Raw genomic sequence first — 70,509 nt, forward strand, 5'->3', positions numbered from 1 at the left:
TGAGAGAGACAGGTATGGCGTTTTGAAATCAAGGAGAGGGTTAACTTTTCCTGCAATAGATTTTGCACCGTGGTCAGAAAGAACAGTGGAGAAATCGGAATATTATCAAACTCTCTCAGTACATCAAAGTTTTGTAATCATATATCATAATGACCTTTTTGTGTTGTCAAAGTAGGCCAACAAATTATGTGGGTTATAAATAAAGTGTTAAGTGGGTTCATGCCAGATTGTTGTACGTCAGGTTTTGGTATGTGAGGCAAAGATGATCCTACTTTACTGTTTCAAGGCTTGCATCTGCCCCTAAATTGTGATATCACCAGTTAACATGGGCGCATATTTCTCTCATATGTTAGGCTGTGTTAACTTAGACTAAAAGTCCAATAAAACACCAATGTATAGATAGAAATCACAAAATCATTTCAGTTGTGCACAGTGTTGTGGTATAAACGATGTAGAAGATAGTCTGTCCGCACACACCAGCGCAAAAGTATAAACATAAGGCCACTTACGTTATTGCACTACAAAGAGTGTATAAATTTGTTATTTATTTTTGGTATAGTGCTTAACAAGCATAATTTAATTTTGCCCAGTTGTGGCCTGTTGAGGTGTTGTGTTATTTGTATTGATATAACCACTATATAAACATAATATCTACATACTTGGCATTTGATTGGAGGCTAGTCTCACTTTTTCCCACAGCAACATTAAAATAGTTTAGATTTGTGTATATTGTTTTTGTTAATGCATTGTATTAAGTGTCCATTTCATTATAATATTCAGATTTATTATTAATAATTGAACATGCACATGTATTTTAAGTTCCGTTAAAGAGGGGTGGCGGTGGGGTCACATTTGAGCATTTAAAACTGTACTTGTAACGCAACAGTCACTTTCTAGTTACTTTTATAATTTATAATGGAGTAACTTATTATTTACTTTTTGGAAGAAGTAACTAGTAACTGTTAATAATTACTTTTAAAAAGTAACATGCCCAACACTGGTAACGATACGTGTCACGGAGGATGGATGGGAGGAAGAGGCCATTGCATTGGAGGAGGATGCTGTCAAATGTGCCAAGCTTACCGACAAACACAAGTGGCAGCTGGTAAAGAGAGATATAGGACTAATGATTAATATTAGCAACGTAATTATTCGGTTAATAGTACCATTGCAGTATTGTCAACCTATTCGCAAGCAAAATATTACATTTAATTAAAAATATTCACCTTTTTATATCACACAATATATGGCAATTCATACACTTTGAAAATATTATGCAAATATTGATGACAAAACTTAAGCTTGATCTGTGTATGCAGAAATAAGTCCCCAGCTAAAAATGATGAGCAGGAAATTTGCAATGAGGAGGCCATGACTACAGGGACAGGTAGAGAGGATACCAGAGTAAACAATATGAATTAAAGTTATTTAATGTAAGAAAGATCAGTATATATGACAGTATATGATAAACCAGTATGCAATGTTTGTTCAAAAGTGGGTGTAGTAAAGGAGTAAATCACCACAATTTCATACCCATGCAGAAAAAGTAAAATTGAACATGGTAATAATAAAAACTACAGAATAGTAAGAGCTGAACTGTTGCTTCATCTATCAAATGTCCACCACCATGGAAAAGTGGGCTGGTCTTGGGGCTGAAACTCCCAGGCTGAAAAGTGGCTCCACTGAGGGCAGCCCTTCTGAGTATCAGGTTGTAGCTGCAGTTTCAAACATCAGAGAGGATGAAGGCTGCTCCACTATCCACACATTTACTGACTCATATGTTTTATTCATCTTCAGGTCAGAAGAGGGAACGCTCCAAGGATGGACACTCAATGAATGATGTCCCTGAGGATGGAAACTCCTCTCCTGTATGCCGATACGATGGACTGCCTGCAGGCGTTCTAGCTAGAATGCTTCTTGTAGCTGTTGTTTCACTGGTTGTTGTCCTGTCATATAAAAGACGTGAGGACAGAGACAGAGAAAAGAGATCAGGACTGGCATCGATTGGTCACCTGTTACATGAAAGAAGTAAGGACAAGAGATAGGGACAACCTGCTCATGATGATGATAATGATGGTGATGATGACACAATTAATATCCTACACAAACAGCTGTTTGATCCATCTGCTGTGAAAAAAAGACAAAATAAAACAATATAAAACTCAAGTGTTCTGTAATTATATTGGCATGTTAAAGTTTTATTAATTACATGCTCCTTGCGCAGAACTATTTGTCATTTACAATTAAATTAATTCCGAAACCTTTACCTTTTTAGAAAATTGATGGGTATATGGCTGGCTTTGCACTGTTGGGAGATGTGGCAAATGGAGACAGACAGCAAGAAGACAAGTGGCCTCAGAGCCGGTTCCGACTGCCTGGAGCTGTCCATTTGGGTCTCGATGCTGTTTTGGGCTCAGCGTTACAGAGAGGAGCACTCGGAGAAACCACGCCGTGACTGTCCCACTTCAAAGGGCGGTCAGCTCCGGCTTCTCGTGGCATAAACCCTTTCCCGGTGTAGCGCTAGCCGTTTTTTGCATCAATTTCAATATTGGACCATTCCTTTTTAATTTGGGCCATGTTGCGACCTCTGAGGCTGTGGCATTAACTGTGTCTGCAACATGTTTTCACTCTACAGCTGTTTTGGCATTAGTAATGCCCACATTGTGCCCTCTAAACATGATGTTGGTATTAATTTGGGGCGTTTTACTGACTATTTAAGAGAAACTATGGTCGTGACATGAAGCCGCCAAAGTTGCGCCACATTTAGAGTTGATTGTGATTTATGAAGGGAATCTAGCGTAGGACATGCGTGCGCATGGTTTTATAAATGAGAATATTTCTGTGCGTACTCACTTCCTATGTTTTGGTCCATACGCCACTTCTGATGCAAAGAGGGCCAGAAATACAACGGTCTGTTATAACTGCTGTCAGATGACGTACTATGCTGTGTATGGACATTCTAAAAACCAAATAGTGATACTCTGCAGAGTGGCCTCCTTGAATAATTCATTAAGTCAAGTAAGTCATAAAAAGAGGAATCCACAACAGATATTTGTAACAGTCAAAGTTGGCTGAACCACACTAGCCTGGGAGCTTAGTCAGCTTCAGTCTAGAGAGCTAACATGCTAAGTTTCTGTTTGAACACAGCTGACCGACACAGATGACAGTGTCAGCTGGTCCAGGTATGTTGATCAGCTGGTTTATATTTGGGATGGTTGAGGTAGCTAGAGCTCAACGGCCTAGGATCACCTGTTTGATTTTATGTTGAAGTATTAATGTCAGCTGACACATCACGTAAGAATTAAGAATACTGTTGATAAGATTAATATGAATCTCTGCAAAGAGCTAAACAACAGGGATTTAATCACACACACACACACACACACACACACACACTCTCTCTCTCTCTCTCTCACACACACACACACACACACACACACACACACACACACACACACACACCACGCCTGTGCTCCAGGTAACCGTTGGAGGGGAAACACAAAGACACACATTTGGGGTTAAGCCAAATCCATAATTAAATCTGAAATTATACACAGATGGCAAAATGAATGGGAGGCAGAGTTTAATGCTTGACACTACCATAAAATACTGAAGAATGTGACTCAGAAGTGGTCTATGTCACGTGTGTTTAGACATGTTAATGGTCATTATTTTATCACCGGAACACACAGTACACATTAAAGTTTTGTACTTTCTGACTGACCTAAATTAATTTTTACCCAATTTTACATGAATATAATATTGAAATACTCAGTATACGTACAGTTTAGTGTCCCAAATTCCCCATACAATATCCTTAAATAATTATGAAACTGCTAAACCACCTGTGCTGTTTAACAGGGGTTAGGGAGTTAGCGGAATGGTTACGGGGGTTAGGCCTAAATTGGGACACTAAACTGCACGGAAATCCAAATACTCTTAAGATATCTGTATTTCAGTGATCAAGTAATTAAAAATTTAAGATCAAAAAGACATAAAAGACGGGGGAACTGTTTCTGATCTACGGCGATTTCAGCTTCTTTTCAGATCAGTTCAGAAGTGATGCTCTCTGGTGACAGCGGTGATGACATCATCATAGTCTTCATCCAATCCCTCCTCAGCCTGGGTGGGCGAGGTCATCACCATGGCGACAGGTAGGCCGTTTCCTACAGTCGGAGCAGGTTAGAAAGAAAATGTAGATAATTCATCAGCTGAAGAGTTCTGTTAAATACAACCAAACATCACTGACGATTCACTACATCTCAGCAGATTCATGTATATTGTGTTATTACCATATCACTTTCGCATATCCTTCATCTTACTTACACCTCCCTTTGCACCGGCTTTGTAATGCATAGTTAATCTGTACTTTATGTAGCCTTTTGTTTTGTTGTACTATATTGAATGTGAAGCTGTATGTTGTCCTGCATTCTTAAGGCCGTTTTACAGTTGTGTGGAGGCTCCACGCAGAACTCTCGCCGTAGCCTACATAAGTGGCCTGATGTTTATACTTGTGCGCTGGTGTGTGCGTCGAGCCGCATGTGTGTGTGTGTGTGTGTGTGTGTGTGTGTGTGGGGGGGTGGTAGAGGGAGAAGTGAGAGAGTGATGACGATTAGCTTCGGAGCGAGTAGTGACTCTAGTGTCATAGTGAGAGAAACAAAGTGTCTCCCCGGTGTTTTCACATTGTTTATGGAGAAGGAGAACCAGGAAATGAGTTGGCGGAAATGCAATGCTACCAAGGCACGGCCGAGCGACGTGCATCGCCGCGACGTGTAGTTACATTTTTCGAGAGGTGCACGTGAGGCTACGGCGTAGGGTCCGGCGTAGATGCAGACTCTGGACGCTGGAGCCTGCGCCGTCAATTCGACGCACAACTATAAAAAGGCCTTTATGCTTTTCTTGGCCAGGTCGCCATTGCAGTAAAGGTTAAATAAAAATAAAAATAAAACACCAGAGTGGTAAGATTGATTGTAAGGTCAGTGAATGATTCAGAGTGTTACCTTTGGCCCTGCGTCGATATAGAGACACCATGATCAAAGTGGAGATGCAGAACGGACAGAACACCACCATGTGGATGACCAGTCTGAGGGGCGGAGCTAAGGTGTCAGGGGGTGGTGGCAAGCACAGAGATTGGCTTGTGGTGATAGGAGAGCTTGTGGTATTTGGTTTCCCTGTAGAGAGAATCAGCTGTCAGGTGAATATCTGGATGAATGAACTCCTGAAATCAAAAGTAACCTCCTCACCTGTGACAGAGACCCAGCTGGGTGGAGACTCTCCAACACTGCTGATGAGACACTTGTAGAGGCCTTCATCACACCTGGAAACATGGTGGATGGTCATGTGACCTGCAGGCTCAGTCCTGATGAAGGATCCATCTTTATAGAAACCAGCTGCGAGGTTGGAGGACGTCTTTGTTCTACAGGTCAGAGTGAGGTCTTCTCCCTCCATCACAGGGAGGACAGGACTCTGCAGGATCACTGGTCCACCTCAACACAGAGACAAACTACAGCATGTCATCCATTCACACACAGCTTCATCAATACTGACTCCACAGTCTGATCTTACCAGTGACAGTGATGGTGATGCTGTTACTGGTTGCTCCCTCTCTGGACTCACACCAGTAAACTCCACTGTACCATGGGGCCATGTAGCTGATGTTACAGGAAGAACCAACAGGTCTTCCCCAGTCATCTCCACACTGAGTCCTGGTTTCTCTGGTTGTGTTCCTCCTCAGAGTCCATCCAGCAGAGCTGTCGTCCTCCTCACAGCTCAGAGAGACAGACTGTCCTTCAAACATCTGAGAGCTGCTGGGACTCACAGTCAGAGAGGCTGGAGGGAGGAGGGTTTAGAAAACACTAAATGACCTGAGAAGAACACAGACAAAGACACAGACACACGCACACACACACACACACACACACACACACACACACACACACACACACACACACACAAACACACACACACACACACACACACACACACACACACACACACACACACACACACACACACACACACACACACACACACAAAACACACACAGAAACACACACAGAAAACAGACACACACACACACACACACACACACACACACACACACACACACACACACACACACACACACACACACACACACACACACACACACACACACAGAAACACACACAGACAAACAGACACACACACAAAGACAGACACACACACACAAACACACACTGACACAGACACACAATCACTTGTTGGTCGACGGGAAGACAACACATAGCTGGACTAAACTTTGACAGTCATGATTATCCCCTAAATAATAACTATTAGCACAATTTTTATTTGCTCATCGAGTCCCTCTGGCATCCAGTAATGATGCTCTTTAAACCTTAAAGCGCCAAAGTCGCAAAATTGCTATAGGACGCAGTACTGAATCAAACAGCTGTCTTCTCTGAATAGAGTGTTATATGTAATTCATACTCCCCTCCACTAGTTGGCAGACATCCTGTACTTAAACCTTAGCTCAGAAATACTTCATGCTTCAATGCAAAATGTTCGAGGAAATCCCATCCAAACTTGACTTTTTTTGTCAAAAGCGACCAGCAACTTTTTCTGGTGTTATTGGAGACATTTGGAGACTCGTGAAAGCACGTATCACTCTACAATTACTGTGCTCAACGAGCAGCAGGTGCTGCCGTGAGCCCCTCCTCTGTCCAAAGCCCGTTGGCGGTCAGTCTCTCAGTGGCCTCGCCCAGCACCCCAGCCTGTCATCAGAGCAGAGATGAGACACAAAGCACTCCGCGTCCAGGCTGCACTGAATCACGTATGCGCCGCCGTTCTTGCCCTGGCTTAGAGAGCTCCTCTGGTAGCTAAAAGTCTAATCTACCAGTTAGCTCCGCTGGTAGCTAAGAGTTTAATCTACCAGTTAGCTCCTCTGGTAGCTAAGAGAGAGCGGGTGTAAATGTAAATGTTTTTTCACTCTTAGACAAAATAATTAGGGATACAACGCAGTAGTGTTATCACTCTGCAATTACTGTGCCCAACAAGCAGCGGGTGCTGCCATGAGCCCTTCCCCCGTCCAAAAAAAATAAAATAAAAAACTAACTAAAAAAACGCCTACTGTTTACATGAGTTTTGTGGTGTAGTAATTGTTCTAGTTTACGACCGTTGGCTTACAATTTACTTTTTCCCTGTTCATTTCATAAGTGGACAACATAACAAATGGATGGAGGGGGGTAAATCGCATGAAATAAATTCAACTCTCTTTCAAAATATCAGGTATTTCATGGAAATTACATAATCCAATATGGCCGCCGCCATATGACATCATAATATGCAAATTAGATCTAATCTACCAGTTAGCTCCTCTGGTAGCTAAGAGTTTAATATACCAGTTAGCTCCTCTGGTAGCTAAAATATTAATCTAACAGTTAGCTCCACTGGTAGCTAAGAGATTAATCTACCAGTTAGCTCCTCTTGTAGCTAAGAGTTTAATCTACCAGTTAGCTCCTCTGGTAGCTAAGAGTTTAATCTACCAGTTAGCTCTTCTGGTAGCTAAGAGATTAATCTACTAGTTAGCTCCTCTGGTAGCTAAGAGATTAATCTACCAGTTAGCTCCTCTGGTAGCTAAGAGATTAATCTACCAGTTAGGTCCTCTGGTAGCTAAGAGTTTAATCTACCAGTTAGCTCTTCTGGTAGCTAAGAGATTAATCTACCAGTTAGCTCTTCTGGTAGCTAAGAGTTTAATCTACCAGTTAGCTCCTCTGGTAGTTAAGAGATTAATCTACCATTTAGCTCCTCTGGTAGATAAGAGATTAATCTACCAGTTAGCTCCGTTTGTAGCTAAGCGTATTGGGCTCCAGATACGTCATCCCGTGTATTGTTGTGATTGGTCGTAGTGTTATCCAATTGCGTGCAATGAGTTTTTCAAATGTACGCTTGGTGATGGGCGACTTTCATTACTCGATGCCAGACCCTTAATCCTTTCAGATTTGGGTCTGGATTTCCAGGCTCTTATCTCTATCTTAAATAGGGTTCATTTTCTACTTTGACGAGAGGAAAACAAGTTGCATGGTCGACAGGAAGACAACACGAGGCTTAAGTGTGCAGAAGGAACTTTAGAAAAGAGAAGCTGTGTGGTTTAGTACTCCACAAATTTGTTGTAAGAATCTAACTATAGAAAGGGGAACATATCATCTCTGCCGGGCATAAACCTTGTATGGTCAAACTCGTTGCTTTTCAGGAAATGAACAAAATGCTCATTTGAAAACATTTTATTGAACTAATGAAGTCAGACAAAATCAACCCGTCCCTGCTTGAATATCTGTAACCCTGTGTACTTTAATATAAAGAGTTCTCAGAGTTTATACTGACCTTGGTTTGTTGTGCTGCTCAGCAGTGAGGTCAGAACTGAAGAGAAATGGACCTCAGGTTAGTTTGAGTTTGTGATACAACAAGACATTATAAGTTTAAATAATAAATGGAAATAACACAAAAACTGTATGTATAAGCATGTACACAACATTTCAAAATGACTCGTAACATTTCTTCTCATAAACTTGTTATATTTACATTCAGAAGCATTTTTAGCCAAACAAAAACTTTCAATTTTGTATTTCTTTCAGCTGATGTTTTTAGAAACACACAGTTTTTACAGTTTACTTACAGAGTAGCTGCAGTAGAGATGTGTCCTCCATCCTAACAGTTGGTGAAATGATGTCTACACTTTGTTCACTTCATAGTCATAGCATCACATGAACCCTCCTCCTTCCTTTGTGACTGGCAGTTTTTTGATTTCCTCTGAACAGACTATGTTTAGTTTCCATGAAGCACATACGTTTTTGCGTTTTTCCCTTTTAAAAAAAAATGTGTTGTCACTTTTTTCAACATTCTTTTTCTTTCTTTCTTTGTTTTTTTTTTTATTTCATGGTCAATAAACCTAATTTAAATTACATTATCCCACATTTTTTTGTTAATCCTCCTGTTGTCCTCAGGTCAAATTTGACCCGTTTAAAAAAACTTTCTATTTCAGAAAAAAAGTGACAAATGTTGGAAAAAGATACAAAAAAACTAATCAAAAACATCGCCAAAGGTGACAAAAACTTGTTAAAAAAAAGTGTCAACTCGCAGCGTTGTGGTTTAAATAACATGAAGTGGAGAGAAGAAAAACTAAATGAAGATGTTGAGATGAAAAATGACTGACACCTGAATGTAAATAATACAATGCCAACATTGTTTTGATGCATGAGGTGAAATATATCTTTTCACAAAGATTCATAATTTTTATTTGAATCGCAGATTCATAAAATAATTACTTCATGATTTTCAAATAAACCAGCTGTATGTTCCCTTAGATGGCCGTGGATTAGTTGAGAGGAAGTGAACGGGGGATTTCCAGACTTTTCACCACAGAGTGTTGCCAAGTACTAATATAACCCGCGCTGTTAGATCCACCCACTTTTAAACAACATTTGATGAAATAGCAAAGCCTCAAACTAAAACTCACGGACACAAGACGGCAACGGATCAAGACTCTCTCAGCTCTCATGGCTCCATTTCTGCTCCTGTTGCTCATTCTGTCTGAAGCAGCTCCTGGTAAATATCAGCTTTTATTGTAAAAAGATTAATGTAGACTATTTCTGACCTTTGTTGTTATGATGATTGTGTTTAAAACACAGACAGTGTCAGGTTTTTATAAAGTTTATGAATAATGTAGGAGATGTTTTACATGTAAGTATATGAAGTATCCGAGGGATAATGTAGAGGGATCTGGTCATGACCAGGGATGACCGGATTGCTCTCCATTATCTTGTTTATTACACGGTTACTTACTAAAAAATCAATAATTTGATCAAATATATTGATTTAATAAAGATTGTTTGGCTTCTGTATTTTACGGCAAGGGAATGTTAACGGGTTGTTGCTCCCAAGCCAGGTCGCCCAGCCCAGTAAATGTGAGTTAGACAAGGAGCTACATCGTCATCGTTAGCCATTAGCTCTGTTAGCTCTGTCTAACTGCGCAGTTAAAAAAAGGGTTAAGACAGAGAGGGAGGAGACAGAGAGAGAGGCGAAGGAGAGAGAGGAGACAGAGTCTCTGTGTGTTACCTTTTATTCAAATATAAAACCTTCTGCTGTGTTACACCAGTGAAGGCCTTTTTGAAATAGCATGACTTTTTATTATTGATTATTATTATTGTTTTTCAGACCTTACTATAGTAACAGTTGATCCTGGAGAATGTCATTCAGGCTGGCAATGTCTCCATCCTCTATTGCAGCGATGGACACTTGGATCCAACCCACCAGCTTCCATCCTTTAAGGACAGGGTGGACCTGGTGGACAGAGATCTGAAGGACGGAGACGTGTCTTTAATTCTGAAGAATGCGAGCAGCCTCGACAAAGGAACATACGGGTGTCGAGATGCATCAGGTGATTCAAGACGTAAAAAGAGAGCAATTATTGACTCTGAGCCAATCAGAACCATCGAACTGCAGGTCACAGTCCCAGGTGAGTGAGTCTCTCTCAGTGTCTTTTTCTGAGTATCAGGTTGTAGCTGCAGTTTCAAACATCAGAGAGGATGAAGGCTGCTCCACTATCCAGACATTTACTGACTCATGTGTTTTATTCATCTTCAGGTCAGACGATACAAGGATGAAAACTCAATGAATGATGTCCCTGAGGATGGAAACTCCTCTCCTGCAGGCCGATACTGTGGACTGGCAGCAGGTGTTCCAGTAGGAGTGATTCTTGTAGCTGCTGCAGCGGTTGGTGTCCTGACATATAAAAGACGTAAGAACAAGAGATCAGGACCGCCTGCTGCTGATGATGATAGAGCATTGGCCATTCAGTTCATCTGACAATTCACAGACCAGAGGCCTGTACTACGAAGCAAGATTTGGCATTAACGAGGTAACTTCAGGTTCAACTCTGGGATTTCTGTATAGTGATGGTGGATCACTCGTTACTGAGTTAAATCACCATGGTAACTTATGCTGAACACCTAACCTAGTCAGGAGCAGGTTATGTTGGAGATCTGAGATCAACCGGTGTTAAAGCACCGCCTACTGACCAATCAATACTTGGTTAATAACGATGGCATCCCTGTTCTTAGAAGATGGAGCTCGGTGCAGAGAGAGAGAGAGAGAGAGAGAGAGAGAGAGAGAGAGAGAGTAGGCAAACTGCAGGGGGACCAGGAGGGGGTCTGTGACTTCTTTGAGGTGTGAAAGCACAAGGCGCTGAAAGGACTTCATAACCTCAGAGGTCAGGGCGATGGGTATGAAGTCGTGAAGTCCTGTGGTCCTTAGCTTCTTGGGAACAGGGATGATGGTTGAGGACTTGAAGCAGGCTGGCACGGGGCATGTCTTCAGAGAGGTGTTGAAAATGTCTGTGAACACTGGAGACAGCTGGTTAGCGCAGTGCTTCAAGCTGGATGGGGAGACAGCATCCGGTCCAGCAGCTTTCTGGGGGTTCTGTCTCCTGAACATAGCCTAGAAATCTAGATGCACCCTGGCGGCAGCAAATGTAAGCCAGGGTCAGTCTAGCAACTCTCCGTTGGCTTGCGAGCTGGAAAAACCAAATTCTGGTCAGGCCAATCACATTATGTATAGAGTTGGTGGCCGTGGCTTGACATAATAACGGCAGAGTTGCGACGGTTCTGCGTGAATTCCCTGCTACTTGAAAACAAAGAAGTTGGCTGCTGCTGCTGGCGACCAGCGCCCTTGCGAATCGGCTTTGGCCGCGACTCTGGAAGACTTGGAGTTAAGCACTGAAGTCATTCTTAAAGAAGTGAACTACACAGTCTGTGAGTGCACACCATTTTGCACTGTTCTGTACTTTGTCGAGTAAACGCCCCAGTGATTGTGTACTGTCGGGAAGACGGAGACAGCCTATCTGTTGTAATTCTTTTTCCCAACTGCACCAGATGATTGTGTTTTAGGTCCATTTAGGTATGTTGTGTTGCCGTGTTTAGTTGCTACTGTTTTACAATAAATGCGACATACCGACTCGCTCAGGTTATGTGGTTCACCACGGTCATTCGGTTTGAATCCGAAGTGCTCCCACACAGCAACTGTCGCGTTTGGCTTTTTTGTATTCCTCCAACTCTCAACTATAGTGTTTACTCTGGCTATACTCCTCACATGGCTCTTATTTTATACTCCTGCACTCTCTGGTAGGCTACATCAGGACCATGCAGGCTGACAAGTGACTGACACGAGGATTCACTCCTCGTTACGCTATGGAACCGAGAGGGGTCACCAATGCAACGGAGTGGTCATCCAGTCTCTTTGGTAACGAGAGAGAGAGCGACGAGGAAAACTAACAAGCATGCAAATGGAAATTATTATCGAGCATTTTTATTCATCATGCGTTTAATTAATTTATTAATAATAATTTATATATATATAGACAGGCCTAGTTGACATATTAATACAGTTTATTTTATCACTGGAACAAAGTAAACATTAACGTTTTGTACTTGTTGATGGACATGAGTCTAATTTTTACCTAAGTTAATGTTTACCCAATTTTACATGAATGTAATATTCAAATACTGTTCAGATTTCTGTAATTCAGTGATGAATTAATTAAAATGTTAAGATGAAAAACATAATTTAAAGAGCGAGCCAAAAGAGTGAACTGTGAGCTGAACTGAGCATGTGTAAAGAAAGAGAAGGTGCTGTGCTGCCACCTGCTGGCTGTCTGACTCAACTGATATGATGCTTTCATCCAAACACATTTTTACAATGAGCGCCTCATTCCCACTCTCAGCAGTGATAGGGAGCTGACGTTAAAGACACTGACTGAACTGAGAACTGAAATACAAACCCTGTAAAAGACAGAAAGTAATGCAGATCAATTTCATGAAAAACTACGGGAAAAACAGCTTTATTGTTATAATATAAAATATTGAGGATTACAGAGATAGCTGTGGCTGGCAGTAAAGGAGCAATTCAAACTTAAAGCAATTATTTCATATTGAATATGTTTCAATCATAATTATATCAAGACAGCCGGGGGAACTGCTTCTGATCTACGGAGATTTCAGTTTCTTCTCAGATCAGTTCAGAAGTGATGCTCTCTGGTGACAGCGGTGATGTCATTCTCATTGTCATCATCCAATCCCTCCTCAGCCTGGGTGGGCGAGGTCATCACCATGGCAACAGGTAGGCCTACAGTCAGAACAGGTTGAAAGAAAATGTAGATAATTGATCAGCTGAAGAGTTCTGTTAAATACAACCAAACAACACTGACTATTCACTACATCTCAGCAGTGTTATAGACTGTCTATTCATGTATATTGTGTTATTACCATATCACTTTCGCATATCCTTCATCTTACTTACACCTCACTTTGCACCGGCTTTGTAATGCCTACTTAATCTGTACTTCATGTACCATATTGTAGTGTGTTCCATCAGCACCAGTAGAGTTGAGTGTTACCTATGAATGATTCAGAGAGTTACCTGTGGCCCTGCGTCGATATAGAGACACCATGATGAAAGTGGAGATGCAGTACGGACAGAACACCACCAGGTGGCAGACCAGTCTGATCACAAGGGGGAGGAGGTCTGAGGTCGGGGGCGGAGCTGAGGTGTCAGGGGGCAATGGCGAGCACAGAGATTGGCTTGTGGTCATAGGAGAGCTTGTGGTCATAGGTTTCCCTGTAGAGAGAATCAGCTGTCAGGTGAATATCTGGATGAATGAACTCCTGAAATCAAAGGTAACCTCCTCACCTGTGACAGAGACCCAGCTGGGTGGAGACTCTCCAACACTGCTGATGTGACACTTGTAGAGGCCTTCATCAGACCTGGAAACATGGTGGATGGTCATGTGACCTGCAGGCTCAGTCCTGATGAAGGAGCCATCTTTATAGAAACCAGCTGGGAGGTTGGAGGACGTCTTTGTTTTACAGGTCAGAGTGAGGTCTTCTCCCTCCATCACAGGGAGGACAGGACTCTGCAGGATCACTGGTCCACCTCAACACAGAGACAAACTACAGCATGTCATCCATTCACACACAGCTTCATCAATACTGACTCCACAGTCTGATCTTACCAGTGACAGTGATGCTGATGCTGTTACTGGTTGCTCCCTCTGTGGACTCACACCAGTAAAGTCCACTGTCCCCTGGGTCTATGTAATCGATGATACAGGAAGAACCAGCAGATTTTCCTCCCCAGTCATCACACTTCCTGGTCCCGGTGTCTCCGGTCGTGTTCCTCCTCAGAGTCCATCCAGCAGAGCTGTCGTCCTCCTCACAGCTCAGAGAGACAGACTGTCCTTCAAACATCTGAGATCTGCTGGGACTCACAGTCAGAGAGGCTGGAGGGAGGAGGGTTTAGAAAACACTGAATGACCCTGAGAAGAAAGTCTGAAACCCAAACTTGTTTCCTAAATTATGTGATGAATGTAAAGTATAATGTATGAGAGTAAAACAAATGAAAAATGTTCCAGTTCTTGTCCTGCGTGTCATGGAAACGTAAGCCCACCCACGACCTTTTCCTTTACTTAACTGCGTCAAAAGTGACGCCAATAGTCCCGATCCAGCGTGTTTAGATATGATGCTAACGGAGACTTTTAGCGCCAATAACAACGCCAAAGGCACCTTACCAAGTCTCTGTATTTTACGCGATGGGAGTGAGAATGTGTTGGTCCGACAGGTTAATAAATCCTCATATAACACTGATCCTGTCGACAGTGGAATCATGGCAGTTTTACTTTGTAGGAGGAGATATTCCTACTTTTGCTAACGTTGTTATTTTACCACTGAATGGGAATAGAAGCTGTACATCTCTATAGACTGACACACGTACGTTTTTGCTGTGATGGATGTAAGTGTGAAGAGGCAACTTTTGAAAAGGGAAGCTGTGTGGTTTAGTACATCACAAACTTCAAGTAAAGTAGTTCTAAGCGTGTGACTATAGAAAGGGGAACATACCATCTCTGCCGGGCCTAAAACTTGTATATTCAAACTCGTTGCTTTTCAGGAAATGAACAAAATGCTCATTTGAAAACATTTTATTGAGCTAATGAAGTCAGACAAAATCAACCCATCCCTGTTTGAATATTTTTAACCCTGTGTACTTTAAAGGGCTGATAGAATACAAAACCGATTTTACCTTGTCATAGTTGAATAACGACAGTTTGGTGGGTAAATAGGACATACATAGAAGCTCAAAATCCCATTGACACCCCTTTACTATGAAAATCTCATATTTTGAAACTGCCTCTGAAAACGGCGAATCTCAACAAAGCTAGTTTCTTACGTAAGCATCCCAAGACCTGTACCTCGCCCATGGGTGTATTAAGAGAACGGTCATGCCCCAACATTTACATAGGCTACACAACTGACCTGAGATCAGTTAGTCTTCTGAATCTAGGTCGGGCAGATCTCAGAAATTGTATACATTGTTCATCTGCTATTTTACCATTAAATTCACTTCTGAGACTTATTTATGTGAGAAATCAACTATGTAGAGGTCAAATATGGGCCGTTTTACGAAAATTGATGGCTAATTGCAAATTTTGTCCGACTGTGTGTCGGAGTTCAGCGGCCGGTGCTGCTTGGGTTGCTGCCTCGCTGCCCGGCCTGCCTTCCTTCACAGACCCCGGCCTGCTGTGAGGTAAATGGAGCTCCGTCACGGCTGGCAGCTCACAGCACTCCATACCCGTGCAAAGTCACCGTTTTGTGGGTTAATGGACTATTAAACGCCGCTGCCTAGACAGAGCTCCAGGGCCTGCAGCTCCCCTCTTCCTGCTAAATGCCCCGTGTCTGTGAGTGAGAGCGCGGTCAGCGAGCTTGTTACGCCAGCAATCTGTTACCACAGGTTCCAGTTAATCCAGTTAATAAAGTGTTAGCAAAGCTTTGTAGGACCTTGGGGAACCTGTTATATTCATGCCGTGATGAAATTCAAACTGTAAATATACTATGGTTATGCCGAAAGTGTAGCTAGCTAGCTAGCTGAAATCGTTTCCCATTGTATTGAATGGGACACATAGCTGGCTAGCTGCACCTCAACAGGAGCTCTCGCGTTCATAAAAATGTCTTAAATTGCAATCTGAAATCGGACAAGTGTTAGCTAAGCTTTGTAAGACCTTGGGGAACCTGTAATATACATGCCGTTACGAAATTCAAACTGTAAATATATTATAGTTATGCCGGCAGCCAGCCGCGTAGCTTCATAGCCGGTAGTGCAGTATCCACAAAGGGTGACTTTGCCCTGGGTATGGAGCCCAGCAGGCTGCCGCTTTCTCGTCAGACTGTGTGGAGCTCCTAAAGTCCGACATGTCTTACCAAATTTGCAATTAGCCATCTATTTTCGTACAACAGCCCATATTTGAGCTTTATATAGTTGATTTCTCGTATAAAAAAGTCTCAGAAGTGAATTTGGTAACGAAACATTGCAGTGTCTGGAATATGAGATTCTGTCGCTTCTCTAATGTATGTGTATTAGGGATTCGCTCAACCAATCAGCGCGCAGCTCATCTAAATATTCATGAGCATACCATATTTGGAAGAAAAGCTCTTGTTACAAATATGTCCAAAACACAGGGATGCATAAGGGCCCACAAAATATCAACCAGGACATTTTCAGCACAACCAATGATACATACCCCATTAGGAGACCTTAAGGAACAGTGTGAAATACCCTATATAATCATTCTACCACCCCTTTAATATAAAGTGTTCTCAGAATTTATACTGACCTTGGTTTGTTGTGCTGCTCAGCAGTGAGGTCAGAACTGAAGAGAAATGGACCTCAGGTTAGTTTGAGCTTTTACTGCAGACAGACAGAACAACTGTGAGCTCAGAGAAGATGGAGTCCACACTAAATACTCTCAGCGTCTTCCAGCTTTAACACCAGTTTATTCTGCTTTTCTAACACGCTGCAGCTCTGTCCAATAAGCTCTGACATTAACCCTTTATCTAGAGTTTCTCTGCAGGTGTTGTGACATCCTGCTCTTAGAGGTTGTGTCAGCGTTAAGTGACAACCTTTCTGAACGTTTTAAACAATGAAGCTAACAATGTTATGAAAGAACAGAGTGTACTTACAGATCAGCCATTGCAGAGATGTTTGTCCCATTGTACCTGTTGGTGATGTGATATCAAGCACTTTGAATGTTTGACTCAGAGCAGCTAAAACCACCATTTCCTCTGTGGAGGGGGGGGGGGGGTGGGGGGGCAGAAGCCGTGTGGTTTCCCCTCCTGCAGTTGATAGGACAGTTGGTCTCTTGTGTTAGTTCATAATCACAGAGATGAACGTTTTTGTTAATTGTGATGAAATATTGTTGATGAAGATTATTTCCATACATTCATTCCAGAAATGTGAATAATTTACTGGCTGATGTCTGTAAAGGTTCTCAGTCATCCAGGTTATAGTTATCCAGGGAAGGGTTAAACTCAGGGACAACTGGACTTTTTGAAATATGCTCTGAAAATGGTCAGTTTGGACTGATCTGTAGGGAAACCTAGCTCTCTTACTGTTGTGGGGTTGTTTGAATTGCCAACGTTGGTTGTTCAGACTTTGTCTGGGTGTCTCCAACAGCCAGGATCACTAATGAAAAAATTGGTTTTGATAATCTTCACAACTACCCCACAGAGATTAAATAGCTGGGTTTTTCCTACCATTCAGTCAGACCTGAAGAAGTCTCTCGGATGAGAGATGAAATGTCTTTGAGTACCTTTAACCAAGTCCAGTTGCCCATGAGTTTAACTCTTAGCAGAACACACGTTGTTTCAAGCCTCAGTATGATTGCGGTGACCTAGTTTTCTGTAGAAAGAAACACCACTCTGTGAGCCACAACTAAACCACAACAAGCAGCAGTACTTTCTATCTGAGTGGAAACACACAGACAGCATCACCATATAAATCTGACTCCGGAACAGCAGAGACTTTAGGAAAACTATGGAAACAAACTTTATTGAAAATAATCTGGATTACAGAGATGGCTGTGGCTGGCAGTAAAGGAGCAATTCAAACTCAAAGAAACAATTTCATATTGAATATGTTTGAATTATATCAAGACAGGCACGAGAATTGAAAATGGCCGAAGGAACTGGAGAACGCAAGAACTGTTTCTGATCTACGGACCTTTGAGTTTCTTTTCAGATCAGTTCAGAAGTGATGCTCTGTGGTGGCAGCGGTGATGACGTCATCATAGTCATCATCCAATCCCTCCTCAGCCTGGGTGGGTGGGGTCGTCACCACGGAGACAGGCAAGTAATTTCCTACAGTCAGAGCAGGTTAGAAAGAAATGAAAATGTAGAGTTCTGTTAGAGACAACTCAACTCCAGAGAGGTAATGTGAAATCGATTGATTTAGTGACACACTCCCAGTTTGTCAAAAACTGATGCTTGGTCAGGTGCCTTTGCTGTTAGTTGCTGATGCACAAAGTCTATAGGATCTCAGACTCAAGACTTTCAACTAATTTCAATGTAATCCTATCCACTGACATATTTGACGCTCTGGGTTGGGATCGGTTTGGCGTTGCTTTTCAACATGCTGGGTAAAAACTCTAAGTTAGGGTTAGGAAAAGGTTGTGTAACGGGAAACTGACTACTGGGCGAAAGTCCTGTGTTTGTTTGACCGATCCACCACCCTAACGTGTATCTAGATTTTCGGTCAGCTCCATGGTTGAGCTGCTGCTCTGCCCGGTTCGTCCCATACAGACGCTATAGGAAGCCTTGTGTGTCGTTATCAGATGCTGAGAGTCACTGACCAAGGGTCAGTATGTAGACGAGTTGGGAATGAGAACAGATTGCATTAATTGATAAGGTCAGTGAATGATTTACAGTGTTACTTGTGGCCCTGTGGGAACCGAATGCTGATACTTTTATGGCACCGAAAAAAATACCCGGATCCCACAGTATTGAAAAATTATTTATCTTTCTATGCCAAATTTCAGTTCCAAAAGTGTCTGAGCGCGTAAGTGTGGACCTTATCTGTCCACTCTGCATATTGACACAGATCGGAGCTCCGACCGACACACACACACACACACACACACACACACACACACACACACACACACACACACACACACACACACACACACACACACACACACACACACGGAGAGGTGTGGACGGAGTAAACTACATGGGCTCTGCAGTTTTGTTGAAGTCACAGAGAGTCACAGCTGATAAAGTGGTTTCAAGTGTGGTTACAGTTTTTCATAACTTCACGCAGACAGCATTTGCTGCAATATGATATTAACGGCGAGCCGAAAGCGGTGGCGGTGCTGTTGACGTTACACTTCCTCTGAGACAAGAAGGCACAACAGTGGTTTCTATGCCCTGATGACTGACTGACAGGTTGAGGTTTTAAGGAAAGGCAACTTTACTTCTTTACTTTACTTCTACAGCACCTTTCAGCACCAAGGCAATTCAATTACATTCCTTTCCTTATGTTAGTTCTTCATTAGTTCAATGTTGACAACATGGCAGTCACCAAGTTTATTGTTAAAGGTTTGAGTCATTATGCATTTTGCACTAAAAAGTCTTTGTTCTTTACATTCCTTTGCATTTTAGTTAATTCAATATTAACCTGTACACAATGTCATTTATGTATTTATTAATTATTTATAATATGTTCATGTTGTGGCAAAAAGGTATCTCTTTTTCTGTAAATTTTTAAAATTCAGATTGATACCAATCCTGAGTATCTGACTGGCGCACCTCTATCCAAAAGCACAACCAGTCTTATTAATGTTACTCTGAGTGAGCAGTGTTACCAGAATTTTAAAATTTTGATAACTGTTTTGATTCACAATTAAAGTAGAAAATAAAAGTTTTGTGTTTAATGTATTTTTGTTGATGTTGAAATGGATTTTAAAACATATGGTATCGAAAGAAGTATCGTTAAGGAACGGGCATCGAAAGTGAGATATTGAAATTGGCACTGGATCAAAATATCTTGAACGATGCCCAGCCCTGCTGAGAGTCACTGACCAGTTGTCAGTATGTAGACAAGTTGGGAGTGAGAACGGGTTGCATTAATTGATTGATTGAAAGTAAGGTCAGTGAATGATTCACAGTGTTACCTGTGGCCCGCTGTCGATATAAAGACACCATGATGAAAGTGGAGATGCAGTACGGACAGAACACCACCAGGTGGCAGACCAGTCTGATCAGAAGGTGGAGGGGGTCTGAGGCCGAGGGCGGCAGAGAACTCGGAGATGGGCTTGTGGTCGTTGGTTTCCCTGTAGAGAGAATCAGCTGTCAGGTGAATATCTGGATGAATGAACTCCTGAACTCAAAGGTAACCTCCTCACCTGTGACAGAGACCCAGCTGGGTGGAGACTCTCCAACACTGCTGATGTTGCACTTGTAGAGGCCTTCATCAGACCTGGAAACATGGTGGATGGTCATGTGACCTGCAGGCTCAGTCCTGATGAAGGAGCCATCTTTATAGAAACCAGCTGGGAGTTTGAAGGACATCTTTGTTTTACAGGTCAGAGTGAGGTCTTCTCCCTCCGTCACAGGGAGGACAGGACTCTGCAGGATCACTGGTCCACCTCAACACAGAGACAAACTACAGCATGTCATCCATTCACACACAGCTTCATCAATACTGACTCCACAGTCTGATCTTACCAGGGACAGTGATGTTGATGCTGTTACTGGTAGCTCCCTCTCTGGACTCACACCAGTAAACTCCACTGTACCATTCGACCATGGAGCTGATGTTACAGATAGAACCAGCAGGTCTTCCCCAGCCATCTCCACACTGAGTCCTGGTTTCATCACTTGTGTTCCTCCTCAGAGTCCATCCAGCAGAGCTGTTGTCCTCCTCACAGCTCAGAGAGACAGACTGTCCTTGAAATATCTGAGAGCTGCTGGGACTCACAGTCAGAGAGACTGGAGGGAGGAGGGAAGAGGAAGTAGTAGTTAAGAAACTAGTTGATGGACTTCTGGTGTGGCTGCATAGGGAAGCGGCTGCGTCAGCCCCCCTCTCCCATCCCTTCCATCTCTAACTTTCTTTGCAGTCCAGCCAAAGCTTTACAACTAACCATTTATACTTGTCTACATTTGGCAGCACCCCGCCACGACAAAAGCATGTCCAGCAAGTTGAAAAAAGACGTTTCAAAGAAGGGTGATTCACCTGTGACTGCTGCCATGCTAAAGGCTATGCTAGCGGAGTACAAGGCCTCACTCCTGACTGAATTCTAGTCTTTTTTCCAAGCCGAATTCAATGCAGCACTTTCCAAACTCGAGGCAAGATTAGATAGTGTCCAGATTACTATATTTGATCACCAGCAGCGTCTTTTGTCGCCACTAGCCAGGACATGATAAACGTGGAGGCTAAGCTAGCTGCGGTGTCTGAGGTTAATGCTAAGCTACATGCTAAACTCAGTCTTGAACACAGACACTAGCTAAGTTTCCATCTACTAGTCAATCGAATTATCTGAAGTTCGGTAAAAAAAAGTGTGAAAGTGTGTTTCCATCCAACGGCTTTAAAGCAAATAAAAACCTGTTGCGTAATGACATCACATGCTGTTTTGTGATTAAATTGGTATATCGAATTGATTTGAGTTGATTGTTTCCTTTCATTTTCGCACTGAATCGCACAACATTCAAGCAAACATTTGCGAACAAAGTTTTGCTAGACAACAGTAGTTGTTAATATTAGAAGCCAAGGAAGCTACGATGGACCTTTGACCGAGGATCTGATCCAGCTCATCAAATGGTGGAACTTGACTTTTAGTTTCCCTCCGGCACCTCTGCAAGACAACTCTCTTTTTTGAGACATGTATCGCTGTTTGAGCGCCTTCCATTTCCTCCGAAGGACGTCCCACAGCTTGTAGTAACCTTTGTTGGTCATTTCCTTCGCGAGTTCCTGATAAATTATGGCATTTCTTAGATTTTTGCTATCTAAAATAGCCATTATATTTTGCTCGTAAATTAAATTCAAAAAGTCTCTTCGTTCGTCCACTTCCATCTGTCTTTGTTGACACCTGTCATGTGTGCAAACAGAGCGGAAATACTGGGCGGAAAAGAACTAAAACTTCTTCTTCTTCGTTTTGTGGCGGGTTGCAATCATAAAATGACCTAAAACTTAATCGCAATTCATTATTTATTCGGCAAATAACGTTTCCATCAGCGTTTATCGCATAAGCCGTATATCGATCAAGAGAAAATCCGATGAGACCGAACGTATTTCCTTTGAGTCGATATTCATGAAATTCTATTGAATTTTACTGTTTCCATGACGGCATTTTTCATCCGATATCACTTAACTTAATTTGGATAAAAATGTGTGGATTGAAACATAGCTACTGACAATATAACATCAGAGTAGTCGGCCTCCCTGAGAACATCGAAGGTGCGCAACCGTTTTTTTTTCCTCAACTCCTAGCAGGTTCTGTTTCTCTTTTCTTTTTTGTTCATTGCCTGTAATGTTTGTTCCGCATGTCACGGGTTTGTAAAATTAAAAAAGCAAATAAAAGAAAAACAATCGCTGCTTTTGGCTACAGTTTGTGTAGAGGACAAAGTGTGAGGGGAACTCTGATGCTTCACATTGATTCTCTGAGACAATCATCTCATCTCTTTACTCTTGCAATCAGTTATGCTCCTGGGACGCTCCAGTATCTTAACCTCATTGTGTGTGATGCTTTTCATCTTTATATTTCTCCTTTTCTATACTAAAGCTACTTAAAGTTTCAAAGGGATGTGGTTAACCATATCTGGTATTCTAGGGGAGTTTCTGTATGTGAATAAGTGTGAACAAGCCTGCGGATGTAGATGTAGGTGAGATGTATCGTTGTTTATGTGCAGGTTTGATGAATAACAAATGTATTGAATGTACAGTTTAAACACACAAATTGACGACATCTTTTACGCATGCTTCGATTAATCTGACTTATTAATGATAAACTGCTCAAAAATCAACAAATCTCAATTTGAACCCTCTCCGCATGTCTAAAAGTACACAAAGGCCCAATCAGACAGAGCTGTTTTACAGGTTGTAAAACACGAGGCAGAGTGCACTGCCTTTTTTGTTGAAGAAGACGCCCCGATCAGACCAGTTGCGTCTTCTTTGTTATTTTTGCTAGGCAACCAATGAGTCACCTGTCCTCAGCCAAAGATAAACGCTAAATGAAGTCGGTGGCCCTTCAGTTTTTTCGACACAAGCCGTCCTGCAAAAACACGCTGTGTTTTGATTGGGGCCTAACTGTTCTATCTAGAAAAAAAAGTGTACTGACCTTGGTTTGTTGTGCTGCTCAGCAGTGAGGTCAGAACTGAAGAGAAATTACACTCAGGTTAGTTTGAGTTTGTGATGCAACAAGACATTTAAAGTTTAAATAATAAATGGAAATAACACAAAAAAATTGTCTGTAAAAGCATGTACAGAACATTTCAAAATGAATCGCATAATTTATTCTCATAAACTTGTTATACTTATATTCAGAAGCATTTTTAGCCAAATATAAACATTTAATTTAGTATTTCTTTAAACTGAGGTTTTTAGAAATGCTCAAAGAGTTTACTTACAGAGTAGCCACAGTAGAGATGTGTCCTCCATCCTAACAGTGGTGAAATGTCTACACGTTCATTTCATAGTCGCATCAAGTAAGCCCTCCTCCTTCCTCTGTGACTGTGGCTGGCCGTGTTGTGGTTTCATCTGCACACACTGAGAACATTTTTTTATTTTGTACCTGGGTGCCTGACTGCATGCCTCTGTTTAAACCACAGAAATGTGGTTAGAAAGAGACTAGGCAAGGCAAGGCAAGGCAGCTTTATTTGTATAGCACATTTCAGCAACAGGGCAATTCAAAGTGCTTTACATAAAACATTAAAAATTAAAAATTAATATCAAAAATAATAAAAGAATAGTGAAGTATAAAAAAATTCAGCTTAGATTTAAAAGAACTGAGAGTTGCAGCGGACCTACAGGTTTCTGGGAGTTTGTTCCAAAGATGTGGAGCATAAAAACTGAACACTGCTTCCCCCTGTTTAGTTCTGACTCTGGGGACAACAAGTAGACCTGTCCCAGACCACCTAAGAGGTCTGGGTGGGTCATAATGTAGTAGCAGATCAGAAATGTATTTTGGCCCTAAACCGTTTAGTGATTTATAAACCAGTAAAAGTATTTTGAAATCAATTCTTTGAGGTACTGGAAGCCAGTGTAGAGACTTCAGAACTGGAGTGATGTGATCCACTTTCTTGGTCTTAGTGAGGACTCGAGCAGCAGCGTTCTGAATCAGCTGCAGCTGTCTGATTGATTTTTTAGGGAGACCTGTAAAGACACCATTACAGTAGTCAAGTCTACTGAAGACAAAAGCATGGACAAGTTTAACAAAAACAAAGAGACTAAAACAAAGTGTGTAGATGCACGCTATCAAACTGCACGTTAAAATTCCAATCAGGTTTGCACATAAAGAAATGATGTGCCTTGGTGTTTTGGTGTGGTCAAAATAACAATATTTGCAAAAGATTTGAATTAATGTAAAATGTAGTGTTCATGGTATAAAGGGAGGTCAGCTGGAGGCGTACAGGTCCAGGAGGGTCATCAGGGTCAGGAGGCATACAAGCCCGGGAGCAATGGCAGATTGCAGCAAATGATAAGTAGTGATGGTCAAATGAAGCTTCGCGAACCAGTGTCTTTACTTTCTGAGCTCACTAGATGGCGCTCTCTGTTCAACAAAGGTTTTGAAAACCCATTGAATTGCCATTCATTTCACCTTTTTCTTTGAACAGAGAGCGCACTAATGTGCGAGAAAGTAAACTCACTGGCTTCGCACCATTGACCATCAAACTAAAAGCTGCAGTCTGCCCTTTTCCTTGGCGGTGGCAGCAGAGTACCAGATGGTCCCAATGGACTTGATAATGGCACTATAGAAGTGAACTATCATTGTCTTTGGCAGGTTTAACTTCTTCAGGTGCAGCAGGAAGTACATCCTCTGTTGGGTCTTCTTGATGAGCCACAGAAGCGCGGGACTCCACAGTGTTGACTCTAGACTCACCCAGGGTAATGGCAGCATGAGGCTGCATCATTTTTGAAATCCACAACCATCTCCACTGTCTTCAGAGCGTTGAGCTCTAGCGTTGCCTACATATGATCAGAGGTAAAACCGGTAAGTAGGACCGACGTCATTATTGCTTCTGGCGGTTGAGCCTTGAAAGGTCAGCGCCAACAACGTCGAAGTTTAAATGATTTGAACTGCAAATTTTAAGTAGTGTGCCATGCCAAGGGTAGCGCTGCCTAAAAATTGGTCTCCCCAGAAGAAAACAATGGCACAGCCAGCACAGAGTGGTTTTACCGCGGATCGCAGCCTCAGTTGTTCGGACAGCACCAGGTCACCAGATGGTCAGTCTTCCAACATGGATGCTTTCTCACCACCTGTCAAGTAAAACTCAGGGCTCATCACTGAATGAGAGGGCACTGATGAGCAGAAACAACATTAACTCTTGTCCTCCCTCCTTGCCTGTAACATTGTCTTCTCCCTCTGCTCTTCATTCCCAGGTGGTGTTGGTGGATTCTGACGCTGAGGCTAACTTGATGGACGCCAGTCTTGCCGGGGAGCTCAGCCTGGACGTGATACCACTAGCCGAGGCACTGGAAGCTACAGCCCTAGACTTCATGTTCCTCTGGTGAGTAACCCACCACACTACCCTTGTAAAACCAAGCAGCTGATACGGGTTGAGTATGTGCACACCATGCTTTTCATGTTCCTTCATTGGCCTGTCTCCCTTTGTGTCGACCTACGGATACCAGCCTCCCCTGTTCTCTGCTCTGTTCCATCTGAACACATCCAGCAGAGGGCCAAGTGGACTGTAAAGAGGCTCATATCTGTTCATAGTGTGGAGGGGATACCACTATGTGTTTCTCATCAGACACTTTTAATCAATTTAAAGGAAATGGCGGAATAATATTTAAAGTGATGAGCATGGTGTGCTCAAATGGCTGTGAGTGTGCTGTCATGCTGATATGAGCACTTTCTAAATGTCTAGTTGACCAATCAGATTGCCTGGTTGGATCTAAGACCTATGTGTCGGATCTACAGTCTGTTGCTGCTCTGAATGATTGGTTGATGATTCACGGAAGCTGTTGAATACAAATCAGGTCTAACAAGGTGTACAGGGGGCGGCGGCTTCCAGACTTTCCACCACAAGAGGAAAGTGTGCCAAGTACTGATATAACCGGCGCTGTTAGATCCACCCACTTTAAACATTTGATGAAATAGCAAAGCCTCAAAACTAAAACTCTTGGAGAAAAGACAGCAACGGATCAAGACTCTCTCAGCTCTCATGGCTCCATTTCTGCTCCTGTTGCTCATTCTCTCTGAAGCAGCTCCTGGTAAATATCAGCTTTTGATGTGAAAACATTAATGTAGACTTTATTTCTGACCTTTGTTGTTATGATGATTGTGTTTAAAACACAGACTGTTTAAGGTTTTGTAAAGTTTATGAATAATGTAGGAGCTGTTTTACATGTAAGTACATGAAGTATACGAGGGATAATGTAGAGCGATCTGGTCATGACCAGGGATGACCGGAATGCTCTCCATTATCTTTTATATTACACGGCTACTTACTAAAAAATCAATAACTTGATCAAATATATTTATATAACAAAGATTGTTTGGCTTCTGTATTTTACAGTAAGGGAATATGAATGGGTTGTTGCTCTCAGGCCAGGTCACCCGGCTGAGTAAATGTGAGTTAATCAAGGAGCTACATCTTCATCGTTAGCCTTTAGCTCTGTTTGCTCTGTTAGCTCTGTTAGCTCTGTTAGCGCTGTTAGCTCTTTATTCCTGTTTCCTCCCTTCACCCTTTCTCTCCCTTCGTTATCCCCACTCAGTGCACAATGCAAAGCCATGTAACAAGTAAATGCATTTTCTTAAACAATATTATGTTTGTGTTTTGTTAAACTTTGTTAGTTATTTTAAAATATAAATAGGGATTGGGAACACTTTCACTTTCTAGGTGGGAAGAGATAGAGAGGGAGTGGACAGAGAGGGAGGAGACGGAGAAGACAGCGAGAGAAGGGAGGAGACAGAGAGAGGAGGGAGGAGTTAGAGAGGGAGGAGACAGAGAGAAGAAACAGAGGAGACAGAGAGCAAGGTGACAGAGAGGGGAGTAGACAGAGAGAAAAGGGAGGAGACAGAGAGAAAAGGGAGGAGACAGAGAGAGAGAGAGAGAAGGAGGAGACAGAGAGGGAGGAGAGAGAGAGAGAGAGAGAGAGAGAGAGAGAGAGAGAGAGAGAGGGAGGGACAGAGTCTCTGTTTGAGGCTTTTACCTTTTATTCAAATGTAAAACCTCTACAGAAGTCTTCTGCTGTGTCACACCAGTGGAGGCCTTTTTGAAAATAACATGACTTTTATTATTTATTATTGATTATTATTATTGTTTATTGTTCCAACAAAGCTTTAATTTAAAAAATAAAAAATACAAGACGCTTCAGTGTTCATCCAAACACCATCATCAGTTGTTTAGTGTGCACAAGAAGTAACTCTGGCTTTAATACACAAGGCAGTCATATGATCTCATGGTATGAAGTCACATGACTGCTAAGATGTAGTCCATTGTGTTTGCCAGAGAAAATGGTTCCCAGCAGCTTCAGATAATGCCCCTCCCCCTGCTCAAGAGGTGGAGCAGGGTGGTGTGTCTGTAAAGTGCCTGGGAATGGTTTTCAGAACCATGTTGTAGGCTGAAGACAAATGATGTCTGAAGCCACCTCCCGTATTCAATGGCGTAACGAGCCAACACTGGGCCCTTAAACAGGATTATCAAGGCGGGCTCCCGTACTACAGCACGTGATGACGGCGCAATGTCCATGGGTATGCTACCATGAAAAGGACAGGATAGGATCATAGAGACACAGCATTTAATAGCCGGGACACACTTAGCCGATTATCAGCCGTTAGACAGTCTGGCGAGGTCAAGGACGCGAATCTGTTCGGTGTGTCCCATGCCGTCGTCAGTCTGGGGGGCTGTCGGAGTTCATTTTGGCCGACCTGACATGTTCAGTCGGAGGCAGGGCAGTCGGGACTCACCTGGAAATGGGGAGCAGAATGAGGTGACTAGAGTCTCTCAAAATCAGATGGAAATCTTTTAAACTGACCTTTGTTGATCTGAAATGAAGACAGATTCAGGAACTGCACGGCCTATTTCTCGCTTAAAATGTTTTCAGAAACATGTTTCAGTGAACTATTTTAGTACAATATGAGATCGCATTCTGAACGGCCGCCATGACAGTCTGGCTTTGAATTTCCGGAGAAAACAAACCCATGTGACGCGTTCGTCTAATCAGCTGCCGGTTTTCATTTCCTGGGCAACAATACCGAGTAGCGGCACCTGCTGTTATAGAGATGTATTACATCTCGTCTCGTCTTTTTGGTGTGTTCTGTGGCACTTTTTGGACCAACACGGGGAGACTGATCATTTCGACTGGCTTTACTGTTGACAGTCGGCCGTCTGCTATATGTGTAAGCAGCTTAAGAGATGAGATGACTGGCAAAATCAGGAGTAGCCTACATGCACCACAACAACAAAAAAACACTGGTGAATGCGCACCATAACACATGAAAAAACACACAAGGGCAGTCCCTCCAGGATTTTGCTGCCTTTTTTGAGATTGTTGCGGCCCAAAATCCCAGATTTCACGGGAGCTTTTGTAAAAAAATAGTGATAACAGTTTTTTTGTATAGTTCTTTAAAAATAAAAAGGAAACTTGTTTTGGGGAGAATAAAATTACTCTGGGCTGAGTTTTCCTAGGAATCTTACCAAAAAAGCTCAGGATGCTGCAAATGTTAGCATATTATAAAAATGGCTGGTGGATTTAAGACAAAAATGATCATTTATTGATTGAATCAAATATGAACATATCTGTCACTGTCAGTGGCTTGTTGCTCTTGACATTGTAAGTTAATTTCCTCATGGCCTGGGACTAACATTCATACCGTTTGATAAAGAACTTATTGGACTTTAACTTATCATTGCACTTACAATAACGAGGGTGGCTGTCCTCAATTTAGGTCATCCTGTGCATCTCATCTGTGGTTTTTCCTGCATCCATTGTGGGTGATTGTGTGTGTTTGTGTGAGTGTGCGCACGTCAGTCGCGGGGGGAACGAAGCAGCCCCGCCCGCTGCAGAGAGCTGACAGGATTGAAACAGAAACTTTATAGTGAAATCGTTACAGCGTACAGTGATGTTAAAATGTATACAGGTTGGCAAGATGGTCTGAAATGTCTTTTCCTGTACGTTTTGTTGGTAAATGTGAGATGTTCGAGTCACACACGTGTCTTGGTCACGGTCTCGTTTTCATATCAGAAAGAAGGAAATTAATTTATTAAGTAATTAATTTGACCCATTCTCACTCCCACTTGGTCACTGGCTGTCAGAGTGCATGTGGGACTGCTGGGATTGTCGCGAGTAATGAAAATGTGATAGGGGGACCCGGCTGTCAATCTGTAGGCTGTCAATCAATATCTTCCAGTCACGCAGGTGTGTTTTTAGGTTTAAAATATACAGGGATGTTGCAACTTGTAATTAGAGCAACATTCTGTGGAACTTCTCAGACAGCCCAGCCACATATAGGATGACAACAAGGCTTCTTCTGACCTTAAGATTTGTTTCTGTTGATGGTTTAGAAACTTTTCGGGGGTTCTTGTATGTTTTAACAAATGCCCACTCAGGATAGTGACAGTGTTTTAATGTGTATTTTACATGTTTTTGTTAGTTATCCCTGGCCTCCCAATTTGTAGGCACAGTCTCCACCCAATGTTGCAAAGTGCGGATAACTCCCAGTTTATGCTCTAGAGGGGGGTGAGAGTCAAACATTAGGTACTGGTCAGTGTGGGTTGGCTTCCGATAAACTTCCACCTGGAGCTCTTCCTCTTCCCGCAAACTTAACCAACAATCCAGGAAGGGGAGTTGATTTTCCCTCACTTCCTCTTTTGTGAACTTGATTGTGTATTATTGTTTTTCAGACCTGATTGTGGTAACAGTTGATCCTGGAGATGATGTCATTCTGCCATGTCAGGCTGCTGATTCCTCCATCAGTGCTGTAGAGTGGAGCAGAGATGACCTGAAGCTACCAGAGTACGTCCTCTATAACATCGACGGTGACATGGAAACAGACGACCAGCATCCATCCTATAAGGACAGGGTGGAGCTGGTGGACAGACAGCTGAAGGACGGAGACGTGTCTTTAATTCTGAAGAATGTGAACATCAATGACACTGGAACATACGAGTGTCGAGTTGCATCAGCTGGCTCAACACGTAGGAAGAGAGGCAGTCTCGACATTGACTCTGAGCCAATCAGAACCATCCGTTTGCAGGTTACAAAGCCAGGTGAGTGAGTCTCTCTCAGTGAGTTTTTTTTTTGAGTATCAGGTTGTAGCTGCAGTTTCAAACATCAGAGAGGATGAAGGCTGCTCCACTATCCACACATTTACTGACTCATGTTTTTTATTCATCTTCAGGTCAGAAGAGTGCACGCCCCAAGGATGGACACTCAATGAATGATGTCCCTGAGGATGGAAACTCCTCTCCTGTAGGCCTCCTCGTTGGACTGGCAGCATGTGTTGCAGGTGCAATGCTTCTTATAGTTGTTGGTGTGGCTTTTGTCCTGATATATGAAAGACATAAGCACAGGAGGTCAGGATGGCCTGCTGATGATGATTATAATTCACTTAATATCACAATACACAATACACAAAAGACAAAATAAAATGAGATAAAACTCAAATGTTCTGTAATTATATTGGCATGTTATGAAGTTTATTCTCATGAATAATACGATAAACAGGACAAACAATGTTTGCGCTGATACTGTTTTCAATGCCTACGTCTGGCGGAGCACGTCATTTTAATATGGTCATCATATACAGTATCATAATGTTTTATGGCTTTAGATTGTTTTATTTGTGTTTTAAATAGGGCTGTTCTCGATTGAAGAAATTCTTAGTCGACTAACACTCATTCAATTGTATCGACTAATCGATTAGTTGATTTAATCGGCAGATCTGTAAATCTGAGTTTCTCCGCAAAGAGTCATGCAAAAAGCACCACTTTAATTCTTGTGTTTACCAGAGATGTGCTCGTACGTTTCTTGGAAATAAGTCATTCAGCGTGAAAAAAGCATCAAACATGACTAATCGACTAAAGAAATCTAAGGTGATTAAGACCAAAACGACCGATTAGTCGACTAATTGACTAAGAGGGAGCAGCCGTAGTTTTAAATGTTTATTTTTTATTGTAGGTCTAAAGCATGCTTAAACCATTGTGAAAGGTACAATAGAAAGGTTTACTAATTACTCCTTGCGCAGAACTATTTGTCATTTACAATTAGATTAATTCCGACACCTTTAGCTTTTTAGAAACAATCCAATTGATGGGTATAAACAGTTAACAGCTAATTGGGATTTGTTATGTGGGACCCCCCGTAGGGAATTTTTTTTGAAAAATAAACCATTAAATGGCACTTTTGGGAGAGTTTTGTGCAAAGAAATGGAGAAATCGAGTCTTACATATGTGCAAAACTGCAAGGTTAAGAGCCTATACTTTGCATTGTTGTAGTATCAACAGGTATTAGGGCATTTAGCATTTACATTACTGTTTGTCAGTCATCACGTGATTACACATTGTATTACCTTGTTATGATATAAGAAGTGACCCATACAATGGGCCAAACATAATGTGCCACATGAAGAGACTGCAGCATATGACAGTAGCAACAGCTGAGAAAATTTGGGTCTGTGGTGACCAGGTCCACCTCACACAAACATCCTTCTCCAAATCTCTCTCTTTACTACAACACACACACACACACACACACACACACACACGCACACACACACACACACACACACACACACACACACACACATCCCGCGCAACTAAGGATCTCCCAAGAACATTCATCAAAAAATATAGCCAAAGCCTACCTAGATGCGAATGCGCAAGCGGTGCGCAATGGTCGACTGACAACAAGATTAAGCAGCTGAACAGGAATATGGCCGTGGTGTGATTGTTGTCATCTCATCTCCACCGAGACAAAATATACATTCCATTTCAAAAAGCTTTAATTTATTGTCAGTATCTGATATATTTCGTGTAGGCAACTGCCTGCAAGCAGGCCCATCCAGACACAAACGAGCAGGGTTATCTGCTGGGGCTGATCCCCGGAGATCTCCGGCCTAATTTAACCACTAGGTATAAAAAGGTATGCCAAGTGCAGTGACGCACAATGGCTGGTTTTGCACTGTTGGGAGATGTGGCACACTGAGCCCCTCGGAACAAGCTAACGAAGAAGCTAACAGCACTAGCGAAGCAGCCTAGGGGAACGAATGTGTCAATACAGCCTCCATCTTGGAACAGGGGAGTCACTCCTCTTTAATGCATCAGCGTCAATGTAGGCAAAGGTCTAACGAAAATAAAATCACTATAAATCGTCAAAATCTCATGTGATTTTCTAGTTTTTTTAAACAAAAAGACTAATTAATGTGTTAATACAAAGAATATTTATTATAATCAGTTCACAGATGAGTACAAATGGAAACTTCACCCTTCTGAACTAAAAGTTTCTGCTTCAAAGTGAAGTTTAAACAGATTGAAATGTCCACGCTCACTCCTCCACGATTGATTCATTTATTTCTGCGTGTATTTATTTATTTAACGAGATGTTTCGTCATCCACAGTCTGAGTCCCGCCAGACTCCATTTAGGAAACCTGTGATTTAAACTTCAGCAGGCTGTGACAGTCCACCCCGCCCCGCTCAGCCCTGGTTCTGGTTCTCCCGGGCTTCCCTTCCCTTCTGCGGGGAAATAATAATGAATAAATACGGGGAAAATAAGCTTTATTGTTATAATATAAAATATTCAGGATTACAGAGATAACTGTGTCTGGCAGTAAAGGAGCAATTCAAACTTAAAGCAATGATTTCATATTGAATATGTTGAAATCATAATGATAACAAGACGGCCGGGGGAACTGTTTCTGATCTACGGAGATTTCAGCATGAACCACCCATCCTGCACGCTAAGTGACGCAAATTAAACACACCTGAATGGGTGTAATCAAGTATTATGTTAGTTTAGTTTCTTAGTTTAGTTTTGGAGTACTGTACGCAGCCTAATATTAGATATCCTGATCGACCCTCCACACCAGATGGTGGCGGTAATGCACCAAGAAGAAGAAGAAGAAGACACCTGCTGCCATGTTACTTCAGCAACAGGTGCATGCTAGTTGTGGCTAACATGCTAAATGCTAACATGCTGATGGATGATGCGAGACTTTAGGTTCAGACAGGTGAGTTCAACAACACGCTCTCTGGGATGGATGGTACTGTTCAGGTGGAGGTTGCTAGGAAACGTAGCATTGTGTGTGTGTGTGTGTGTGTGTGTGTGTGTGTGTGTGTGTGTGTGTGTGCAGGGCCGGCGATTGCTATAGGCGACCTAGGCAATTGCCTAGGGCGTCAAAAGTGTTGGGGGCGCCGTGTCGCCCTTAGGTCTACTTCCCATTAATAATAGAATTAGAACGACAAGCAAAATAAAACGTGTTTATTAAACATGATCATCCTAGGGCCACACGTTTACTTGTCAACCTTTCATTACGCGACTTTTCCAGTCTACGGGTCAGTCTCAAACACACGGACCTCTGAAGCAGACCTGTGCGTCGCTTAGTGTCCACTCTCGCTGTAAAAATAGAGACGAGCAGCGGCACAGACACGGAGCTGCTGCAGGTTTATAATGGACGCGCTCTGCTGTGGGCATGCTGCGGCAGATGTGTCCCTATTTCTGCGTAGTATTGTGTTTCCACCTCCGATGTAGAGCAGCGTAGCCTACAGCCACTTCCCTAAACTGTCTCATTCAGAGACCAGCGTCTCAAGCGGGGCTCTGTGTCTGTCAGCAGGTCTGACATCTACCGTATCAACAGAGCAATCACGTAATGCACAGCAGACTATGGTGCAGGTGGATTATTTTCTGAAATATAGTGACTTTATTCTTGTAATAGTCTATTGTATTATCACTTTCTTTTTCTCACAATATCACAACTCCTCCATACCTCAGAGAACACAGATGAGATATGCTGTATTTTGAATGTGCATAAAGTTTTGAACATGAGCAGAAATCTTGCTCAAACACATCTGAAATATTACAGTCCAGTGGTTTATTAGTTCATTAAAATTAATTCATGTATCATTCAGGTGAATAATTTTAATATGCACGTTTAAGGTGGTTACTTCCTCAACAAAAGAAGCAAAAGTGGGAATAGTAAATGATGCCTAGGCTACATGTGTGCTGACTCAGATATAATTAGAAACATCGATCCAAAAGAGAATAAATAGATGAAAGCAATACAGAATGCCTGAGAGCCTTACTGCAAAATATTCCATTATGTTTTTATATTTGGATTGTAATCTCTGTTTCCCTTTAGATAAAGATATTCCCAGCATAAATTGATTCAGAAAAAGGTAAAAAAAAAAAAAAAAAAGTGCATATAAATTCACCAGAATGCAGGAAATGAAGTATTTAATGCTCAAAGTTTCCAGGGGGTGGACCCCCAGACCCCCCCATCATGAGTCACAATGCCCACAAATCTGGAAACAAAACAATGGCCTCTGGGTTGCCAGACCAGTTATAATTAGACCAAATGTTGGTGCCATCTAACTTACATGGAAGCTAGAAACTAAAATTAACATACATTGCTACTCATTTTAGTTTAACTGTCTGAGTTTTGTCTCTGTTTCGGTTTTCTGCTGCAGAGTGTTTCTGAAATGTATTAACTGTTGGTTTGGACACTCTGTGGTGAGATGTCGTGTGTGTTGACATGTTAATGATCTTCATTTTATTAACGGAACATAAACTAAACATTGTTTTGTACTTTCTGACTGACCTAAGTTTTATTTTTACCCAATTTTACATGAATATAATATTTGAATAGTCGTTATACGTGCAGTTTAGTGTCCCAAATTCACCGTACAATGTCCCTAATTAATTCTGAACCTACAACCCACATGTACTTTTTAACAGGTATTAGAGTTAGGGCTAATTTGGGACACTAAACTAATTTGGGACAATAAACTGCATGTATACCCAAATACTCTTCTATTTCTTCTATTACTCTTCTATTAGTTAAAAAGTTAACATGAAAAACATAATTTAAAGTGAACTGTGAGCTGAACTGAGCATGTGTAAAGAAAGAGAAGGTGCTGTGCTGCCACCTGCTGGCTGTCTGACTCAACTGATCTGATGCTTTCATCCAAACACATTTTTACAATGAGCGTCTCAATCCCACTCTCAGCAGTGATAGGGAGCTGATGTTAAAGACACTGACTGAACTGAGAACTGAAATACAGAGATAGCTGTGGCTGGCAGTAAAGGAGCAATTCAAACTTAAAGCAATGATTTCATATTGAATATGTTTGAATCATAATTATATCAAGACGGCCGGGGGAACTGTTTCTGATCTACGGAGATTTCAGCTTCTTTTCAGATCAGTTCAGAAGTGATGCTCTCTGGTGACAGCGGTGATGTCATTATCATAGTCATCATCCAATCCCTCCTCAGCCTGGGTGGGCCAGGTGGTCATCACCATGGCGACAGGTAGGCCGTTTCCTATAGTCAGAGCAGGTTAGAAAGAAAATGTAGATAATTGATCAGCTGAAGAGTTCTGTTAAATACAACCAAACATCACTTCCTCTTCACTACATCTCAGCAGTGTTACAGACTGTCTATTAATGTATATTGTGTTATTACCATATCACTTTCACATATCCTTCATCTTACTTACACCTCACTTTGCACCAGCTTGGTAATGCCGACTTAATCTGTACTTTATGTAGCCTATTGTATTCTGTTTTCTTGTACTATATTGAATGTGAAACTGTATGTTGTCCTGCACGCTTATGCTTTATTCTTGGCCAGGTCGCCGTTGCAAATGAGAACCTGTTCTCAACGGCCTACCTGGTTAAATAAAGGTTAACTAAAAATAAAAATAAAAAAACAGAGTGGGGAGATTGATTGTAAGGTCAGTGAATGATTCAGTGTTACCTGTGGCCCTGCGTCGATATAGAGACACCATGATGAAAGTGGAGATGCAGAATGGACAGAACACCACCAGGTGGCAGACCAGTCTGATCACTGAGGTCGGGGGCGGAGCTAAGGTGTTAGGGTGTGGTGTCAAGCACAGAGATTGGCTTGTGGTCATAGGAGTGCTTGTGGTCTTTGGTTCCCCTGTAGAGAGAATCAGCTGTCAGGTGAACATCTGGATGACTGAACTCCTGAAATCAAAGGTAACCTCCTCACCTGTGACAGAGACCCAGCTGGATGGAGACTCTCCAACACTGCTGATGTTGCACTTGTAGAGGCCTTCATCAGACCTGGAAACATTGTGGATGGTCATGTGACCTGCAGGCTCAGTCCTGATGAAGGATCCATCTTTATAGAAACCAGCTGGGAGGTTGGAGGACGTCTCTGTTTTACAGGTCAGAGTGAGGTCTTCTCCCTCCATCACAGGGAGGACAGGACTCTGCAGGATCACTGGTCCACCTCAACACAGAGACAAACTACAGCATGTCATCCATTCACACACAGCTTCATCAATACTGACTCCACAGTCTGATCTTACCAGTGACAGTGATGGTGATGCTGTTACTGGTTGCTCCCTCTCTGGACTCACACCAGTAAACTCCACCGTCCGATGAGAACACGTAGAGGATGATACAGATAGAACCAAAATATCTTCCCCAGTCATCTCCACACTCAGCTCTGGTTTCATAACTAATGTTCCTCCTCAGAGTCCATCCAGCAGAGCTGTCGTCCTCCTCACAGCTCAGAGACACAGACTGTCCTTCAAACATCTGAGATCTGCTGAGACTCACAGTCAGAGAGGCTGGAGGGAGGAGGGTTTAGAAAACACTGAATGACCCCGAGAAGAGAAGTCTGAAACCCAAACTTGTTTCCTAATGTTTGTGTCCTAAATTATGTGATGATGAGCACACGCACACGCACACACACACACACACACACACACACACACACACACACACACACACACACACACACACACACACACACACACACGCACGCACGCGCGCAAGCAGACAGACACACATAGACAGACACACACAGACACACACACGCTGAACACAAACACACACACACACTGAACGCAAACATACAGACACAAACACAAAGGCAGGCACTCAGACAGACACACCTAGACAGACACACACACACACATAAACTGAACACGCACACACAGACACACAGAGCACAATTTGAATTTGCTCAGCGAGTCCTTCTGGCATTCAGTAACTATGCCCTTGTAGCCGAGCTGCACCAATCACATCGCTGTATCTGATATAGGATGACAACAGTTTGATCTACCAGTTAGCTCCGCTGGTAACTAAGAGTTTAATCTACCAGTTAGCTACTCTGATAGCTAAGAGTTTAATCTACCAGTTAGCTCCTCTGGTAGCTAAGAGATTAATCTACCAGTTAGCTCCTCTGGTAGCTAAGAGTTTAATCTACCAGTTAGCTCCTCTGGTAGCTAAGAGTTTAATCTACCAGTTAGCTCCTCTGGTAGCTAAGAATTTAATCTACCAGTTAGCTCCTCTGGTAGCTAAGAGTTTAATCTACCAGTTAGCTCCTAATGGGGTTCTGGATACATCACCCTGTGTATTGTTGTGATTGTTCGTAGTGTTATCCAACTGCATGCACTGAGAGTTTCAAATGCATGGATTTCCAGGCTCTTATCTCTATCTTAAATAGGGTTCATTCTACTTTTACGAGAGGAAAACAAGTTGCATGGTCGACGGGAAGACAACACAAGGGTTAAGTGTGAAGAGGGAACTTTAGAAAAGAGAAGCTGTGTGGTTTAATACGTCACTAACTTCAAGTAGATTAGTTCTAAGAATCTAAGTATAGAAAGGGGAACATATCATCTCTGCCGGGCGTAAACCTTGTATGTTCAAATTCGTTGTTTTTCAGGAAATGAACAAAATGCTCAATTGAAAACATTTTATTGAGCTAATGAAGTCAGACAAAATCAACCCGTCCCTGTTTGAATATGTGTAACCCTGTGTACTTTAATATAAAGTGTTCTCAGAGTTTATACTGACCTTGGTTTGTTGTGCTGCTCAGCAGTGAGGTCAGAACTGAAGAGAAATGGACCTCAGGTTAGTTTGAGCTTTTACTGCAGACAGACAGAACAACTGTGAGCTCAGAGAAGATGGAGTCCACACTAAATACTCTCAGCGTCTTCCAGCTTTAACACCAGTTTATTCTGCTTTTCTAACACGCTGCAGCTTCATACAATAACCTCTGACGTTAACCCTTTAACTACAGTTTCTCTGCAGCTGTTGTCACTTCCTTCTCTTAAACGTTGTGTCAGCGTTACGGGACAACCTTTTCTGAACATTTTAAACAATGAAGCTAACAATGTGATGACAGAACAGAGTGTCTGAAGTCGGGGGCGGAGCTGAGGTTGTGTCAGGGGGCAGAGAGCTCGAAGGAGGGCTTGTGGTCATTGGTTTCTCTGTAGAGAGAATCAGCTGTCAGGTGAATATCTGGATGAATGAACTCCTGAAATCAAAGGTAACCTCCTCATCTGTGACAGAGACCCAGCTGGGTGGAGACTCTCCAACACTGCTGATGCTGCACTTGTAGAGGCCTTCATCAGACCTGGAAACATGGTGGATGGTCATGTGACCTGCAGGCTCAGTCCTGATGAAGGAGCCATCTTTATAGAAACCAGCTGGGAGGTTGGAGGACTTCTTTGTTTTACAGGTCAGAGTGAGGTCTTCTCCCTCCATCACAGGGAGGACAGGACTCTGCAGGATCACTGGTCCACCTCAACACAGAGACAAACTACAGCATGTCATCCATTCACACACAGCTTCATCAATACTGACTCCACAGTCTGATCTTACCAGTGACAGTGATGTTGATGATGTTACTGGTTGCTCCCTCTCTGGAGTCACACCAGTAAACTCCACTGTCCGATGAGAACATGAAGGTGATACAGATAGAACCAAAATATATTCCCCAGCCATCTTCACACTCAGCTCTGGTTTCATCACTCGTGTTCCTCCTCAGAGTCCATCCAGCAGAGCTGTCGTCCTCCTCACAGCTCAGAGAGACAGACTGTTCTTCAAACATCTGAGATCTGCTGGGACTCACAGTCAGAGAGACTGGAGGGAGGAGGGTTTAGAAAACACTAAATGACCCAGAGAAGGAAGTCTGAAACCCAAACTTGTTTTCTAATGTTTGTGTCCTAAATTATGTGATGATGAGCACACACACACACAAACACACACAAACACATGCAAACACACACACACACACACACACACACACACACACACACACACACACACACAAAACACACAAAAAAAAAAAAAAAAAAAAAAAAAAAAAAAAAAAAAAAAAAAAAAAAAAAAAAAAAAAAAAAAAAAAAAAAAAAAAAAAAAAAAAAAAAAAAAAAAAAAAAAAAAAAAAACAAAAAAAAAAAAAAAAAAGCAGACAGACACACATACAGACACACACACACACACACACACACAACACAGGCACACACACACACACACTCACACACGCACACACAAACATACAGACACGCACACACATGCACACACACAAACACAGACACGCACATACGCACGCATGCACACACACTCACATACACACTCACACACGCACACACACACACTCACACATACACACACACGCATGCATGCACACACACACACACACACACACACACACACACAGACACACACACACAGACACACACAATCACTTGTTGGTCGATGGGAAGACAACACATATCTGGACTTGTTGACAATCATGATTATCCCTTAAATCATAACTATTTTGTCGAAACGCTGGAAATCCAGAGTTGTCGCGAGAGCACAATTTGAATTTGCCCAGCGAGTCTCTCTAGCATTCACTAATGATGTTCATTAACTATGCCCTTGCTGCCGAGCTGCACCAATCACATCGCTGTATCTGATATAGGATGACGACAGTTTAATCTACCAGTTAGCTCCTCTGGTAGCTAAGAGTTTAATCTACCAGTTAGCTCTGCTGGTAGCTAAGAGTTTAATCTACCAGTTAGCTCCTCTGGTAGCTAAGAGTTTAATCTACCAGTTAGCTCCTCTGGTAGCTAAGAGTTTAATCTACCAGTTAGATCTGCTGGTAGCTAAGAGTTTAATCTACCAGTTAGCTCCTCTGGTAGCTAAGAGTTTAATCTACCAGTTAGCTCCTCTGGTAGCTAAGAGTTTAATCTACCAGTTAGCTCCTCTGGTAGCTAAGAGTTTAATCTACCAGTTAGCTCTGCTGGTAGCTAAGAGTTTAATCTACCAGTTAGCTCCTCTGGTAGCTAAGAGTTTAATCTACCAGTTAGCTCCGCTGGTAGCTAAGAGTTTAATCTACCAGTTAGCTCTGCTGGTAGCTAAGAGTTTAATCTACCAGTTAGCTCCTCTGGTAGCTAAGAGTTTAATCTACCAGTTAGATCCTCTGTTAGCTAAGAGTCTAATCTACCAGTTAGATCCTCTGTTAGCTAAGAGTCTAATCTACCAGTTAGCTCCTCTGGTAGCTAAGAGTTTACAGTTTTTTCCAACTGCTTACACACAAAATCTTTTCATGTCACTAAATTTTTGAAACCTCTCACTCAAAGTACAAAACTACACAGCAAATCTCCAAAACCATAAGCTATTTCTCAGCCTTTCACTCAGTTTTCAATTGCAAAAAACACTTTTTTCAAAACATTACACACAATTCTCTACCTAAGACACAAAAATCTAACAAGAAGTGACTTGGTTTTCTTTTCTAAACACAACCAATCAAAATGCTACACTTTTTCACCAGGGCACACACACACACACACTCCTCACATTTGCGAACACATTATGTCATAACTGAACACTAACCAATCACTGCTTTAGTATAGGCCTATCCATAGGTCAAAGGTCAGATTACCTGTTTTTAACAATGGATGCCAGGGGCGTTGGACTGGGGGTAAAACCAATACTGATTACCGGGGCCCATGGGGAGAGAGGGCCCTTGAAAAGTCTGGAATATATTTTATTTCACCTGAATATTTTCATTTCCTAATTAAATTTCATAATGCATGTCAGATGAAATGTAAAGTTAGTGTACTGGCTGAATAACTTGGTTGATTGACTGACTACATTTTGTATACAAAAAAGACTATCTAAGGTCCCACCTTGCTAATGCGCCAAATGGTTTAGTCCATCTGCACGCATTTTTGTTTATGGTAGTTCAGTTGAGCATCTGGTGGAGCGCAAACTTCTGCTGTAGAAATCCTCAAAGAAAGCCAAATCAGGTTACCAAAAAGAAAGGAAAGACAGGAGGAGAGAAAACAAAATGAGGGGAAACAATTGGTAACTGACTTCTTTTCAAAGAAAGGTGAGCACAAACTAGAAAATGAAATCCATGGTGCTAAACTGCTTGAATATCTCCGCGACCGTTAGTGCTAAAAACGAACTGAGACAACCCATTGAAAGAGCAGAACATACACTTTCAAATGATAATTTGGTTATCAATGTAATCTGAAGTAAAGGCTAAATAAATAAACTACGCTAACAATGGTGTGTGCATATAACACACCATTGTAATAGCCTAATTTAAAACATGTTTAATTTTAAATTAATAGGCTATAATGTATATAATTAGCAATAATAGGCTAATTAGTGTTATAGGTATCTTGGTAGCTCATCAGTAGATAAATATCATGTCAACATTATAGTTATGTCAGATTCAGTAGAAGCATATGTTAACATTGTGAAACACAAGGCCTTCAGTTTCAGAAACTGTCACACCAGGGAGTGGAGTAGCAACAGACCCCTCATCCTCCTCTTTGGATTTGAGACAAGGTGAGCTTATATCAAAATGTAAGCAAACCATCTTTAGCCATTTTGGCTGAAAGGTGTTAAGTAACACTAACATCTTTTGGCTGAAAGGTGTTAAGTAACACTAACATCTTAGTGTGTTTTATTATATTAGGTTACAATTAGTATAAGAGGTTACAGTTTTTCTCAATTGCTTAAACACTATAACCAGGCTTTTGAACTAAAATTTCAAAACCATAACGCCATTTTTCAAAAAGCACACCCATTTCACTAAACTATAAACACTATTCCCTGGTTTTGACACATGAGTCAGATTTGTTGAACTGTTACTGCAAAACTCTACACACAAATCCCTCAATTTCTCATTGCCTATACCATGTTGTCATTTAGAAAGCACAGCATTCAATATTGCTCACTCAAGTCAGCACAGCTGAAGCTCAATTAGCACACAATTACCCAGGTGGAAACACTACGAGTCAAAATTGATCACACACCAATCAGAACTTTCAATAGATAGATAAAATGGCCAGAGTCAGTTCATTGAGTTTTGGAACAATGGATCCACAGAGAAATGACGGTCGAGGAGGGAGAGGAAGAGGAAGAGGAAGAGGACATGGTCGAGGAGGAAGAGGAGGAGGAGAAGGAGGAGGACGTGGTGAAGGAGAAGGAGGAGGACGAGGACGTGGTAAAGGAGGAAGGCGAGGAGGGAGAGGAGGAAGACATGGTGAAGGACGAGGTAGAAGAGGAGGACGTGGTGAAAGACGAGGTGGAGGAGGAGTAAGGGCAAGGAGACAAGCAGTCTCGGATGAAATTCGAGCCACTTTAGTGGACCATGTTCTTGTCCATGGTATGACCTTGAGGGAGGCTGGGCAACGAGTCCAGCCTAATTTTAGTTGCTTCACCGTCGCCTCCATCATCAGAACCTTCAGGGAGGAAAACAGGTGTACTTACAGTACGACTGCTCTGTACAGTAACTTTTGAGTACTGTACTCTGTGCTTTGACATCACATGCACTGTTGTACTATGCTTCTGTAACACTAAATAAATCCATCAAATTTACAGTAATGCGTGCTTCTATTTTTGTAGGATACAGAGACGACCATCTGGTGGTGGGAGGCTAAGGCTTTTCTCAGAGGAGCAAGAGAGGGAGCTTGTAAACATGGTCATTGCCAATAATGTAATCCGCCTGCGAGAGATTCAAAGGAGAGTGATTGAGGATAATAATCATTTTCAAGGAATAAATTCCATCAGACTTTCCATAATTGATCGCATCCTCCGAAAGCATCGGTTCCGGATGAAACAGGTGTACCGCGTCCCTTTTGAACGAAACTCTGACAGGGTAAAAGACCAACGAGTGGAATATGTTCAGGTATGACTTTTGATGAAGGAGAAGGGGGAGGAATATAATCGGCCATCGGGCTATTGTAAATGTCCCTGGTCAGCGTGGAGGGAATGTCACGATGTGCGCAGCCATCAGCCAACGAGGGGTACTCCACCGCCATGCTAGTCTAAGACCCTATAATACTATGCTCCTTCTTGCATTCCTTGACGGTCTAAGAGAGCATATGTTCCAGCTGGACCACAGGGAACCAGCACAACCAGAGCACCCTCACTATGTTGTTGTTTGGGATAACGTCAGCTTCCATCGCGCTGCTCTGGTTCGTGACTGGTTTACAGATATCAGAAAGAGGTTGGAAAATATTGGGTTAACCCAATATTTTCCAACTTCTTTCTGCCTGCATACTCTCCATTTCTTAACCCAATAGAGGAGTTTTTTTCGTCATGGCAGTGGAAAGTGTATGACCGAGAACCTTATATGCGTGTTCACCTCCTTCAGGCCATGGAAGAAGCCTGCCTAGACATATCAGTAGATGCGTGCCAGGGGTGAATCAGGCATGCAAGAGGATTTTACCCCCGCTGCCTGGCTAGGGCCAATATAGCCTGTGATGTGGACGAGATTCTCTGGCCTGACCCAGAGCAAAGACGGGATGCTGATGCAGAATAATTCTTTATTTTTTTTTTTTTTTTTTACTGTGTAGTACTGTAATACAGTAATGAATAAAATGTGCCAATGTAACCATTGATTGTGTCTGAAAAGGTTTGTGGCAACATAACTTAACAGTTTTGGAAATGTCGTTTTGAATTTATTACACCAGTGTGTAAAATGAAGTTTTAGTGTGTATGTTGTGACAGCTTGTGTCCCGTCTGAGGTCAAAGTTTGGTTTTTCAGCAAGAGTTAATGGTTTTGATATAGTGCTTCATTTTGACCTGAAAATAGGATGTTTGGTGAATTGGGTGAGACGTTGTGGATTTGTGTTTACTGTTTTGAGAATACGAGGCATAGTTTCAAGAAATGTGTTTAAGCAATTGAGAAAAACTGTAATATCAGATGTATCCTTCATAGAGAAAGATGATAGAGAAGATGTGATTGAGGAGGATGGGAGTGAAGACAGCAGGGAGCTCTGAGCACAGTGTGGAAATGAGAGCTGAGGAACTGGAAAGTAGGCAGAGCAGTGTAGAACAGTTTTTGCCAGAGGATCCAGGACTATGGCCAGATAAATTAACAGATGATCAGAGAGACACCATAGTACACAGGCTGGCAAGTAAAGGTACTTTTTTTTCGGGGGGGGGGGCAGGGGGGTGGCATCAGGACTGCCTATGCAGGGCCCAGGGTCTTGTGCTACGCCCCTGATGGATGCCAACAATAGACAGACCAAGGGGAGTAGGAGGGAGAGACAGGGGAAAACAACAAGGAGGAGGGGGAGGAGGGAAGAAGAGGAAGAAGGAGAGCCATCTCTGATGAGATCAGGGCCACACTTATTCATCATGTGATCAACCACAGATTGACCATGAGAGAAGCCCATCTTGATTAAGTAGCTTTACAGTGGCATCCATACTGCATGCAACTATCTAATGACTATTTCAGCATTACAAATCAATCGGACTTTGTTTTGCCCAAAGTGCATACAATTCCCCCCTCTCAGCAGGTCACTTTCTCTAGAGAACATTGTAAATGTAGATATAAGCCTATGAAAGACAAAAGAGCTTTAGATTTAGAACAACAGTGTGTACATGGTATATCCAAAAATTTACTATTATGAAAAAAGTGTTTGCCATTTGATGCAAATGCTTCATGTTGAGATGTGTTTATGGCATTTTTAATGCAGTGTTTCATTTGGAAGGAGATGTGAAGCATTTTGCATTTTGTGTGTGCAGTTTTAGGAATTTTGTGTAGAGTTTTGAAAAAAGGAGACATAGTTTTGAAAACTTGTGTAAGCAGTTGGAAAAAACTGTAATCTACCAGTTAGCTCCTGTGGTAGCTAAGAGTTTAATCTACCAATTAGCTCCGTGTGTATTGTTGTGATTGGTCGTAGTGTTATCCAATTGCGTGCCGTGAGATTTTCAAATGCATGCTTGGTGATGGGTGACTTTCATTTCTCGATGCCAGAATCTTTTCAGATTGATGTCTGGACTTTCAGGCTCTTATCTCTATCTTAAATAGGGTTCATTTTCTACTTTTACGAGAGGAAAACAAGTTGCATGGTCGATGGAAAGACAGCACGAGGGTTATATGTGAAGAGGGAACTTTAGAAAAGGGAAGCTGTGTGGTTTAGTACGTCACAAACTTCAAGTAGATTAGTTCTAAGAATCTAATCTATATACAAAATGCTCGTTTAAAAACATTTTATTGAGCTAATGAATTCAGACAAAATCAACCTGTCCCTGTTTGAATATTTGTAACCCTGTGTACTTTAATATAAAGTGTTCTCAGAGTTTATACTGACCTTCTGCGTTTGGATCGGGGCCTAACTGTTCTATCTAGACAAAAACGTTTACTGACCTTGGTTTGTTGTGCTGCTCAGCAGTGAGGTCAGAACTGAAGAGAAATGGACCTCAGGTTAGTTTGAGTTTGTGATACAACAAGACATTTAAAGTTTAAATAATAAATGGAAATAATACAAAATCAGTCTGTAAAATCATGTACACAACATTTCAAAATGACTCGCCACATTTCTTGTCATAAACTTGTTATATTTACATTCAGAAGCATTTATTGCCAAACAAAATCATTTAATTTTGTCTTTCTTTCAGCTGATGTTTTTAGAAACGCACAAAGAATCTACTTACGGAGTAGCCGAAGTAGAGATGTGTCCTCCATCCTAACAGTTGGTGAAATGATGTCTACTCTTTGTTCACTTCATAGTCACAGCATCACATAAACCCTCCTCCTTCCTCTGTGACTGTGGGTCAGTGATGTGGTTTCCTCTACACACACTATGAGAAAACAAGTTGTGTTTAGTTCCCATGAAGCAGATACATTCAATTTTAAAATAGGGCAGTGCAACATGAAGTGGAGAGAAGAAAAACTAAATGAAGATGTTGGGATGAAAAACAACTGACACCTGAATGTAAATAATACGATGACTCCCTGGTAGTCTAAAGGGCCGTCAGTCAGCCTATTGTCCGGTTACCACTCTCAAACCAATGAGCAGATCAACTCAACCAGGAGTTCAAGATGGGCCTGTGATACCAGGATTTTTTGGGGTGGGGTGGGGTGGCTCAGTGGGGGCCAACAATCAGTCATAGGGGCACTGGGGGCATTTTATCAGAATACAGCAAAGAAATTCTGCTCGGTATAGGAAAAACTTGGATAGTATAGAACAACACAATGTCATTTTGATAAATAAAACACATTGAATTACATTCATTATTATGTCACTTGTTTTTATTTTCAACAAATTGTGTATCCAAATACAATACACATTTTCTAGGGGCTCTTAAGGCAAAATATCTGATATGAGAAAATATTAATTGGTCATGTGACAAGGGCTGGGAAGATTTTTTTGTCACAAAAATGTATAAAAAGCCATACCCGACTCACTGATATAGCCTCTCGTTTCACATTAGATGATAGAAACTGATGATGTAGGCTAAACACAAACAACATTTCATACAACAACAGTGAAGTTTTCATGTAGTTACTGTAATTGAGCAATTTCTAAATGTCTTGGTGACCAATCAGATTGCCTGGTCGGATCTACGACCTACGTGTCGGATCTACAGTCTGTTGCTGCTCTGAATGATTGGTTGATGATTCAAGGCGGCTCTTGAATACAAATCAGGTCTAACAAGGTGTACAGAGGTCGGTGGATTTCAGAAGTTTCCAGACTTGCGACCACAGAGTGTTGCCAAGTACTGATGTAACCCGCGCTGTTAGATCCACCCACCTTAAACAACATTTGATTAAATAGCTAAGCCTCAAACTAAAACTCACGGACACAAGACGGCAACGGATAAAGACTCTCTCAGCTCTCATGGCTCCATTTCTGCTCCTGTTGCTCATTCTGTCTGAAGCAGCTCCTGGTAAATATCAGCTTTTAATGTGAAAAGATTTATGTAGACTTTATTTCTGACCTTTGTTGTTATGATGATTGTGTTTAAAACACAGACAGTTTCAGGTTTTGTAAAGTTTATGAATAATGTAGGAGCCGTTTTACATGTAAGTATATGAAGTATCCGAGAGATAATGTAGAGCGATCTGGTCATGACCAGGGATGACTGGATTGCTCTCCATTATCTTGTATATTACATGGCTACTTACTAAAAAATCAATAACTTGATAAAATATACTGATTTAACAAAGATTGTTTGGCTTCTGTATTTTACGGCAAAGGAATATGAACGGGTTGTTGCTCCCAAGCCAGATCGCCCGGCCAAGTAAATGTGAGTTAGCAAAGGCATAGGCGCCGATTTATGTTTTCCTCCGTGGGTGCTCACAGGCGCACGCACTTTAAAAAAAGTAGTCAAAATGTTTGCATTTCAGAACCTTAGGAAATGGACAGCGGCCGACAGGAACACACACGCCCATTAACTCGATAATAAAGCCGTAAAGTATGCTTTCAACTCAGGACAGCGCCACTTCTCACAAATACAGTTAAGATTGGAGATGAGAAGTTTAACTGACCACCAACTACCGCTGACCTGATGGAGCACCACGACCGGCCGCTCGCGGTACTCTGTATCCAGTGCACAATCACCTATTCTGGGGTAACTACCACCAACTACCGCTGACCTGACGGAGCACGATGACCGTGCTCTGTATCCAGCGCCGTAAAGTATGCTTTCAACTCAGGACAGCGCCACTTCTCACAAATACAGATAGGATTGGAGATGAGAAGTTTAACTGACACATAACCGTGATCAGCTTCGTGGGAAATTAAGAATCACTAAAGAGGCATTTTCATCCGAGAGACGCTGTGATTGGTGGATAGGATATGGAGCACAGGACTGACAGCGACATAACCAATCACACTATGACAGACGCTCCACTTACTGCAATGTTTAATTTTAAATGAATGTATCCTACTGGCAGTCCAGTCAGGTCTCATGGCAGGACGTGATACGGTTACGTTATTGAATTTATTAAGTCGTGGACAGGTTACGTAAATGACGTTTTTTTCGTGTGGCGCTTACAATTTTTAAAGCAATGTATTTCAATGGGAGGCACATTTCGTGATAACAGTACGATTACGATAGCGAGTAGTATTGATAAGGCGAAAGTCCGCGTAGGGAAGTTGGTCGGGGTGGTGGATGGGTCAAAAAACACAGGACTTTCACCCCGGAGACCGGGGATCGCGCCCCGCGAGTGGCGGTTCCATTCCCTTTCATTTTTTGCCTAACCACAACCGTCCCATTATTGTGGCAGGTTACAGGTTCAAAAATCATAACCTGTACACGTTCAAAAGTCGTTGCGTGTACATGAAATAAACGTCAAAATCGTGACCTGTACACAAATTAATAAATCAAAATAACGTGACTATTACACGACCTGGCGTGAGACCGGGTTGGGCAGTCTGGGACACGTGCACCCGGAGCACCCACAGTATCGGTGCCTATGAGCCAAGGAGCTACATCGTCAGCCATCGTTAGCCATTAGCTCTGTTAGCTCTGTAAGCTCTTCCTGTTTCCTCCCTTCACCCTTTCTCTCCCTTCAGTAATCCGACTCAGATAGTGCGCAATGCAAAGCGGTGTAACAAGTAAATGCATTTTCTTAAACAATACTGGGTTTGTCTTGTTGTGTCTTTGTTAGTTACTTTAAAATAAATAGAGGAGAAGAGAGAGAACACAGCTCACTGACATCGATGACAGTGTCAGCTGGTCCAGGTGTGTTTTTCTAGCTGGTTTACATTTGGGAGGGTTGAGGTAGCTAGAGCACAACGGCCTACAGGATCGCCTGTTTGATTTTATGTTGAAGTACTAACGCTGACACATCATATAAGAATGGAGAATACTACTTCCTGAGAATCTGTTGATGAGATTAATATGAATCTCTGCAAAGAGCTAAATGTCGTACAAAACAGCAGGGATTTAAACACACACACACACACACACACACACACACACACACACACACACACACACACACACACACACACCACGCCTGTTCTCCAGGTAACAGCTGCAGGGAGAAACACAAAGACACACACTGCATATTTGTCCTGTTATACTTGGACATATTTATAGTTAAAAAGAATTATACTGTATTATCTCTTTGTCATTCATAAGATTTTATTTTTTAACTTACTGTATATATACAGTATAATATTATATATTATGATTGTTCCATCACTAAGTAAACGCAAACCAGATATTCACCTCAGTGTCACTAAAGAAAGAGTTATACTCTAGGCATTAAAGACATCATCACAGTTTTGTCTTAAACAAGTAGTCTTTCCATTCACGGAAAACAAAATCTACATCATCCAGGCAGATATTTTACACACCACCCCGGTAAAAGTAACATCCAGAGACACTGACTTTCATGTATTCACTTCCTCCCAACATCCCCTGATTTTGGGGTACCCGTGGCTGAGATCACAAACCCACAAATTCATTGGGGAAAGGTGAAGTCATGGGGCACATGGAGAATGATTGCTCTGACCTGTATAATGTTTCTTCCTGTTACCTAGATTTGAAAGAGGTTTTTAACAAGGCTAAAGCTACTTCCCTGCCTCTATACAGACAATACAATTGTGCCATTACTCCCTGATAGTCCCAAGTGCAAAATTGTCTCCACCGGTCTCGGGCCGTCAGTCAGCCTATCCTCCTGATACCACACTCAAACAAATGAGCAATCAGAACAACTCAACCAGGAGCTTGAGACAGGCCTGCGTTGTCTGGGGGACCACAGTTTGGTTGTTGGTCCACATCAGAGTTCGAAAAGCTTTCACACAGCCCCAAACCAACTGGACTATCCAAGCAAATGCCTCAGGGTTCAGTAAAACAGACCAAAATGCTCAGATGTGAAAGCACTCTAAGATCAAGAGACCAAGAGAGTTCATCCCACCTTTCACATGAGCAAACTAATGCCAGTGAATAGGGGGGTACTCCTTCTGAAGAACGTTTTGTATATTAAGTAATGTGCATCTACTGACTTATTAAGTTTGCTCCACTTAATGTTTTTAGGTTGTAATTTGTGAAAATATTCTGAGCAACTAGCATAACAGTGCACCGTGCTGCATGTTAAATTGCAGAGTTAAGTGTAAAAGTGCAACATGTAGCTGTCAGCTGCACATGCACAGTGTAGACAGCTGTTTGAAAGAACATGGAGGTGAACAGTTATCAGGAACACTCTGAGTCCAGCAGAGGACCATGGACCGTGGAGAGGTTCATATCTGTTCACAGGGTGGACTGTGAACAGAGGAATTGTTGCTCACTTATTATATTATATTATATTATATTAGTGTAGTAAAAGTACTAATACCACACTGTAAAAATACTCAGTTACAAGTTTGGAAAATGTAGTTAAAGTATTAAAACATTGTAGAAAGTTTAAGGATCAAAACAGTTGTGTGTTTAATGGTCTAATCATCTCAGCCAGACTTGTAGCCATTATATCGTTGGCTAGTTTACTTTTTTTTTTTAAATCAGGTTTTATAAACTAAATGTGTTTTGTGTGCAGGAATCTTAATGTGTAAAGTAACTAGTAACTACAGCTGTAACAGATGAATGTAGTGGAGTAAAAAGTACAATATTTCTCTCTGAGATATGTTTCACAGTTTGTATTGTTTCAGCTTTGTGTCTGTTTCTGTCTTCCTGTGTGAAAGACTGTTACACCTGTTACATTAGATATCCTGATCCACCCTCCACACCAGATGGTGGCGGTAATGCACCAAGAAGAAGAAGAAGACACCTGCTGCCATGTTACTTCACCAACAAGTGCATGCTAGTTGTGGCTAATATGCTAAATGCTAACATGCTGATGGATGATCCTCCACTTCAGGTCATACCTGTCAAGTATCCCGTTTTGGCCGGGAAAGTCCCGTATTTTACCATTCTTTCCCGCCGTCCTCTCGTATTAGTATTTTCCTGTAAATCTCCCGTATTTTAACCTGCGTTATTAAAAAATAATAATACCCCGGACCCGAGTGGAGTAAAAAAAAGAAAAAAAACATTCCCAATCTGAGCTCTGTTACTTGCCTCGCGATAACTGCCACCTGCAGTAGACTACTACAGGTACTGTAGGTGGCTGTTGTCGCGAGGTTAGTGTGTGAGGTCAGATGATGATGGACGCTGCCAAAACTTATGAAGGCTTTACTATGCATTCCCCATAGCAATGCAAGTTCAGAAAGGGTGTTTAGCATGGTACGAAAGATTGTTACAGAGAATAGGAGGACGTTAGACAACAGAACTGTTTGCGCTCTACTCTCATGTAAAATTAACCACTCTGGCCCAGCCCACAAATACACTCCTTCAAAACAGTCTTATGCAAAGTCTGCAACAAATTTGTACAATAACTCACTAAAGAAAAGTTATGTGAAATTAAAAGAAAAACTGTAAAAGAAAAGCAATATGAAATGAAAAGAATGTGTGGAATGAAAATAAAATGTAAAGACAAGCAATGTTATAAATTGTAAATGTTTTCAGCATTCTGCATCAAGTGATGATTTTAGCTTTCTTGTACACCTGTCTTAAAATGTAAGGGATACTGGAGCTTGGTTGGGGTGGTGGGACTGCTCGAGGTGGGCACCGGAAAATTTCCCTTATTTTCAAATCCAAAACTTGACAGGTATGCTTCAGGTTCAGACAGGTGAGTTCAACAACATGCTCTCTGTGATGGACGGTACTGTTCAGAGGAAGGTTGCTAGGAAACGTAGCGTTGTGTGTGTGTATGCCTGTGTGCACTAAGAACAAACACTGCTGTGTGTGTGTGTGTGTGTGTGTGTGTGAGTTTGGACACTCTGTGGTGTGATGTCATGTGTGTGTTTAGACATGTTAATGATCTTTATTTTATCACCGGAACACACAATCAACATCGTTTTGTACTTTCAGACTGACCTAAGTTTTATTTTTACCTGAGTTCATTTTCACCCAATTTTACATGAATATAATATTCAAATACTCTGTAGGCAATATGTGCAGTTTAATGTTGCAAATTCCCCAAACAATGTCCTTAATTAATTATGAAACTGCTAAACGACCTGTGCTGTTTAACAGGTGTTAGGGTTAGGGCTAATTTGCGACACTAAACTGCACGTATATCCAAATACTCCTCAGATTTCTGTAATTCAGTGATGAATTAATTAGAAAGTTAAGATGAAAAACAATTTAAAGAGCGAGCCAACAGAGTGAACTGTGAGCTGAACTGAGCATGTGTAAAGAAAGAGAAGGTGCTGTGCTGCCACCTGCTGGCTGTCTGACTCAACTGATCTGTAGTGGTGGGCAGATCGAGGCTTCGTGAAACAATGAAACAGTTGAAGCAAATGTGCCATATTGTGTCGAGGCTTCGAAACAATCCGACACCCGTCTCAACGATGACACCTAGTGGTCACTTGCAGGTGTTGCTCTGAAACAACCATGACAACGAGCCATTAAAAAAAATATGTGAAGCTTGTAGGCTCCTCACTGTGCATAATGTTTTTTTGGTCATGGAAATAAATTAATATTAATAAAAGAAATCAAGCCACAATGTCTCACTTTTTTATAGATTTTTATTCCAAAATATTAATTTCTCTGCTGTGGAAGGACTTAGTCTACTTCTTTTTTTACAGATAATTTCTCCAGCCTTTGAAAAAATCATCTTTCAAGGGACACTTGTTGCTGGCATGCAAAGATATTTTTTAGCAAGGACATACAAATGAGGAAAGATTACTGCTCTCTCTTTCCAGTAAGTTAGAGGATCATGAGTTCTGGGCAAAAACGCATAGTTGAGGTATTTCTTCACTTCCACTGTGGCATCAGCTGTAGCATCTTGGTTTCACGGATACGATCATCAAAACGTTCCCATAAACTGTCCTGTGTTTCTACTGGTGTTGATGTTGATTATGATGGGCCTGATGTTGACATTTGTGGCTCTGAATGAAAATGAAAACGGAGCTTCCATTTCTATCTATCTATCTTAATCTGTCTATCTATCTATCTATCTATCTATCTTAATCTGTCTATCTATCCATCTATCTATCTATCTATCTATCTATCTATCTATCTATCTATCTATCTATATATCTAAATATGTATATATATATATCTATATATGTATATATATATATATATATATATATATATATATCTTAATCTAGCTAGCTAGCTATATATGTATCCATTTACTAATGTGTCACTGTATGTATACTCTGTCTGTCTCTAGCCTATCAGGCAATGTGTAAATTTAAATGCAAGCCTAAATATAACTAAACAAATCGCACTATAACTGTCACTATATCACCAAAAATCTGCTATCTCAAAATCAAACTCCTCTCACAAAACCCCAAGAGATTGTGTGGTCTGTTCCAGACCCTGTCAATCAAACTCTGATTCGGCGGACCATGCCACCTGTCGAAACCCTCGTGAAACACTCCGATGCTTCATTTAGCCGTAGTCACGTGACATGGGTGTTTTGAATCGCGCTTCGGATCAGTGTTTCGAAACATCTGCGCTTCGGGATCTCAACAAAGCTGCGAAACGTCAGTTTCGCGTCAGCCATCCCTACTGATCTGATGCTTTCATCCAAACACATTTTTACAATGAGCGTCTCATTCCCACTCTCAGCAGTGATAGGGAGCTGATGTTAAAGACACTGACTGAACTGAGAACTGAAATACAAACCCTGTAAAAGACAGAAAGTTACTACAGAGAAAAAAAAGCTTTATTGTTAAAATATTAAATATTCAGGGTTACAGAGATAGCTGTGGCTGGCAGTAAAGGAGCAATTCAAACTCAAAGCAATTATTTCATATTGAATATGTTTAAATCATAATTCTATTAAGACGGCTGGGGGGAGGGGGGGAACTGTTTCTGATCTATAGAGATTTCAGCTTCTTTTCAGATCAGTTCAGAAGTGATGCTCTCTGGTGACATCATAGTCATCATCCAATCACACTGAGGTCGGAGGCAGAAGAGAGCTCAATGGAGGGCTTGTGGTCGGAGGTTTCTCTGTAGAGAGAATCAGCTGTCCGGTGAATATCTGGATGAATGAACTCCCAAAAGGAAGTAGTAGTTAAAAAAACTAGTTGATGGGTCAATCACTGCCTTTGGCTACAGTTTGTGTAGAGGACAAAGTGTGAGGGGAACTCTGATGCTTCACATTGATTCTCTGAGACAATCATCTCATCTCTTTACTCTTGCAATCATTTATGCTCCTGGGACGCTCCAGTATCTCAACCTTATTGTGTGTAATGTTTTTAATCTTTATCTTTCTCGTTTTCTACTTTCACCCACAACAAGTATTTCTACATTGAAGCTACTCAGAGTATCAAAGGGATGTGGTTAACCATATCTGGTATTGTGGGGGAGTTTCTGTATGTGAATGAGTGGCTAGGCCAGTGGTTCCCAACCTTTTTTCCTTGGCGCACCCCTACTTATGTCTAAGAAAAGCTGATCCCCCCCCCCCACCGAAACCAAAGTTGAGGTAACTCTCGAGATAGAGCCTTACTTTCTTTTTTGATACAGAGCAGTTATCAGGACTTTTACATTTCTCCGCCATGTTTCATTCATAAAAAAGTGATGCCGTGGCGGCAGGAAAAACGAGGATGATAGCAGCTAGCAGCTAACAGCTAGCAGCTAGCAGCTGACCTGATGACAGCAAGGGTCCCAGGTTAAGAGGTCCCGGAGGTTTAGCTTACTAAGTAGCCTGCCTCCAATTTCAAGCAAAAACAAAAATATATAGTTTTTATTACAACTTTTGTATACATTATATATTCTAGTGTATTATAATAATTTGTTTAACATGTGCAAATATTTTTTTTACCTCAACCTCAAACCAGATAAAGACTTGCGCCCCCCCCTGTGATCTTTACCGCCCCCCTAAGGGGTGCCCGGACCCCAGGTTGGGAACCACTGCTCTAATACAATCATCTCATCTCTTTACTCTTGCAATAATTTATGCTCCTGGGACGCTTCAGTATCTCAGCCTTATTGTGTGTGTACATGCAATAATTGATCTAAGCTGGGAAACCTTCCTTCATGTTTGCTCACAGAACGCTCCAATATCTTAACCTCATTGTATGCAATGCTTTTCATCTTTATCTTTCTTGTTTTCTACTTTTGCCCACAAGTATCTCTACATTGAAGCTACTCAGAGTTTCAAAGGGATGTGGTTAACCATATCTGGTATTCTGGGGGAGTTTCTGTATGTGAATGAGTGGGTACGAGCCAGCAGATGTAGATGTAGGTGAAATGTATTGTTGTTTATGTGCAGGTTTGATGAATACCAAATGTATTGTTTGTACAAACAGTTTATACACACATTGACAACTTGGTCTATGCATGCCTTGATAAATAAGGCATCTGGCATCTCAATGATAAACTGCTCAAAAATCAACAAATTAATCAGCGGCTTTTCTGCTCTGAGTTGGAGTTTTTTTTTTTTTTACTCAAGCCGTCCTGCAAAAACACGCTGTGTTTTGATCACGACCTAACTGTTCTATCTCGACAATAAAGTGTACTGACCTTGGTTTGTTGTGCTGCCCAGCAGTGAGGTCAGAACTGAAGAGAAATGAACATCAGGTCGGTTTGAGTTTGTGATACAACAAGGCATTTAAAGTTTATTAAAAAAATTTAAATAACAACCTAAAAACTGTCTGCAAAATCATTTACACAACCTTTCAAAATGATTTGCATTATTTTTTCTCATAAACCTTATATTTACATTAGGAAGCATTTTTAGCCAAGATTAATATTTTATCTTGTATTTCTTTCAGCTGATGTTTTTAGAAACGCACAAAGAGTTTACTTACAGAGCATCTGCAGTACAGATGTTTCCTCCATCCTAACAGTTGGTGAAATGATATCTACACTTTGTTTACTTCAGAGTTATAGCATCAAGTAAGCCCTCCTCCTTCCTCTGTGCCTGTGGATCAGTGATGTGGTTTCCTCTGCACACACTATGAGAAAAACAGTTGTGTTTAGTTGCCATGAAGCAGATACATTAACTTTTAAAATAGGGCAGTGAACCATAACATGAAGTGGAGAGAAGAAAAACTAAATGAAGATGGTGAGGTGAAAAACGATTGACACCTGAATGTAAATAATACGATGCAAACATTGTTTTGATGCCTGAGGTTAAAGATATCTTTTCACAAAGATTCACAATGCATATTTAAATCCTTTTAGAGATTCATTAGAAAATGACTTGATGACCTTCAAATAAACCAGCTGTATCTTCCTGTAGATGGCAGTTAATCTGAAAACTCAGAGACCTGTTTAAATCGTGTCTCATATTTTAACTAACCCCACAAACTTTATTATGTAAAAGAACCTAAAAATCTTTTTCTTCTTCTTTCTTTCGTCCTGGTACTCCCCACCGGTAATCACCACCTTATCGTGGTGGAGGGGTTTGTGTATCTGAGTCTGGGATCTGTATAGCGCTCAACAGTCCCGCCCACAGCCGGGTCCAGAAGTAAAAAGCCAATGCAATTTTGTCATTGACAATTGGAGTATAAGCTATGAAATCGTAATCGTAAATGGTAGACTTAAACCAGCTATGACATGACTAAGCGATTGTATATGCTCATATAGATGCCAAATGTTAATGGGGCACCAAGCTTCCATCCATCCATCTTCGTCCGCTTATCCGGTGTCGGGTCGCGGGGGGAGCAGCTCCAGCAGGGGACCCCAAACTTCCCTTTCCCGAGCAACATTAACCAGCTCCGACTGGGGGATCCCGAGGCGTTCCCAGGCCAGGTTGGAGATATAATCCCTCCACCTAGTCCTGGGTCTTCCCCGAGGCGCCCGGGGGGCATCCTTACCAGATGCCCGAACCACCTCAACTGGCTCCTTTCGACGCAAAGGAGCAGCGGCTCTACTCCGAGCTCCTCACGGATGACTGAGCTTCTCACCCTATCTCTAAGGGAGACGCCAGCCACCCTCCTGAGGAAACCCATTTCGGCCGCTTGTAGCGGCACCAAGCTTGTTTTGAGATAAATATCTTTTTTTCACGATGTCTTGGATAAGTACTTCATTACCCACAATCCTGAACAAGAACTGCACATTCACTATATTTGGAGGTAAAAGTGCGCAAGGCTGTTGTCATGACTTGATTGTTGTTCAAGAGGCTCTTTCGCTGTTGTGTCTTCGACTATATTAGTCAGTGATGCGCGGTGGTTTATGGGATGAGTAGTTCCTTCGCTCGGAAATGAAAATATGTACACAGTCTTGTACCTTTGACTTTTTTTGGATTTTCAGTTCGTTTTTTCACTCATATGTTGTATGCGTATGAGTCATGTTGTAGCTGGTTAGCCTAAGGCATGGTCTAAAACTCTTTATAATGGGAGAAATTAATGGGAAATTTACTTCCGGAACCCAAGGTCTCTCAGGGGAGGGTGGGGGGGACTGTTGAGGTCTATTATCTGGAGCTCTGAGCTCCTGTAGGGTCTCCCATGATGAGATCCCAGAGGAGAGGAGGGTCAGACTAAGAGTGACTCAGTTCAAATGTTTACAGAACAAGAATATTTGTTCTCAGTTCAATATAAAAAGTAGTACTGCAGTACATTTCTAACAGTTGTTTTAACAGAAACAATGTCCTGTTTGAAATGTCAAATGTGTGTTGTGAATTAGAAATATATAAACCTTCATGGAAGTTCATGGAAACACAAGGGTTAGGGCCAGATGTTTTAGTTTTTTGTGAATCCTGTTGTCTGTCCTGTTGAAACTGTTTCTTATGGAAGAAGTGTAATGTTATTTTGCGTGTCAATAAAGTTGTATAACAGAAGACGGAGTCCTGTCTGTTTGGTAGTGATTTTTTTTTTAAATGAGAATACAAGCAGCTCAGCGCAGCTGTGTGAAATTAATCTGAAACCAATGGTAGTACTTTAAACAATTTATTGAACAGTACTTTGAAAAGTATTTTGGAAAGTACTGGCTTGGATGCCTTCAACGCTTTTTACTATTTTATTTCTACTCTTTTTTTTTCAACGCTTTGTTTTGTTCAACACTTTCAGCGTTTTTTCTGATTGTTTTAAAGTTTTTTTCCCCGAAGACTTTCACACCTTTTTCAAGGCTTTTAACGCTTTTTCCCGAAAAAAAATTCAATGTATTTTTGATGCTTCAACTCTTTATTTTTTTTTTTTAGGACACTGTTTTAAATGTTTTTTTCTACGCTATTTTTAAACTATTTTTTGAACCGTATCATGAACAGTATTTAGGAAAGGATGGTTGGCATCGGCTGGCTGTGAGTTTCTGTTTTGTTTTCTATTTTCCATTTTGTTTTCTGGAACAGTCCGGCTCTCCGTTGCACGTTCCTGGCTGGCTTCAGTGAGCGGACGAAGGATCTTGTGGCGAGCATCACCAGCGTGGCTGAAACGACAATCCAGCGAAGATGGTGGGTAGATCTGGGGTGTAAGTACTGGGCTTGATTGTAGCTGATGACTGGCAGAAGTGTACAGCGTAAGAAATGGTGGGATGACGAGCAGGTGTGCGTAGTCAGAGAGGCCAACAGAGGAACTGACAGGAGAGCATAATGGAAAACAAAATGGAAAATAGAAAGCAAAACAGAAACTCACAGCCAGCCGACCCCAACCATCACAAATGGACCTTTTGAAAAGTATTTTGGATGTGCATAGTAATTTAAAATGTATTCTTGTTTGTGGTATTCATAATAATAAGATGTCTTTACGTCAGTCTCATATCTGTAAAAGCTATCCTGAATTTATACCAGAGTGGAATGCAGCCATCCTAAATGTTAGATAAAATACACCTGTGCTCTCTCTGTTATGACAGATTATGACAGCAGGTTAATTAGCTCACATTAAAGGCAGGATTTGTCTGTTGCTGTGCAGGAGATTGACTTGTTGATCAGACAGGAAGTGGTTTCATAATTCTGGAACGTTCCGCTGAGTTCTGGAAACAGGATGTGCGCAGGTCCGTTAAGAGGACCGAGAGTTTAATACAGTTCACAAGAGGAGTGTGTCCTGATCTTGGGGCCATATAAACAATGGTCTTTAATAACTGCTGTCAGATGATGTACTATTGTGTGTGATTAAAGTGATGGTTTGGAGTAATTTCACCCTAGGGTCCTTGCACCATGATCTCGAGCCAAACACCCCCCCAGAAGCTTTTTTCACCTGGGTCTAACATTGGGAGAGTCAGCGTAGAGTAGCGTTATCAGCTGAATAGCTTAGCGCAGAGGCTAATGGACCCAGGTTTGTATCTCGTAAATGACCCCACTAATAATGCCCGAAATTATACCAAACGTTTACAGTAGTACAGATAGGTCATGCACTCATAAAACGATGGATTGTAAAGTTTGTAGGTACACCAGAAGTTTATGTAAATAACACTGCTCTCTGCTGTTGTTGTTGCTGCTGTAAGACGAGTGCTTAGGGCTGTCTACAAATTACAACACCGAAAAGAGATGCAACAAAAATATTTATTAATTTAACTTATTTTTTAAAGTAATAGCTGTAGAATAACTAGCAGGAGACAAGTTATAATTGAGGTAAGTTTGGAGACATTACCTTATTTAATCATTAAATTAATAAATATTTTTGTTGCACCTCTTTTCGGTGTTGTAATTTGTAGACGGCCCTATAAGCACTCTTACTGCCCGGTAGTAACAGCAGCAGCAGAGAGCAGAAGCCAGCAGGCAAGTGTTATTTACATAAACTTCTGGTGTACTTACAAACTTTCCAATCCATTGTTTTATGAGTACATAACCTATTTGTACTACTGTAGACATTTAGTATCATTTCGGGCATTATTAGTGGGGTAATGTTAAGAGACACTTCGGATCCATTAGCCCCTGCGCTAAGCTATTAAGCTGATAACGCTACTCTACGCTAACTCTCCCAATGTTCGACCCAGGTGAAAAAAGCTTCTGGGGGGGTGTTTGGCTCGAGGTCATGGTGCAAGGACCCTTGGGTGAAATTACTCCGAACCATCACTTTAAGTCCATCCACCAATGTATGAAGTACAGCGTGCTTTTAGAATGTTTTTAGAGATACTCTGCAGAATGGCCTCCTTGAATAATTCATTAAGTCAAGTGAGTCATAAATAGAGAAATCCACAACAGATGTTTGTAACAGTCAAAGTTGTCTGAACCACACTAGCCTGGGAGTTTAGCCAACTTCAGTCTAGAGAGCTATCATGTAAAGTTTGTGTTTGAACACAGCTCACTGACATCGATGCCATTGTCAGCTGGTCCAGGTAGGTTGGTCAGCTGATTTATATTTGGGATGGTTGAGGTAGCTAGAGCACAACGGCCTTGGATCGCCTGTTTGATTTTATGTTGAAGTACTAATGTCAGCTGACACATCACATAAGAATTGAGAATACTACTTATTAAGAATCTGTTGATAAGATTAATATGAATCTCAGCAAAGCGCTAAATGCACTAAACAGCAGGGATTTAATCACACACACACACACTGCATGAAAAGTGGGATTTTCGTCAGTATGCGGCACTGTAGATTGTCGTGGAACTTCAGGTTTACGGCTGTACACGGCAATTTACAGGCAACACCGAAAACTGCCGTGAATTGTCGGAAATTGACGTGGGCCTTACTTGGCAGTTGTCCCCCCCCTCCCTCTAATTCTAGGGGAGGCTTTAACATGTAAATGAAAATGCTGTGAGCTATACAAATGCAAATCAGGGTAGCAGCAGGGGGAGTTTTACCCCAGGTGACATTTTTCTAAAAGGTATTAACTTCATTTTAAGAAAATTTCTTAAAATAGATCAGACTCATTCATAGCCTAATTGTAGACTCTTCAATTTTAGCTTGAATTGATTTATTTAATGAAAGTATGCTAGATTAATTACTGTGTATGTCATTATAGTAATGACTAATGTTATGTAAAAAAGATACACAAAATAATGTATTTCAACAATTAGTTTTAATCAGGCTTTGCCACAAAGGTAAAATGTGCATTCCATGCTCATATAGCTCAACCACTGTGCATAGTGACATGACTACAGTGACCTTTCTTTGGTCTTGCTCATCCAACATTGTCTGGTGGAATGGAGACAGAGGCACCACTGTACAGTTTTTTTAAGAACTGTCTTTCTGCTGACACCAAAACACTGTGCTTCACATAAAGCATATCAGGTTTGTCATTGCATGACAAGGTCCCAACCATTTGTCTTCTTAAAATACTGGCAAATTCAGCACCATATTCACATGTCCATGGTATATGAAGCTGTTGGCTCTGCTGAAACGGCCTCATAATCTAGACTTAAATTGTCCTACTATTAAACTTTCCCAGTATTCCATTATAACTCACTGTAATTCACCTCCACACCAGTATGTGCGCTGTTCGCGCCCTGCTGGTTAATCTGCTCCTCTTTTTCTCTCTCTATCACTCTGTCCCGCCCCTACCCCCGCCCTCACTGCTACCATTTGAAAAATAGCGTGTGGGCCAAGGGACTCTTTTTTGTGGGTGGGTTTGGGGGGGGCCCCCCCCCCCCTTCCCTCTCCAGCCGCTCTGTGTCTGTCAGGAGGTCTGACATCTACCATCTCAGCAGAGATATCCCGTAATGCACGGCAGACTATAGTGCAGGTGGATTATTTTCTGAAATATAGTGACTTTATTCTTGTAATAGCCTATTGAATTATCACTTTATTTTTCTCAAAATATCCCGACTCCTCCAAACCTCAGAGAACACAGATGAGATATACTGTATTTTGAATGTGCACAAAGTTTTGAACATGAGCAGAAATCTTGCTCAAACACATCTGAAATATTACAGTCCAGGAGTTTATTAATTCATTAAAATGAATTCATGTATCATTCAGGTGAATAATTTTAATATGCACATTTAGGGTGGTTACTTCCTCAACAAAAGAAGCAAAAGTGGGAAAAGTAAATGTTGCCTAGGCTACATGTGTGCTGACTCAGATATAATTAGCAAAGTTGATCTACAGGAGAATAAATAGTTGAAAGCAATACAGAATGCCTGAGAGCCTTACTGCAATATATTCCATTATGTTTTTATATTTGGATTGTAATCTATGTTTCCCTTTAGATAAAGATATTTCCAGTATAAATTGATTCAGAAAAAGGTAAACAAAAATAAGTGCATAAAAATTGAACAGAATGCAGGAAATGAAGTATTTAATGCTAAAAATGTTCAGGGGGTGGACCCCCATCATAAGTCACCATGCACACAAATCTGGAAACAAAACACTGGCCTCTGGGTTGCCAGACCAGTTATGATTAGACCAAATGTTGGTGCCATCTAACTTACATGGAAGCTAGAAACTAAAATTTGTACATACATTGCTACTCTATCGCTGACACAGTGCTGTGGAAATCTGGCAATGCAAGACTTGGTGCACGCAAAACTCAATCTCGCCTAGGTCAACCAAAGGGCTAGAACCGGCCCTGAAGTATTTGGTTATGTGTTTTCATTAATATTTACCATTCAATATCTCAATCGCTGCTGTCAGTCCGATAGAAGAACTTGACAGCACGGTGTGTTTTGGAACTATACAGGCATGAACCATGTGACCATCCACTAGAAAGATCAAAGTGTCTCTCAACTCAATCTCTCTATGGCTCTGACATTGTACTTTTTGACTGACCTAAGTTCATTTATACCAAGTTTTACTTGAATATTATATTCAAATGCTCTTCATATTTTCTGTAATTCAGTGATGAATTAATTAAAAAGTTAAGATGAAAAACATAACTTAAAGAGGCAGAGTGAACTGTGAGCTGAACTGAGCATGTGTAAAGAAAGAGAAGGTGCTGTGCTGCCACCTGCTGGCTGTCTGACTCAACTGATCTGATGCTTTCATCCAAACACATTTTTACAATGAGCGTCTCATTCCCACTCTCGCAGCAGATAGTGGAGCTGATGTATAAAAAAACTGATTGAACAGAAAATAAACTAAAAACCAAAACCCTGTAAAAGACAAAAAGTAACGAAGATTAATTTCATGAAAAACTACAGGAAAAATGCTTTATTGTTATAATATAAAATATTCTGGATTACAGAGATAGCTGTGGCTGGCAGTAAAGGAGCAATTCAAACTTAAAGCAATGACTTCATATTGAATATGTTTAAATCATAATTATATCAAGCCGGCCGGGGGAACTGATTCTGATCTACGGAGATTTCAGCTTCTTCTCAAATCAGTTCAGAAGTGATGCTCTCTGGTGACAGCGGTGATGTCATTCTCATATTCATCATCCAATCCCTCCTCAGCCTGGTGGGCGAGGTCATCCCCATGGCTACAGGTAGGCCGTTTCCTACAGTCAGAGCAGGTTAGAAAGAAAATGTAGATAATTGATCAACTGAAGAGTTCTGTTAAATACAACTGTCAACCATCAGCACCAGTAGAGTTGAGAGTGTTACCTGTGGCTAGTGATGGTCAAATGAAGCTTCGCGAACCAGTGTCTTTACTTTCTGAGCTCACTAGATGACGCTCTCTGTTCAAAGAAAAAGGTTAAATGAATGGCAATTCAATGGGTTTTCAAACCCTTTGTTGAACAGATAGCACCATCTAGTGAGCTCAGAAAGGAAAGACACTGGTTCGTGAAGCTTCATTTGACCATCACTACCTGTGGCCTTGTGTCAATATAAAGACACCATGATGAAAGTGGAGATGCAGTACGGACAGAAGACCACCAGGTGGCAGACCAGTCTGACCACAAGGGGGAGGTAGTCTGAGGTCAGGGGTGGAGCTGCAGAGGTTGGTGGGTCTTTAGTCCTAGGTTTCTCTGTAGAGAGAATCAGCTGTCAGGTGAATATCTGGATGAATGAACTCCTGAAATCAAAGGTAACCTCCTCACCTGTGACAGAGACCCAGCTGGGTGGAGACTCTCCAACACTGCTGATGTGACACTTGTAGAGACCTTCTTCAGACCTGGAAACATGGTGGATGGTCATGTGAGCTGCAAACCCAGTCCTGATGAAGGAGCCATCTTTATAGAAATCAGCTAGGAGGTTGGAGGACGTCTTTGTTTTACAGGTCAGAGTGAGGTCTTCTCCCTCCATCACAGGGAGGACAGGACTCTGCAGGATCACTGGTCCACCTCAACACAGAGACAAACTACAGCATGTCATCCATTCACACACAGCTTCATCAATACTGACTCCACAGTCTGATCTTACCAGTGACAGTGATGTTGATGCTGTTACTGGTTGCTCCCTCTCTGGACTCACACCAGTAAACTCCACTGTCCTCTGGGTCCACGTAGTTGATGTTACAGGAAGAACCAGCAGGTCTTCCCCAGCCATCTCCACACTGAGTCCTGGTTTCTCTGGTTGTGTCCCTCCTCAGAGTCCATCCAGCAGAGCTGTCGTCCTCCTCACAGCTCAGAGAGACAGGCTGTCCTTCAAACATCTGAGAGCTGCTGGGTCTCACAGTCAGAGAGACTAGAGGGAGGAGGGAAGAGGACGTAGTAGTTAAAAAAATAGTTGATGGACAATCACTGCCTTTGGCTACAGTTTGTGTAGAGGACATAGTGTGAGGGGAACTCTGATGCTTCACATTGATTCTCTGAGACAATCATCTCATCTCTTTACTCTTGCAATAATTTCTGCTCCTGGGACGCTTCAGTATCTAAGCCTTATTGTCTGTGTAAATGCAATAATTGATCTAAGCTGGGAAACCTTCCTTCATGTTTGCTCACAAAACGCTCCAATATCTTAACCTCATTGTATGTGATGCTTTGCATCTTTATCTTTCTCGTTTTCTACTTTTACCCACAACAAGTATTTCTACATTGAAGCTACTTTTAAAGGGATGTGGTTAACCATATCTGGTATTCTGGGGGAGTTTCTGTATGTGAATGAGTGGGTATGAGCCAGCAGATGTAGATGTAGGTGAGATGTATTGTTGTTTATGTGAAGGTTTGACGAATAACAAATGTATTGTTTGTACAAACAGTTTATACACACATTGACAACTTGTTCTATGCATGCCTTGATAAATAAGACCTCTGGCTTCTCAATGATAAACTGCTCAAAAATCAACAAATTAATCAGCGGCTTTTCTGCTCTGAGAGTTTTTTTTTTTTTAACTCAAGCCGTCCTGCAAAAACACGCTGTGTTTTGATCACGACCTAACTGTTCTATCTCGACAATAAAGTGTACTGACCTTGGTTTGTTGTGCTGCTCAGCAGTGAGGTCAGAACTGAAGAGAAATGAACATCAGGTCGGTTTGAGTTTGTGATACAACAAGACATTTAAAGTTTATTTAAAGAATTAAAATAACATGCAATAAACTGTCTGCAAAATCATTTACCCAACCTTTCAAAATGATTTGCATTATGTCTTCTCATAAACCTTATATTTACATTAGGAAGCATTTTTTGCCACGATTAATCTTTTATCTTGTATTTCTTTAAGCTGATGTTTTTAGAAACGCACAAAGAGTTTACTTACAGAGTAGCTGCAGTACAGATGTGTCCTCCATCCTAACAGTTGGTGAAATGATATCTACACTTTGTTTACTTCATAGTTATAGCATCAAGTAAGCCCTCCTCCTTCCTCTGTGACTGTGGCTGGCTATGTTGTGGTTTCCTCTGCACACACTATGAGAAAAAGAGTTGTTTAGTTGCCATGAAGCAGATACATTAACTTTTAAAACAATGCCTTTGACTTGTTTTGTATTTTCTGTTCGTTTTTTCACTCATGATATGTTGTATGCTTATGAGTCATGTCGTAGCTGGTTAGCCTAAGGCATGGTCTAAAACTCTTTATAATGGCAGAGATTTATGGGAAATTTACTTCTGGAAACCAAGGTCTCACGGAGGAGGGGTGGGACTATTATCTGGAGCTCTGAGCTCTGAGATGGTCCCTGAGGAGGGTCAGACTAAGAGTTACTCATTTCAAATGTTTACAGAATAAGAATATTTATTCTCAGTTCAATATAAAAAGTAGGTTAGTTAAAATGTGACCTGATTTACTGCAGTACATTTCTAACAGCTGTTTTAACAGAAACAATGTTGTCCTGTTTGAAATGTCAAATGTGTGTTGTGACTTAGAAATATATAAACCATATGAAGTTCATGGAAACACAAGGGGCTTTTACACATGCAAATATTTTTGTCTTTTGTCAATCCTGTTGTCTGTCCTGTTGAAACTGTTTATGGAAGAAGTGTAATGTTCTTTTGAGTGTCAATAAAGTTGTTTAACAGAAGACGGAGTCCTGTCTGTTTTTTTGTTATGAGACCACAAGCAGTTCAGCTCAGCTGTGTGAAATGAATCTGAAACCAATGGGAGTACTTAAAACAATTTATTGAACAGTACTTTGAAAAGTATTTTGGATGCCTTCGACACTTTTTTTGAAAAACGTTTTCCATGCTTTTTTACACTGTTTTTTACTCTTTTATTTCTACACTTTTTGCGTTTTTGTCGACTTTTTGCGTTTTTTCCCCGAAGACTTTGACACATTTTTCAAGGATTTTAACGCTTTTTCCCAATAAAATCCAATGTATTTTTTATGCTTTCTGACAGTTTCAACTCTTTTTTTTTTATTTTTATTTTTTTAGTACAATGTTTTAAAACTTTTTTTTTAACTATTTTTTTAACCGTATCATGAACAGTATTTAGGAAAGGATGGTTGGCATCGGCTGGCTGTGAGTTTCTGTTTTTTTGTTTTCTATTTTCCATTTTGTTTTCTAGAACAGTCCGGCTCTCCGTTGCGCGTTCCTGGCTGGCTTCAGTGAGCAGACGAAAGATCTTGTGGCGAGCATCACCAGCGTGGCTGAAACGACAATCCAGCGAAGATGGTGGGTAGATCTGGGGTGTAAGTACTGGGCTTGATTGTAGCTGATGACTGGCAGAAGTGTACAGCGTAAGAAATGGTGGGATGACGAGCAGGTGTGCGTAGTCAGAGAGGCCAACAGAGGAACTGACAGGAGAGCATAATGGAAAACAAAATGGAAAATAGAAACCAAAACAGAAACTCACAGCCAGCCGACCCCAACCATCACAAATGGACCTTTTGAAAAGTATTTTCAATGTGCATAGCAATTTAAAATGTATTCCTGTTTGTGGTATTCATAATAATAAGATGTTTTTACGTCAGTCTCATATCTGTAAAAGCTATCCTACATTTACAGTGGAATGCAGCCATCCTAAATGTTAGATAAAATACACCTGTGCTCTCTCTGTTATGACATATTATGACAGAAGTTCTATTAGCTCACATTAAAGGCAGAATGAGCAGGATTTGTCTGTCGCTGTGCAGGAGATTGACTTGTTGATCATACAGGAAGTGGTTTAATTATTCTGGAATGTTCCGCTGAGTTCTGGAAACAAGATGTGCGCAGGTCCGTTAAGAGGGCAGAGAGTTTAATACAGTTTACAAGAGGAATGTGGCCTGATCTTGGGGCTATATAAACAATGGTCTGTAATTACTGCTGTCAGATGATGTACTATGCTGTGTGATTAAGTGCATAACCCAATATATGAAGTACTGCGTGCTTTTAGAATGTTTTGGTGATACTCTGCAGAGTGGCCTCCTTGAATAATTCATTACTTTAGTCATAAACAGAGAAATCCACAACAGCTGTTTGTAACAGTCAAAGTTGGCTGAACCACACTAGCCTGGGAGTTTAGCCAACTTCACTCTAGAGAGCTGATATGTTTGAACAAAGCTCACTGACACTGATGACAGTGTCAGCTGGTCCAGGTATTGCGCACACACACACACACACACACACACACACACACACACACACACACACACACACACACACACACACACACACACACACACACACACACACACACACACACACACATGTCAAACCTAACAGCTGCTCCAGCTGTTTCTCTCTCTTCCACCTCCCCTGCATTCAGAAATGGGCCAAAGACTCGGCCTTCCTTGTCTACTTCGTCACCGATGAAGACTTCGGACCACCCGACCAGCACGCAAAGTGGCGCAAATCAAACACACCTGCTGCCATGTTACTTCACAATCAGGTGCATGCTGGTTGTAGCTAACATGCTAAATGCTAACATGCTGATGGATGATCCTCCACTTCATGTTCAGACAGGTGAGTTCAACAAAACGCTCTCTTGGATGGACGGTACTGTTCAGAGGAAGGTTGCTAGGAAACGTAGTGTTGTGTGTGTGTGCACTAAGACCAAACACTGCAGTGTCTCTTTTGCTGTGTGTGTGCGTGTGTGTGTGTGTGTGCGTGTGAGCGAGCAGCGGAGTGTATATTGTTTAATTATCTCTGTGTTGTTGCCATGCAGCTTAATAATGTTAATGACAATGATGTTGTTGCACCTGTTTTGTACTTTGGATAGACTGACATAAGATTTAATTTTCCGTAAGTAAATTTTTACCCAATTTTACCTAAATATAATATTCAAAACTGTTCAGATTTCTGTAATTCAGTGATGAATTAATTAAAAAGTTAAGATGAAGAACACATAATTTACACGCAGCAGCTCAGTCCAATAAGCTCTGACATTAACCCTTTAACTACAGTTTCTTTGCAGCTGTTGTCACTTCCTGCTCTTAAAGGTTGTGTCAGCGTTAAGTGACAACCTTTTCTGAACGTTTTAAACAATGAAGCTAACAATGTGATGACAGAACAGAGTGTACTTACAGATCAGCCATTGCAGAGATGTTTGTCCCATCGTACCTGTTGGTGATGTGACATCAAGCACTTTGAATGTTTGACTCAGAGCAGCTAAAACCACCATTTCCTCTTTGGGGGGGGTGGTGCAGCAGCCGTGTGGTTTCTCCCTCCTGCAGTTGATACGACAGTTGGTCTCTTGTGTTAGTTTTTCATCACAGAGATGAACATTGTTGTTGATTGTTATGAAATATTGTTAATGAAGATTATTTCCATACATTTATTCCAGAAATGGGAATAATTTACAAGCTGACGACTTCTCAGTCATCCAGGTCATAGTTATTCAGGGAAGGGTTAAACTCAGGGGCAACTGGACTTTTTTAAATATGCTCTGAATATGTTCAGTTCGGGCGGATCTGTAGGGAAACCTAGCTATTTAAATTGTTCATATTATGCTAATTTTCGGGTTCATAATTGTATTTAGATGTTATATCAGAATAGGTTTTCATGGTTTAATTTTCAAAAAACACCATATTTTTGTCGTAATGCACATTGCTGCAGCTCCTCTTTTCACCCTGTGTGTTGAGCTCTCTGTTTTAGCTATAGAGAGAGGCATCGCACTTCTGTTCCATCTTTTTTTGTTCCATCATTTTTGAGAGTCGCACATGCACAGTATCCTGACTCCGCAAGATGGATTGCTTCGCATTTGCTCGGCATATCCATCTGGGAACTTTCCGTTGGAGAACTTTTGGGAAGGGCCGAAAATCCTGGTTAGCTGATTGGATAAACCATCTGTCTATCACCACCTATGTTGGTGATAGACAGGCCAAATCAACCAATCAGATGAACGAAGCGTATGAAAATACAAACACAAGCCAGGCTACCCCTGCTGCAGGCAAAGCATAGCTCATTAGCTCAGCAAGCAAGCAACATGCCGGTAAAGGATGTTTGCCATTTGTGTAACGAGAATTTATGAATAGAAGGCACCATTTCAGGTTCCCGGTCCATATTCCAAAAGAAGGATCCAAGAGAAAAAAGCATTAGCGAGCGGCTAACAGAATTAGGGCTACCAATGTCTGAAAATACTGGTTAGCTGATTGGATAAACCATCTGTCTATCACCACCTATGTTGGTTATACATTATATGAGCACTTTAAGTCTCTGAAAGGATTTTGTGTTTTGGGGATTTCAGTTTAACGTTCAATGAGTTTTCTGTGCTTTTCTGTGTTGTCCCTTTAGCCGTGTCCAGCATGTCTTTCCTCGTACACTTCTTTTGTATCTAGCCTCATTAGCCTAATGTGTTACCTATTCAGTGTTTCAATGACACCGACAGCCATGCACTTCTCCATAAGACCAGCTATCACCCTAAACACATGTACAGAGGTCTCATTAAGTCCCAGTTGGTACTCTTCCACAGAATTTGCACCTTCCTGGAGCATGTGGAGGAGACCACTAGTACACTTTATAGTGCGATGAGGTTGAGGGGTTACTCAAGGCGCTTCCTTATAAAGGCGGAGGTCAGCGGCAGTTTTACAAACAAAGAAAAAGACATAATTATCCAGTCATCTAGCTCCACCCTCGTCCCCCTGGTTATTACCTACTCAGAGAGTCTGAGGAACCTGATACCAGCAATCAAAAGGAATTTCCAGGGGGCGGGGGAAGTGTGTGATGTGCTGAGAGACTGCTATATGATCTCCGCCTACAGGAGGAACAAAAATCTCA

The 70,509-nt window shown here is 41.5% G+C and overlaps 5 protein-coding genes and 1 long non-coding RNA gene across 11 annotated transcripts; 2 read left to right on the forward strand and 4 right to left on the reverse strand.

Annotated features, from left to right (window-relative positions):
- Positions 1–3,570: 3,570 nt before the first annotated feature.
- Positions 3,571–8,760, reverse strand: LOC120572839 (Fc receptor-like protein 5). Its single transcript, XM_039822324.1, has 6 exons — positions 8,654–8,760; positions 8,362–8,397; positions 5,566–5,829; positions 5,244–5,486; positions 5,001–5,171; positions 3,571–4,166 (listed from the first exon to the last, which is right to left on the reverse strand). Exons 1-6 carry the CDS (start codon positions 8,682–8,684, stop codon positions 4,054–4,056), a joined length of 858 nt encoding a protein of 285 aa, XP_039678258.1. The 5' UTR covers positions 8,685–8,760; the 3' UTR covers positions 3,571–4,053.
- Positions 8,761–9,466: 706 nt separating this feature from the next.
- LOC120573039 lies at positions 9,467–10,888 on the forward strand. Its single transcript, XR_005641612.1, has 3 exons — positions 9,467–9,582; positions 10,192–10,492; positions 10,621–10,888. It is a non-coding gene; the product is annotated as an uncharacterized LOC120573039 (long non-coding RNA).
- A 1,970-nt stretch (positions 10,889–12,858) lies between these two features.
- On the reverse strand, positions 12,859–17,135 carry LOC120572886 (Fc receptor-like B). The gene is made up of 5 exons (XM_039822401.1): positions 17,040–17,135; positions 16,694–16,729; positions 14,042–14,308; positions 13,450–13,962; positions 12,859–13,155 (listed from the first exon to the last, which is right to left on the reverse strand). Exons 1-4 carry the CDS (start codon positions 17,068–17,070, stop codon positions 13,667–13,669), a joined length of 630 nt encoding a protein of 209 aa, XP_039678335.1. The 5' UTR covers positions 17,071–17,135; the 3' UTR covers positions 12,859–13,155; positions 13,450–13,666.
- Positions 17,136–17,198: 63 nt separating this feature from the next.
- On the reverse strand, positions 17,199–56,089 carry LOC120572840 (killer cell immunoglobulin-like receptor 2DS1). 4 transcript variants are annotated; one of them, XM_039822325.1, is made up of 7 exons: positions 56,046–56,089; positions 45,656–45,691; positions 20,583–20,846; positions 20,261–20,503; positions 20,030–20,188; positions 18,079–18,215; positions 17,199–17,757 (listed from the first exon to the last, which is right to left on the reverse strand). In XM_039822325.1, exons 1-6 carry the CDS (start codon positions 56,074–56,076, stop codon positions 18,103–18,105), a joined length of 846 nt encoding a protein of 281 aa, XP_039678259.1. In that variant the 5' UTR covers positions 56,077–56,089; the 3' UTR covers positions 17,199–17,757; positions 18,079–18,102. The 4 variants fall into 4 exon arrangements, 1 of the variants encoding a protein (XP_039678259.1); XR_005641498.1 differs by lacking the exons at positions 17,199–17,757; positions 18,079–18,215; positions 20,030–20,188; ... (1 more) ...; positions 20,583–20,846; positions 45,656–45,691 and adding exons at positions 36,725–36,830; positions 38,062–38,097 and having other exon boundaries at positions 56,046–56,062; XR_005641499.1 differs by lacking the exons at positions 17,199–17,757; positions 18,079–18,215; positions 20,030–20,188; positions 20,261–20,503; positions 20,583–20,846 and adding an exon at positions 36,814–36,830 and having other exon boundaries at positions 56,046–56,077.
- LOC120572877 (hepatitis A virus cellular receptor 2 homolog) lies at positions 26,155–30,756 on the forward strand. The gene is made up of 3 exons (XM_039822385.1): positions 26,155–26,286; positions 29,922–30,287; positions 30,419–30,756. The coding sequence occupies exons 1-3, from the start codon at positions 26,238–26,240 to the stop codon at positions 30,664–30,666; spliced, it is 663 nt and encodes a 220-aa protein (XP_039678319.1). The 5' UTR covers positions 26,155–26,237; the 3' UTR covers positions 30,667–30,756.
- A 7,089-nt stretch (positions 56,090–63,178) lies between the features above and the next one.
- LOC120572856 (Fc receptor-like B) lies at positions 63,179–68,915 on the reverse strand. 3 transcript variants are annotated; one of them, XM_039822356.1, is made up of 6 exons: positions 68,818–68,915; positions 65,349–65,384; positions 64,361–64,624; positions 64,039–64,281; positions 63,808–63,966; positions 63,409–63,495 (listed from the first exon to the last, which is right to left on the reverse strand). In XM_039822356.1, exons 1-5 carry the CDS (start codon positions 68,912–68,914, stop codon positions 63,821–63,823), a joined length of 786 nt encoding a protein of 261 aa, XP_039678290.1. In that variant the 5' UTR covers position 68,915; the 3' UTR covers positions 63,409–63,495; positions 63,808–63,820. The 3 variants fall into 3 exon arrangements, with proteins under 3 accessions (XP_039678292.1, XP_039678290.1, XP_039678293.1); XM_039822359.1 differs by lacking the exon at positions 68,818–68,915 and adding an exon at positions 65,636–65,850; XM_039822358.1 differs by lacking the exon at positions 63,808–63,966 and having other exon boundaries at positions 63,179–63,495.
- Positions 68,916–70,509: the final 1,594 nt, after the last annotated feature.

The sequence above is a fragment of the Perca fluviatilis genome, chromosome 14, assembly GCF_010015445.1.
Source record: "Perca fluviatilis chromosome 14, GENO_Pfluv_1.0, whole genome shotgun sequence".
In the NCBI taxonomy this organism is placed as follows: domain Eukaryota; kingdom Metazoa; phylum Chordata; class Actinopteri; order Perciformes; family Percidae; genus Perca; species Perca fluviatilis.

Bases quoted from the DNA above. Each gene is read 5' to 3' on its own strand.
- LOC120572856 (XM_039822356.1), bottom strand. From the start codon at position 68,914: ATGGTGGTTTTAGCTGCTCTGAGTCAAACATTCAAAGTGCTTGATGTC. The intron at 65,385-68,817 runs GTAAGTACACTC...ATTTCTCTTCAG, and splicing joins ATCTCTGCAATGGCTGATCT to TTCTGACCTCACTGCTGAGC. The intron at 64,625-65,348 runs GTCAGTACACTT...TCCTCCCTCTAG, and splicing joins GAGCAGCACAACAAACCAAG to TCTCTCTGACTGTGAGACCC.
- LOC120572839 (XM_039822324.1), bottom strand. From the start codon at position 8,684: ATGGAGGACACATCTCTACTGCAGCTACTCT. The intron at 8,398-8,653 runs GTAAGTAAACTG...ATTTCTCTTCAG, and splicing joins ATCTCTACTGCAGCTACTCT to TTCTGACCTCACTGCTGAGC. The intron at 4,167-5,000 runs GTAACACTCTGA...CTCCGACTGTAG, and splicing joins ATATCGACGCAGGGCCAAAG to GAAACGGCCTACCTGTCGCC.
- LOC120572886 (XM_039822401.1), bottom strand. From the start codon at position 17,070: ATGGGACAAACATCTCTGCAATGGCTGATCT. The intron at 16,730-17,039 runs GTAAGTACACTC...ATTTCTCTTCAG, and splicing joins ATCTCTGCAATGGCTGATCT to TTCTGACCTCACTGCTGAGC. The intron at 13,963-14,041 runs GTAAGATCAGAC...CTCTGTGTTGAG, and splicing joins CATCAGCATCACTGTCACTG to GTGGACCAGTGATCCTGCAG.
- LOC120572840 (XM_039822325.1), bottom strand. From the start codon at position 56,076: ATGGAGGAAACATCTGTACTGCAGATGCTCT. The intron at 20,189-20,260 runs GTGAGGAGGTTA...TTCTCTCTACAG, and splicing joins CAGCTGGGTCTCTGTCACAG to GGAAACCAACGACCACAAGC. The intron at 18,216-20,029 runs GTAACACTGTGA...CTCTGACTGTAG, and splicing joins ATATCGACAGCGGGCCACAG to GAAATTACTTGCCTGTCTCC.
- LOC120572877 (XM_039822385.1), top strand. From the start codon at position 26,238: ATGGCTCCATTTCTGCTCCTGTTGCTCATTCTCTCTGAAGCAGCTCCT. The intron at 26,287-29,921 runs GTAAATATCAGC...ATTGTTTTTCAG, and splicing joins TCTCTCTGAAGCAGCTCCTG to ACCTGATTGTGGTAACAGTT. The intron at 30,288-30,418 runs GTGAGTGAGTCT...ATTCATCTTCAG, and splicing joins TTTGCAGGTTACAAAGCCAG to GTCAGAAGAGTGCACGCCCC.